General features: G+C 39.4%; 2 protein-coding genes across 4 annotated transcripts; one reads left to right on the plus strand and one right to left on the minus strand.

The window, feature by feature from the left end:
• Positions 1-830: 830 nt before the first annotated feature.
• On the plus strand, positions 831-43,868 carry LOC104219674 (DExH-box ATP-dependent RNA helicase DExH3). Of its 3 annotated transcripts, none has more exons than XM_009770376.2 (19): positions 832-1,326; positions 5,243-5,397; positions 5,487-5,574; positions 5,868-6,104; positions 7,999-8,094; positions 8,666-8,854; positions 9,010-9,169; positions 9,260-9,390; positions 9,826-9,996; positions 14,698-14,970; positions 16,268-16,462; positions 17,549-17,752; positions 26,690-26,759; positions 26,936-27,084; positions 34,102-34,410; positions 34,502-34,561; positions 38,429-38,581; positions 38,677-38,787; positions 42,599-43,868. In XM_009770376.2, exons 1-19 carry the CDS (start codon positions 1,036-1,038, stop codon positions 43,061-43,063), a joined length of 3,507 nt encoding a protein of 1,168 aa, XP_009768678.1. In that variant the 5' UTR covers positions 832-1,035; the 3' UTR covers positions 43,064-43,868. The 3 variants fall into 3 exon arrangements, with proteins under 3 accessions (XP_070012813.1, XP_009768678.1, XP_009768679.1); XM_009770377.2 differs by having other exon boundaries at positions 1,193-1,326; positions 5,243-5,401; XM_070156712.1 differs by lacking the exons at positions 38,429-38,581; positions 38,677-38,787; positions 42,599-43,868 and adding an exon at positions 34,798-38,382 and having other exon boundaries at positions 831-1,326.
• A 26,699-nt stretch (positions 43,869-70,567) lies between these two features.
• LOC138877483 (uncharacterized) lies at positions 70,568-71,070 on the minus strand. Its single transcript, XM_070157094.1, has 2 exons — positions 70,763-71,070; positions 70,568-70,583 (listed from the first exon to the last, which is right to left on the minus strand). The coding sequence occupies exons 1-2, from the start codon at positions 71,068-71,070 to the stop codon at positions 70,568-70,570; spliced, it is 324 nt and encodes a 107-aa protein (XP_070013195.1).
• Positions 71,071-72,089: the final 1,019 nt, after the last annotated feature.

A 72,089-nucleotide genomic window follows, 5' to 3' on the forward strand; every position in this document is an offset into this window, starting at 1 on the left:
TAAAAAAAATTATTTTTTTCTTAAACTCTATTTAAACTACTTCCTATAACCTTTTTAGTATTACCATATGGTTTATTATTCACGAACTCGACTAATTTAAAGTTGTCTCGTGTTAGAATTATTAAAAAGAAAAATACTCCATATAAAAATTTCTTCAATTGCAACCTGATACCTTTAGTTAAGGTGCAACAATAGTACACACATGATCTAACATGCGTGGCTCGTAGAAGATCCATCCACACGTATTTTTTTTGTAAACCAACACGACACCACTGCTTTAAATCCATCGCAGGTGCGAGCACAAATGATCACAACAATCAAGAATGTAGCTATATAGATACTGAAACCACTTTTTTTGTATTAATCCATCTACGGATGAAACTATAGATCTAGAATATCTTTTTCCTTATGCTACCAGTGGTGTACCTACACCTCGCTACTTGTATGCTCCTTTTTTGAAGTAATGAAAGTGCTTGATCTTATAAACAAAAAAATAAAATAAAAAAAATCCACCTCAATTATAGTATTCCATTCCATCCATATGGACTAAGTAATTATTTGTCGAGACAAATAGGTCAAACTTATTACACCCAAACTCAATTACAAAGGTTGCCTTCCAAATGGCCCTAAAATTGAGAAATTAGTTCTAGCTATTTTTCGGGAGAAATTCAAAAATAGCCAGATTTACGACTGGTCGTTTAAAAATAGCTCAATTTCAAAAGTAATAGAAATTTAGCTACTTTTTATGTAAAGATAAATATGAGCAAAAATATTTTTCAAAACCCAAAAAATATGCTAGTATATTATGGTATAGTTCTGGCATAAGTATACTATACTTAACTACAATTTTACTCACCCGGCGCCAGCGCCAGCGCCACTCTACTATCCTTCACCACCGCCTCTGTGCTATCGGAGCTACCATTTTCTTGGGCACACTATCATCTTCTTTTCCTTCCCGAGGCAAGAGAAGGTTAAAAAACTGAAGTACAGCAATGATCATAGCCCCTTTCAAGCTCCTTTTATCAAATACATAGAATGCATTCGAGAGTAGGGTTTCTCTTAGCATGCACAAAACGGAGGTCTTCTTATTTTTCTACTTGCTCTACACTTCTCTCTAATCTATTCTCTTCCAATTCAAACCGGAATATATTCGCGGCTTGCCACCGGCGAATTTTGATCGGCAGTGATGTAAGTAAGGTTTATTATTTACCGGATTCGAATTTTCGTTGGTTGGGACAGCCGCGTGGGTTTTGTAGGTACCCTGCTACCGCCGCGTTGGAGCAATTCTCCGACGATGAATATGAATGCGACTACGAAAATCATCCGGTAATTTCATTTTAGTTATTTTGAAATTTCCTTTTTTGGGATAATAAAAGTAGGCTTTATTGTTAAGTTCTATGCCTACGAGAATCATTGCATGTGTGTGCTTATCTTATTCTATGTGTTGAATTTCATTTTGGCTTATTTTGGGAAATTAAATGCTATATATGGATTTTAGATGTTTACTGTTGTTACTGTTGTAGTTATTTGTAATAATAACAAAATAATAACTAAATTGAAGTGCTAATTGTTGTTTGACAAGTTGATTTGGAATTAACAATGTTTTTAATACTAATACTTCCCAATTGTCCTTTTTTTCTTGGTTGGGCCAAGCAAGCAAGGGGTAGCTGTGTTGTGTGGACTCTTCAGAAAGCTGCTTCACCCATATCGGACCTTCCAAAAACTATTTTCAGAGAATATGATATGCACTCGGCTACATTTTTGAAGAGTCCGATCAACATAGAGGGGGTAGTGTACTGGAAAGGAGTTTTAAAAATTACTTGTAGCTTAGGTCATGTTTAAATCTGGGAGCTTTGAGTTCTTTTCAGTTGTGGAACCTTTAGTGTGAAAGGAAACACTTACAATGTCGTTCTCTTGAAAATTTTGACTTTTCATTTTCCGATTTGTTGGATTTTTTATTGGGGGGGGGGGGGGGCTCAACGTTTTTCCCATTTTTCTGTTTTTAAGTTGTTCTTTACTTTTGAAAATACCACTTGGCTGGTGTGCTTGGGACAAGGATTCTTTCAGTTGCTATTACTTGAGCCTAGCGACCCTAGCCAATACTAGGCTGCTGCCATGTGTTGGATCTCTGAAGAGGTAGCGCAAGAGGTTGCGAGTTGGTCTCTCAGAAGATTGCTCTGTTTTAAAGTTGGCAATAATAGTTATCGTTGCTGATTAGAGGACAGATAGATTTGTATGCTCCAAAAAGATGTGTGAAGAATAAACTGGAATGTGGATTCTAGGAATTTATAGGGGTGGGCAAAAGCTCCATTTTGAATGCTTCTGCTGCAGACCTAAAATAAACAAATCAAAGTGGCTCTTCTCTAATAGTTTTTGTTTTTAGTTTTTAGTTTTTAGACCAAGAGGTTGTGAGTTCGAGTCACCCCAAGAGCGAGGAGGGAAGTATGCCGAGGGTCTATTGGAAACAACCTCTCTACTCCATGGTAGGGGTAAGGTCTGCATAGACACTACCCTCCCCAGACCCCACTAAGTGGAATTATACTGGGTTGTTGTTGTTGTAGATGAGGTGATTCACATATTCCAATATTGTCTTATAGCCAATTCCGGTAAACCTGTTCCAAAACTTGTAAGTCCTCATTCAAGTCCATGCAAGTACCCCGAAACTGGGTTACACATACAGGAGAGTTATTGGATATATATAGTGTTGCACATTGGGAGGACAACCAGATTTGTGTGCTTTGAATGGGTGTGTGAAGAATAAGCTTGTGTACGAACTTTAAGGGACTTGTTTGGGTGGCAGTAGCTCAAATTATAAATGTTCAAGTTGCATGCTTGAAAAAAAATAAATGAAACTCATTCAAGATTATTCTTCATACAACCATTCAAAGCACACAAATCTAGTCACTCAACTCCAAAATTGAACAAAGAGGAGTTTGGAGCTCAATAATCTTGAATTCAACATTAATTATAAGACAGACACAAGCAGGGGAAAAGGCAGGAAGGTACCTTTTTAACATTTAGATGAAACTGAAAATCTTGTCGTGGAATGTTAGAGGTGTACAAAGTTTGGAAAAGTAGAGTGTGTTAAAGCTTTTATTAAAAAGACGAAGCTGATAAAATGCGTTCACAAAAAACCAAGCTGCAGATTTTTTCCCCTTCACTTTGCAAGTTAAGTGGGGATGGGTCGTACTGATTATGTGGCTTTAGAGGTAGAAGGCACTAGAGGAGATGAATTATTATTTGGGACTAATAAGCTTGGATTAATAATGAAATCCTACGGGTCAACATACCATTTCAGTGCTTCTCAGGAATATTGTGACTATTTCAAGCTGGTGTTTGGCTTGAACTTAGCCCAATTGAAGAATTATTCAACAAGCCTCGAGTTATACGTGATGGCTTCAATGTTACCGGATTCCTAGGGGAAAGGATGAAGAACAACAGAATGACAAGTGCTGCTATGGAGGACTTCTCAATCTTCATCGAAGAGCTTGAACTAAATGACCTGCCGCTTGTGGGTGGCAATTTCATCTGGTCAAGAGGTCAAACAGCACAACAAGCTCCATAATTAATAGATTCTAATTTTCTTCAAGCTGGGATGATTGTCTTAGAAACATAAAACAATCATTAATGCCTAGTGTTGCTTCGGATCAGTTCCCTTTCTACTGCAATGCTGATAGTGGTCAAACAACCCATTACTTCAAGTCCGAAACATGTGATAACATTAAGGATTCGATGACCTGGTAGAGGAATCGTGAGATTCTATATACGTCCAAGGCAATCCAGTTCATTTTTTCTAAAAACTCTACCAGATTAAGGTTATGTTGAAAAAGAATTTGTACACCTTTGGAATGCTAAAAATCAAGAAATCTGAAATATTAAGCAAGGTGCTAATTTTAGACCGGCAATGGGAGAGCAGGGACTTAAGAGGAAGAGTTGGTGCCCAAAACTGATCTTATGATGGAATTGGAAAAAATTGCTAAACTAGAGGAACTCTCTTGGATATAGAAGTTAAGGTGCCTATGGTTACGTCATGGGGCAAAAACACTAATTTTTTTCATAATATGACCAATGCACTCAAGCGATTGGCCATTATTAGCTTGAATCAAATGATATTATTTTACAAGAGGAAAAAAATCAACAATGAGATCCTGAGGTTTTCTTGAGCCGAGGGTCTACCGGAAACTTCTCGACTCCCTCGGGGTAAGGGTAAGGTCCGCGTACACTCTACCCTCCCCAGACCCTACTTGTGGGATTTTACTGGGTTGTTGTTGTTGTTGAGATCCTGAGGTTCTATGAAGCACTTTATTCCTATGTCCGGAACCCGTGTTGGATTCTCTGAAAATACACTGCTTTTGGAGAATCCGACACGCACCCGACGACGTTTTTGGAGAGTCCGAGCAACATAGCTTTATTCTGCAACTGAACAATAGAGATCATCTTTGTTAAGTCTACCTTCTATTTCAGAAGAGGAGGCAATGATGCAAAGACCTTTTGATGAGGAGTAAATTTTGGCAGTGATCAAATTCTATAACGGGGATAAAGTTCCAGGGTTCGTATGGCTTCATTATGGAATTCTAACAAAAGCGCTGGGGCATTACCTATCAAAAAGATGCGTTGGGGCAATGTCAAGTTTGATCTTACCAGAATTTTGTAGCTAAAAATATTTTGAAAGAAGCCTTAATGATTCATGTATTGCTCTTATTCCAAAGAGAAGTGGAGCGAATGAGTTGAAGGATTGCAGTCCAATAAGTCCCATTGATAGTTCCAGTATACCTCTTGTACACGGGCTTGTTTTTGCCCAAACATTAGTAAAGTTTTATTACTTTTATCAATTTTTATTTTTTTATTTTCATGTTCTGCTAAAAAGGTATGCATGATAGTTGGCAATTGGTGTGCTGTTTGCCTGTTTAATTTACAAAAGAGTCGTGGAAAAGAATAGTTGTGAGTTGGCTTAGAATGTAGATATGGACTTCATTTAGGGATTCTGTGGCTGTTGAAAGGCTTGATGGTGGGTCTTGTTGTCAGTGGTCAACAGCCATTAGTTTCTGCTTGGGTTTGCTCAAATGAAAAGGCCAAGAAATTTTAAGAAATGAATAATATAGATCTATTTCATCAATTTACATGTCTGCTTTTCGTTTAATCTTTTTAGTAAATCTTGTGCATATTTTCTGTGTAAAATATTTTTGGTATGAATGTTTTTTCAGTTAAAGCTTTACTTATGGACTTTGAGATTCAATGGCAGGCTTCATCATCAGTGGCCAATATAGATGAGTGGAAATGGAAACTTAGCCTGCTGCTGCGTAACGAAAAGGACCAAGAGGTTGTATCCAGAGATAAGAGGGATAGAAGAGACTATGAGCAGATATGCAACCTTGCCAAAAGGATGGGTCTCTATAGGTAGGTAAGAGTATTTTTGGTAATTTCTCCCACATAGTTTGTTATCATGTGTTTGTGCTTTATTAATAACTTCTTTTTGCATCTTGCAGTGAAATTTATGGAAAAGTTGTAGTGGTGAGCAAGGTTCCTCTTCCAAATTACAGACCCGATCTTGATGATAAGCGGCCTCAAAGAGAGGTATGAGTTGTCCCTACCCGTACAATTATTTCTCTCTGTTGCATTTTGGTAAGGGTTTGAATATATATGCAGTAACAATTTGAGCAATGAACTTTTAAGTTGGCATAAATGGATGTGGTTTTAATTTTGTGTTAAACAAAAGAATAAACTTGAGAGATAACAATTTAGAAATGGCATTGATGTGTAGTTATCTGAATGTGTCCTCGCCAGATTTCTTAAGGTTCAACAGATACTCTAGATTTGTTCTTTAATTTAGAAAGCAGAACTTAAATGTTTGATTGGCCTTGATGCAGGTAGTAATCCCACTAAGTTTGCAAAGGAGAGTAGAAGGCTTGCTTCAGGAGCATATTGATAGAACACAGCTCATTAGTGGAAAAGCTGAAAACATTTTAGATGGAACTAACTCCTCTGATATGGTTGAAGATGTGAACTTGGATGAAAATCCAGATTCATTCTTAGATGGCTCTGTCATGGAGAAGGTTCTTCAGAGGCGGAGCTTACGCATGCGTAATATGCAGAGGGCTTGGCAGGTATCATTCCGTGTTCTTTTTTCCTTTCTTTTAATTATGTTTCTTTATATTTGTGGAAAACATTCTCTGTTCCAAATGCATGTCTCACTCTCTGCTCCTGACCTTAATCTAAAAGACAAGGGATGTTGGCTTGCAATAGTGAACACTGGGAAAGATATAAAGAACAATTCTTAGAAAAGTGTGGGCCCTTATTAAAAAAAAAAGTGTGGGCATATCATCAGTTGTGCGCATATTAATTTCACTCTCTGACCTTTGAAGTCATCTTTCCAGATTCATCCTCAGTTTGTTGTGACATGTTGCAACTTTTGATAGATTTATCACTGTCCTCCCTCTTATAGATCATATTTCACCTTTATCCATGCTAACATGTTCTTGGTCAATCCATGTCAATGTGCCAATGCATGGGTTCCATAGATTTGTTGCTTTCACATTTCTTAATGATTTAGTTTATCCTTGTTGTTTCAAACGGCCTAATTTTATGCTTCTCAATTCTCATAGTTGTAAGAGATCTTCTATCATTGTTTTGTGAAAGTGTGTGACCATCTCATCTAAAAGTTTAAGCTGTTAGAGAGAACATTATTTTATTATTCAATTATACCTTCAACACGCATCCTCACCTATGAGTCTTAATCTTTTTTGTGCGCCAAGTACGTTGAAATTATTTTTTGATAATGGGTGGCGGTGAGACTCGAATCCAGGACAGTCAGACAACTCAATAACGATCTCTTTTTCCTCCCTGACATGGCTGGTGATTGCACAACCATAATTTAACACAAAGGTTATGATACCAAGTAGAAGTGTGTGACTATTTCATCTAAAAGCTTATGTTGTTACCAAATGTTGGGCCGCCATGTTATATTGTTCTCACTCCAGATGTCCGGAGTGTGATGGAATCGGTTGAGGGAATGGGTTGGTATCTCTTTATATGGTTTCGGACAATCATCATCTCATGAGCTAAGTTTTGGGGCTAGTTAGGCCCAAGGTCCATCTTCTTTATACATTTGATTTTTAAGATAGTTAGAGTGAATTTAGAAGGGATAAAGACTCGAGGTTCGTCTGCCTTAGAAAATAGATAATTTAAGCAGTATATGCTGAAATTGAACTTGGCTTTTCACAAGAATCTATTAATTTTTGTTGTTATATGTTTTTGTGCATATTTTAGTGTCTATAATTTCATATTGATCTGTTATTTCTTACTCTTTTAAGTAGCTGGAATTGTTTGGGAATTCGTATCATTCTGGACTAATTAGATTCCAGTATACTTTGGTTTATTATTTTATAAATAAATTGGTTGTCTAGTTTGACAACTCTTCATATCTATTACCTTTGCATCCCATTTTATGTGACAGTGCTAAGACAAGATTAGGTAGTTAATTTGCTGGTATATCATACTTGTACTTATTGAAACTATTAGTGATCATCTAAGCTAAGCGACATCAGGCACCTGACAGTTAACTTGAGATTACAAGGACACATGCAAGACAACTATTTCAAACCCCAGTGTGGCTGCACATTTCATCATCTTGTATCATTTTGACATTCTAATATGAAATAAGCAAGCAACTCTGCTTCTTTAGCTGATCTCTTAACCAAATTTGGGACTAGATAGCAAGTCTAAGGACTTCTGAACCAAGAAGAAATATTGATGCTTAGAGTGGTTTGAGAAGTCTCCATATGGCTTGCAACAGTTAGCATTCTATATTGCTGAGGTGAATGTAGAGAATTTAATTGCACTGGGAGCTTTTTATCTAATCACAACCTCTTTTTTAAGATGCTATCTTTGTATGTTCAACTCATTGTTTCGTCCTCTTTTTTTCCCTTCTCCCATATCAACGAACTTTGTTGGATACATATTCCATGTATAAGTTTTTGTTGGATTTTTATTTTTGCACAGGAATCTCCTGATGGCAACAAAATGCTCGAATTTCGGAAATCTCTTCCTGCATTTAAGGAAAAAGAAAGGTTGCTCCAAGCAATTGCACGTAATCAGGTCATACTCTGATGAACTTGTGATTCTTCTACGGTGATTGCATATGTCAGATATGTCGTCCGAGTCGGTGCCCTTCTTTATTCTTGATAATATGGCACTAGTCCTTTATCATGATAGATGCGATCGTGCTTGCGGTTTAAATGCTTTTGAAGGTTCTCTTGCATTTCATAATCATTTTTGATTTTTCGGACTAAAGAAGTTCAATCAAAATATGTATACGCCTTTGCTCTCCTATTTGCGCAGTCAAGAGTCAAGACCCTTAGTAACTATATGATTTGCTTAAGCACTGTAAACAGGTAACCCATCACATTTAACTGGCTTTGGTCCTCTAGTATATGGAGTATATGGAGGATGTCCAGGGAGCAGACTAGGACATATTGCTGTTCGTAGCGCGTAAACCTATTGTAGCATTGGGATAAAAAGAGAAGATAGCATAGTTTAATAACTATTATACGTGTAGGGATTCTAGAAGTTTGTGAATTGCAGAGTAGAAACTTAAGGAACTGAGAATTGATTGTGACATGTTAAATTGATTTATGTCAACTAAGTTTTTTTTTGATTATTACAATAGGTGGTTGTAATTTCTGGCGAGACAGGATGTGGTAAGACCACTCAACTGCCACAGTACATTCTAGAGTCAGAAATAGAATCTGGTCGTGGAGCATTTTGTAGCATAATTTGTACACAGCCTCGAAGAATATCTGCTTTGGCGGTTGCAGAAAGAGTGGCTACAGAGAGGGGAGAACCTCTTGGTGACTCAGTATGCTACTATTCCTCTTTGCACTGATTTTTTTTCCATCTTTGGGTTAAGCTTTCACCGGATGAGACAGTCCCAAAGTCAAAATGATGTTGTTACAATATATTTTGGAAACTTCTTTATTTTAGTTGCTGTTCTTCACAGACTATTTTTGGTAGGTGGGGTACAAAGTACGATTAGAAGGGGTGAAAGGAAAAAATACACATTTACTATTTTGCACAAGTGGTATTTTGCTTCGTCGTCTTCTCAGTGACCGCAATCTTGACGGTATAACCCATGTTTTCGTTGATGAGATTCATGAGCGAGGCATGAATGAAGGTACATGAATTAGCAATTTGGTCTTTGGTTTTGGTTTTCTTATGAAAGTATTTTCAATGCCTTCACTATTTACTTCTCATTCTTTATCAGACTTCCTGTTGATTGTGTTGAAGGATCTTCTTCCACGACGCCCAGATTTGAGATTGATTTTAATGAGTGCTACTCTTAATGCTGAATTATTTTCCAGTTACTTTGGAGGGGCACCGATGATTCATATCCCGGTAAGCTGCAACTTGGATCCCACTTTGTTGAACTTATTCACTTTATTGGTGTTTGTGCTCTAGATTACACTGCCCAATACTCTATGTTTCACCTGCATGTTCCATTTGCAGAATTTCTCAATCCAGATTTGTGAAGAATGAGCTTCCCAATTTTATGCCTTTAGAAGGGTGCATAAATGCAAGATGTTAGTCTATTGTTTGTTGATTCACAGTATTAACACAAAATATTTATATAATTTTAGCTTTACTTGAGATTTATGTTTCATTTCGTTGCTTTGTTATGTAATATTATACTATCAATTAAGGTCATAATATGTTGACTTTTTGTTCCAGAATAACTGTAAATCCTTCTATAATGGTTTTGTTAAACCAGGGTTTAGGCTTATTTGACACAGTATGTTAACATTTTGGCTGATTGGATTTTGTATGATCTAGGGCTTCACATATCCTGTAAGAGCACATTTTCTGGAAGATTTGCTGGAAATAACAGGGTATAAGTTGACTTCGTTCAACCAAATTGATGATTATGGTCAGGAGAAGATGTGGAAAACACAAAAACAGTTAGCACCCCGCAAAAAGAAAAATCAGATAACTGCTCTTGTTGAGGTTGTTATTCTATTTGCAGTTGTGTCTATACATGAGATGATGTACTTTCTTATTTGCTAGTTGTAAATTTTCCTTTTTAGTCAATTTTTGTTAGGTTTCAGCTTCTTTCTTCATAATATTTTCACAACTCTGTCCTATATTCTTCTTTCCAATGCTCGTTTCCTGATTGTCTTTTTATTTTCTTTTGATGTCCTTCTCTAGCTATGAACATCTAAGATGGAGAAAATTCATGATTTTTCCTTGATCTCGAAATTTGGAAATTATGAAGACAGAGTGACTCAACTGAAGTTTGATCTTGTTAGTTGTAAATCAGATGTTCCCTGTAGGCTGTAGATCATCAAACAATATCATAAATTAAGATGGAAATTATATGCTCTTCATATGGTAGAACGTGAAGGCCTTGAGGGAAGCTAATACCATTCCCTAGACCGTTAAAACAGAATTGTTAAAAGTAACTTCACAGAATTGCTCTGCCCCTTGTTCTCCATTACTTCTGTACCCATTCACTCAACTGCGCTCTCTGCTAAATGTCAATTTAGAGTGGATGAGCTCTCCCCTATTAATCTGGATAGAGAATTCACCTTTTGGATTCTGGTTAGAAGAAAGCCTTTTGGAGTTTACTTATCAAAATTAAAAAAAGGTCTCTTGAATTTTTCTGGTTCTTCCATATGTAGAGGCAAATATTTGATTCATCTAAAGGAAGCCCCTTTTTCACACCCATTTCACTCCCAAATGATCAATTTAAGTTTAAAGCTTCAAACATCTCAAGTCCAAGGTGCACTTTTTCCTTTCTTCCTAGAAGGGGGAGAGGAAACAGTTCATTTTGGCTAATTACTAGATGCATAATGTTTTTCATTTTCATTAGGAACCAGCATGATTTCTCAAGAAATTGCTCTTGTTTAATGCCAAGGTATTAGATGTCCCTGGCATAATGTGGGTGTTCAGATGTGTTTGCATGACATTTTTTCAGAAGGCAACATATTTTATCTATAAGATAAAGTAACCCTTATCACAAAGATTGTGCTAAGAGATTACAGAAAGCTACAAAACCCCAAAAAGAGCAAACACATAGTCTCGTGGTAGTTACAAGGCCCCAATGATGTCCACTATGGACTCTACATCTTCTACAAGGGCTTCTTTACACCAAAATTGAAACAAAAAATATACCGTTCATCTTGATCGTCTATGCAGAACTAAAAATCTATCTTCAAAGCATCTATAGTTCCTTTCCATCCATATTGTCCACTAAATACAAGCTGGACTATGCTGCACCATTTCTTCTTCCTCAGTTGGATACCTGGATCATTCTAGCATGCTATCATTTCTGCAGTTGTCCTGGGTACTGTCCAGTTTAATCCTTTCATACTCATGAATAAATACCACAACTTGCTGGTCACTTTACAATGTATAAAAAGGTGGCTATTTGTTTCAATCTCATTGTCACACAAAAAACATTTAGAGCATAGTTGCATTCCTTTCCTTATCAAACTATCATGAGTTAGAACATCCTCTTTAACCACTAGCCAACAGAAGCATGCCACTTTAAAAGGTATCTTGACCTTCAGATGTGCTTCCAGTTCCACGGCCCATTGCGTGGTTGTCCAGAGCAATTTAAAAAACTATAAGCTGACTTCACAGTATAAATTCCCCTGCTATCTCTTTCCCATGCTATTCTGTCCTCTTCCTCTACAACCCCTTTGAAGCTATCAAGCAATTTGAAGAATTCACTCACTCTATAACCTCCCAGTTATTGAGGAACCTTCTGAATGTCGCATTCCAACCCAGCAAGCTCATGTCACATTCCAACCCTGCAATCTCATGTCTTAGCCGCAGTAGCTTGAGGTTGTTGCACTAAGTTGAAAATGTCTGAAAAAGTTTCTTTCAGAGGTTCATTGCCAACCCAGTCATCAATCCAAAAAGAAGTTTTGGTGCCATTACCAACTGTAATTCTCACATTACTGAACAAATCTGACCATAAGCATCTTATAGACTTCCAAACACTTACCCATAAGCACCAGAAACACTACTTGTACACCACAACCCATCTGCCCCATATTTTTGACTGATTACCTTCTTCTACAAAGCTTGTTCCTCCGGGGAAAATCTCCACAGCCACTTCATAAGTAAACTCTTATTATGTTGTCTCAAATTTTTGATTCCCAGGCCTCCTTCATTCTTGCTGTTGATTAGGGTCCTCCATTTCACCACATGGTACATTTTTTCTCCTGCCTTGCCATATGAATTTCTCCTTTTTTACATCCATCTTTTTCTCAAACTTTTACTGGTATTGGAAACAACGACATCATATAAGTAGGAAGAGCATACAAAACACTATTGACTAAAGTAATCCTTCCCCCCAAAGAGAGATAGTTACTTTTCCATGTGGTTAGTTTCTTTTCACATCTCTCCAATACTCCATTTCAAATCTCGTGCGATTTATTTTTTGCTCCGGCATCCCCTAGTATGTAGTTGGAAGGTTTCCACTTGACAACCTAAAACCCCATCCTACCTCCAAGTCTTGGTGACCTTATTAACTGTATACATCTGCGACTTGCTCCAGTTAACATGTAATCCTGAAACTGCTTCAAAAATCGAAAGTATCAACCCTGCATGTCTGACTTGCTCTTCTTCAGCATCACAGAAAATCAAGGAGTCTTCAACATAAAGAAGATGAGTAATTTCCATGTTGCTTTTGTCATCATTCACCACCTTGAAACCTCTTATCCGCTCCTCATGATTTGCCTTCTTGGTCATACTATTCAACCCTTTCGTTGCAATTATAAAAGGGTAAGGAGATAGAGGGTCTCCTTGCCTTAACCCTCTCTGTGAAGAAAAGAACCCCTCTGGAGAGCCGTTAACCAAGATAGAGAAGTTAACATTGCTGATGCAGAAACCTATCCACATGATCCATTTATTTCCGAAACCCATATTCGTCAGAGTTTTCAGAGGATAATCCCGATTGATGTGATCATATGCCTTTTCAATGTCCAGTTTGCCTAGGAATTCTCCCTTTAATTCTAGAATCCACACTCTTATTTGCTATTGAAGCAGCATCCATGATCTGCCTGCCTTTGATCAAGGCCATTTGTTGAGTGTCAACCAACTTGTGAATCACTACTTCAGTCTTTCTGTCAGCACCTTTGATATGATCTTATATACACTACCTATAAGACCTACAGGTCTGTAATCCTTCAAGTCTACAGCCCCAACCTTCTTAGGAATTAAAGTTACATAAGTAGCAGTAGAACTTTCTCGAAAAATTCTTGTGAATGAAAATTTTGAAAAGTATGCAAACATCTTCTTTGATCACATCCCAACACTGGATAAAGAAACCCATGATGTACCCATCTGGATCCGGGGCTTTGTCTGCAGTATATGCCTTTAAACCCCCAATGATTTCTTGCTCTTCAAACTCCCTCTGCAGCCGTTGTTCCTCTGCCTCACTGATTCTGGGACAGTTAGGGCAGTTGAACTCTGCCCTCCAAGCTTCAGATTCAGCATACAAGGATTGATGGAAAGCTAAAATCTCACCCTTAATAGCATTCATGTCCTCAACCTGTGTCCCATTGACGTTAAGCTTATCGATGTTATTAAACCTTCTATGAGCATTAGCAATCCTCTGAAAATGCTTGGTATTTCTACCCCCCTGCTTTAACCATTGGACTCTCAGTTTTTGTCTCCAAGGTAGCTCCTCATTTTTAGCAATCTCCTCCAGCTCCATTTTTAAGACTAGCCTTTTGCAATAATTCATCTTACGAGAGATCCCTGGAATCTTGTGCTACATCAAGTTCAAGAATTTTATTCAAGCAAATATTTTTCAAAACCTCCAAATTTCCCCCTTGTTCTGACCTCCATTCTCTTGGTTTATCTTTCAGTAATTTGAGTTTTTGAGCAAGGATAAAATCTGGTCTTACTTGTACAACAAAAGAATGCCACCAAGTAGCTATTCTATCCCTGAAGCCCTCTGTCCCCTTCCACCAATTTTCGAATTTGAAATATGATTTTGTATTCTTCCATTCCCCGCTTTGTGATATGGGGACATGGTCTGAGGATACTCTTGGAAGCATGGATTGCCTGATATTCTAAAACTTTCATCCCACTCCATAGAGAATTTTCTTGACTTCTGTGATGCATATACTGGAATTTTTTACTTATGTCTTACGAATGCAGTCTTAAACTGCATAATAGGGCCTTAGCTGTTGCATATTCATAACCTGGTGGGAAAGAGAGGGTTCAAGTTTTGGGAGAACTGAAAACAAAATATGTTGGAGAGCTAAGCAACATAATTTCCTGTACAGAATCTTGAATTTTTAAGGAGTGACTGCTCCTTTTTGTAAATATTATATATGTGCCACTTGAACATTCTTTTCTTTTGCATCACTTCTAAAAAAGACTTTCCAGTTACCATTATGTGAGGAAATCCTAGAGATATGCTGTATAGTTAGCTTTGTTGAAAACCAATTTATATTATACGATTGAAGCATATTAAATCTTTTGTTGAACTTCTCTAGGACAAGTTAAGTATAATTTCTACTGCTATCTATTGCAATATATGTGTTTCCTCCCATTGTGTTCTTTCTCTCTCAGGTAATTTCATTCTTGTTGGTTAGATGCTGTAGAAAGAAATTGCATTGTCTGATTGCTGGTATTGAAAGAGAAGTTACAGTATTAATCTTGTTTGAATGATGTACTGTATAACAGGATGCTCTAAACAAATCAAACTTCGAGAGTTATAGTGCAAGGGCACGTGATTCACTAGCATGCTGGGCTCCTGATTGTATTGGATTCAATCTTATTGAGGCGGTTTTGTGCCATATATGTCGAAAAGAACGTCCAGGTGCTGTATTAGTATTTATGACTGGTTGGGAAGATATTAGTTGTTTAAGAGATCAACTTAAAGCCCATCCTCTCTTGGGAGACCCAAATAGAGTGTTGTTGCTCACTTGTCATGGTTCTATGGCAACCTCTGAGCAGGTAAGACTGCTTATCTCTCCCTACTTTGATGCATCTTTGTGTTTTGCAACTTGCAGTTGTTTCCCCTTTTCTTTGAATGTACAACCGCATATCTCCTTCATTTTCATAATGTTGACACGTGTATCTATTGTTACTAGGATCTGTTCTGTTGAGGTGTCACCTTTTCAGGCGACACAAGAGAAGTAGAAGCTGTACAAATTACAATAAAGTTACATATGACTCACTTTTTTTTTCACTTGGTTGTCAATTTTCCTCCATTGTTCCTTGAGCCGAGGGTCTATCGGAAACCGCCTCTCTACCTTTATAAGGTAGGGTAAGGTCTGCGTATACACTACCCTCCCTAAACCCCATTTATGGAATACACTAGGTTTGTTATTTTTGTTTGTTGGTCGTCAATTTTCCCTTTCCTCTTTCCCAGAAACTCAAAGAGAAACTCATTGCCTCCACATTTTCCCCATAATGTTAAATGACAACACATTTCGACAGTCTTGATAATTTTTTCGAGCAAAAGTACGGTTCATCTTCTTCATACCATAGCGCTAAGTGCTTTCTCTGCATGAAGATCTTCTTACATGGGCTTTCTTTGCTACACTTGTGATAATCCTGCCAAGTCAAAGGCCAATATATTATTAACTTTTGTCTTGGTCGGGAGTCTGGCCATGGATGCTCTGCTGGCAAACTGGATTACTGGGTGATCTATTGAAGAAGTAGTGCACTACAGCATACTGATTCATCGTTCACGACGGGAGGCATATATTTGACATGCCGATTAGCCCACTTAATATTTTTTGATAAGTCTGGCCCACTCAATTTAGTAGATTTGTTAAATGAAAAGTAAAAGTTTCTTTATGTATTGCAGGTATCTTAATTGATCCTCTTGTAGGTCTCTATAATTAGAATTTCTTTTTCGATAAAAAGCCAAAAAGGTTTTCAATAACCTCTGAATCCCCCACCCAAAAGAAAAAAGAACCACCTTCATTTATGCACTTTAGTACACACAGAGAGGATTTCTGTTTGAAGAAATATAACGGCGTTATTCTGGAATAGGCCTGCTGCCTAGCACCTCAAGGAGGCTGAGGAAATTTGTCTGTCCCAATCAGCGAGTATACATAGATGATGGTTATAAATGGAAGTTGCATTTTCATCTTCCTTGTTTTAGAAGGAAATTCTTCTACTAATTGCAATGGGATATCTATGCTTTACTCTTTTACTATCAGTTCAGATGTATTCTTACTAGAAGTGTACTTTCCTTGTCCTTGGCTGTAATGTTTTGACAAACTTAAATTGTAATCTGCAGAAACTCATATTTGAGAAGGCACCTCAGAATGTACGTAAAATAGTACTTGCAACAAACATGGCCGAGGCAAGTATTACTATAAATGATGTTGTCTTTGTAGTGGACTGTGGAAAAGCGAAGGAGACGACCTATGACGCGTTAAATAATACTCCATGTTTATTACCTTCATGGATTTCACAAGCCTCTGCCCGACAAGTAAGTTCCTTGAGTAAAAAGCTTCATTCTTACTCAGCCTAAGCCTAAACTTTCCATATGATAGTTCTTTTTTCCTTTTACCTTCTTTTCAAACAAAATTCTAGATCTGTCTTTAACTCAAGTACTATAGGAATAGTTCTTTTCCTTATAAGTAACATGAGTCAGTTCTGTTCTTAGATGGTACGTAAAAAAACATGATAATATTTTGTTTTTGAATTGCTTTTTATGACTTTCTTGGTAGCTTAATATGCTGTTAAAATTTATTTTCTAGTTTGGTCCCTTGCAGTAAAAAGTGTAGGAACCAAGTTGATCACACGGAATTGTTGCTTATTCCGCTACAGTTGGAATAAACTGGATTATGGTGCCTTGCATTTCAGCTTATAAAGAAAAAAAAAGGTCCTTGCGCTTCTATTTGGTTAGAGTTAATCCAATGGAAAGCAAACTTAATGAGTTCTTTAACTCCTCTTTCACGTCTCCAGTTATGAATGAAGAGGAGGAGAAATGACATAACTATCCCTGCATTTGAAATGTAATATAAGTTCTTGGAGGATGAGATTGGTGAACAAACTGGTTTCCTTCGCTCCTCCCTTTGACTCACCAGGTGAAAATCCAGCACAACATATTTCTCCATCCATGAAGACTAGCTCCTTCCCCTCTTAAACCAAAGGCGAGCATTAGCAAATACCTAAAATGTTAGCAAATACCGAAAGTGTCATAACATGTTAACTGAGTCCGATGATGAGCTGAACCGTGTACACTTTTTTTTTCCTGCTTGTTTTGTAAACCTTTGCACACATGAGGGAGACTGTTTCTAAAATTTAAAAAATCACATACTATCTGAGATCAGTTTTCCTGTGTTTACATCAAATGTTGTTGTTGAAAAGGTGAAATATGCTACACTGGAATTTTATTATTTGACAAAATACTAGGTGGTACATTGCCTGGAAGTAACATCTCTTCAATTCATTTTGGATATCTGATGATAAAAATGTAAATTCTTCTCAGTGTTATATCGAGTCGAATTTTGATGATATGTTGGATGTTCTTGTGTTTGTTTATGGAACTGTTATGTCTCGTGCTTTGCAGAGAAGGGGCAGGGCTGGCCGTGTGCAACCAGGCGAGTGTTACCACTTATATCCACGATGTGTTTATGAAGCTTTTGCTGAATATCAACTACCTGAACTCCTGAGAACTCCTTTGAATTCTCTTTGCTTGCAAATAAAGAGTTTGCAGGTTGGAAGTATTGCTGAATTTCTATCAGCTGCTCTTCAGCCGCCAGAACCATTGGCTGTAAGTGGTTTTTCTTTATGCTAATTTCTATGTTTCTTATGCTCTTTTTTGGGTCAGTAATAACTTTCACCTTTGTAACAACAACAACAATAATACCTAAGCCTCTTGAGGTGTGCATATTTTGTATATACCGAGTTATCAAACCAACACCGAAAATTTTAGTATTGATATTCAGTATTTCAGTATTTCATGTGGTATTTGGTTTAAGTTTTTAAAAAATTCAGTTTTTGGTATTTACCGGAAAAAAGAAAAGAAAAATAAAAAAATCGAGACCATACCAAAACACATACTTACACAATGCACATATATTAGATTATATCATAAATAGAAAAGGCCTAAGATTTTACTAACTTTATCCTTGTTTTTATTTTAACCTTTCCCACCTTTATCTTTACCTACTTAACTAGTTAACTTTCAAGCTTTCCCACCTTTAGGCTTTAAAATTAAGAATCAACAGTTTCAGTTTTCAAAGTTCAAGCCTTTCTACTTCAGAGTTGATGGACCTCTCTTGCTGCACCTTGAAGAAATCGTTCCATCCACTTTCAATCATACATGATCATGCAAACCTTTCCTCTAACTCACTCTCTAGAAGGGTGGTTGAAGAGGAAAAAAATTCTTGTGTGCCTTATCCTAGATGGTTGTGACGAGGGTGTTTTTCTCTCTCTTGGACTCGTGCGACTTTCCAAGCTTCGACTTCTGTTAGTCATCTCCGGCAATATCTGAGCTTTCGAAACTAATTTCTTGATCCTTCTATATACTCTTATATCTTAATTCCTTCCTTTCCTTTCCAGTATCTGCTAATCTTGCATCTAAGTTTCTTTTCTAGCAGAGTTTTTAGTTTCTGTTTTTGTCTTTTTAGTTTCCTCATAATCCTTACTTGGTTTTACTAAACTACATTCACTGTGTAACTTAAGCCTAGTTTACACCGATGAGAAAAGAGAATGTGAAGAAGTTTTAACAAAGTAATATGGGTAGAAATCTTATTCTCGTTGCTGGGCTAAAGTCTTTCGCGATTCTGGAAAACGGTGATGAATGGTATGAAGTGGTGGAAAGACGTAAGAGCTTTATCAGCATATTGCCTCTTGATAGATACAGTATTCTGGAGTTATGTCGATGCATACAGGTGGCTTCGATGGAGAAAGGGAGAATATGTAGAAGATGGGAGAACCAAAGACAACTATACTCCTATCACTTTTTCTTAAACTTCAACAACATGGGCAGATTCATCAAGGTGGTGGCAGTAAATCCCAGAAGTTGGAGAGAATGTTGGATGAGCTGATTATGCCGAAAAGATTATAAGGTTTGTGGAAAAAGGAAAGTCTATAAGGGTGGACGTAGAAAATAGTATCAGAGATGAGAGCTATGTTCAGATGGCTCGAATAGACGATTGGCATAAAGATAGAATCATTGTGGTTGATGATAGCAGTCTAAAAGCCAATCAGTTCTGTATTGATAAATCGTCGGGCAAAAGCAGAGTGGGATATTTGCGAAGATGTTTATTGGGCATTTTCATAAACAACAGTTTTAAAGCACCATGCTGCAACAATGGGCAACCAAGAATTGGAAAATTTCGGCTGGGATTTTAGTTAAGGAAATTAGTGTGAATGTTTCTTGATCGAATTCCCATCAAGAACAGAAGTTGAGAGAATTAAGATGGGGACATGGAGGTTCAATGATGAGGAGATTTATCTAGAATGGTGGTCTCCTGTTTTTGTTTGTTACTGATAGAATTTTAAGTCAAACCATATATGGATTAAGCTTATGGGATTTCCTAGCCATGTTTGGTAGGAAAGCATTTTTAAAACTATCGAAGATTGCTTTGGAGGGTTTGTGGATGTTGATGAGGACACTAAGCATAAACGTTATTGGAGATGGGCAAGAATTTATGTTAATTTTGCTGGTATTAGTTTGCTGGCGATGATGGAGCTTATAGTAGATGACTTGGTGTTTAAGGTACCGTTGTGGGTGGAAACGCCTTCCTGGGTGGAAGAGGCTGATCAGAATCAGGTTGGGGCTCGTCGGAATGTGAAACCTCGCCAGACAGTTACACAGACGATGAAGAATCTTTATGGTGGGACCGAAGAGTCACAGTCCCTTACCGATGCAACATTTAATGATACACGTGTTAAGAATAAGTTAATGAAGGGTTCAAATTCTAATCCTAATCCTGATTCTTTACACTTGTTAAAAGGTAAGGGAAAGGTAGATTATGTTTTAGGAATTGGGCCAAGAGCTCAACCGGAGAAAGGAGAAAAAAAAGGGGCCCAAAATTAATCATAAACAGATGGGCAATGCAAAAGGCCTATTTAATAATAAATTTGGTGCCGGAGAAAAAAGAATAAGGGGGGGGGGGACAGAATGGTAATTAGGTTTAAGGGAGCCAGAGACATATAACCTCTTCAATCCTTTGTCTGTAGAGGTCGAAACAATTAAGAGTAAAGTTCTAACAGGGGAAAGAATGGAAGATGATCGTGAAATCAATATTCCAAGCATAATTACTGAAAGATCGATTGAGGGTTCTGAAGGCACCTGGCAATTGAAGGAGGAGAGGATCTTGTAGACAATTCTAGCAAGGAAGATACAGTAAACGAGTGGGACATGGACATATTGGTAGGGGGTACTCAGCTAATGATCTCGATGAACTGCCACAAGATTATCGACTCCAAGCTACCAGTAAAGGATCGAACCGTGGGAACGAATCTACAGGGCTATCACCTTCTTTGGCCAGATCTTCCAATCTTTTCACAACTACAGTTCACTACGCCCCCTCCTTTAAAGGGCGGCGGCTTGAAAGCTTACCTTATTATTAGAGAAAGGTTTGGAACCCTAACCAATGTTTTGGATTTGAAGGCATGAGGGTTTTCTAAAAGTCTCCTCTCATTACTTATGGATAAAGCTCTTAAGCTTAAGCTTTTACGAACGGAAAGATCTTCCCATTCTAAATAAAAATGAGAGTCTTTCAACTAGATGTGCTCTTTTGGCTAAGTTTGAGAGAAAGAGAGAGCGCGCGCATGAGATAGTTGGTCTAATAACTACTCCAACTTCCTTGTATGAAGATGAGTTATAAACAGCCCAAGAGATTCTAATATTGCCTTGGTATAGTGAGGCAAATTTAAACATGCAGGATTGATTAAACCAGATTGAAGCTTCCAACTCGGTTAAACGACATATGGTAAAAATCAGTAAACAACTGGGAGTGAACTCAATCAAGATAGAAGAAAGATTGCTTGAGTTATGATTGAAGATGGCAGACCAAAGAAATCTATTTGTTCTTCTACGAATAAGGTCGTCTCCTCGAGTAAGAAGTTTGAGAGAGGTAAAGAAATTGTTGGAGTTTGGGATTAAATTTAAAGGGGAGTCCAGCTCTGGTGAGGATATTAGTGGTAGAGGTAAGGGTAGAAGGGCTTTATCTATTTCCCAATGAAGCCGAGAATTATTTGCAGGAATGTGAGGGGTATGAACGACAGTGGTAAAAGAAGACTGGTAGATTTGCTTCTAAGGAGATGGAATGCAGACATTGTATGTTTGTGTGAAACAAAAATAAGTGGCCAGAGATAGAAAGATATAATGCAAGTTGGGGGTCTAGGTGGAGTGAATGAGTGGAGTTGGAGGCTCAGGCTATGGAGGGCACAAATATGTGGGCCATCACTCTGTAACTATATCTTTGGGAGAGGAAAAGTTTTGTTTTCAGTGCACATTCACAGGGGTTTATGCGCCTTGTGTCAGAAAGCTGGGGAGAGGTTTGTTGAAGGAGTTGGCTGCAATTTATGGTTTAACCTCACAACCTTGAGAGGACGACCCTAGGGGGATGGATCCTTATCCACATGCTGCACAGATAACTCACGTGCTATAATAGCTCACCCCGCACGGACCGCTCACGTGCTGTCAAACCAGTCCATTTAACAGAAAGCATATATGAGAATACGAACAACGGATATCAAATCACATACTCATGGATTGAGGAAAATAGCATGCTAAGGTGTGTGCATGTGCGAAGTAATAAAACTTCAACTCAGATTAGGCGGGTACGCCATACAATAACGAGTATAATGCTCAAACAGGAAATCAAAGCCTACACATGGTCTCTAGCATGATTCAAGAAGTTCACGTAGTCATACATATAATTAAACATGAATCATATAAAACACACAGTCCAAACAAGGCATACTAGAAGCCTAAAGTCTAATTCAGTCAAAATCACACATAGCACCCGCATATACGTTCATCACCTCGCATATACGTCGCTTTTCACACATTCCCAAGTAGACAAATAAGGTCACATCCTAAGGGTTAGTCCTTCGCAACAAGATTAGGCAAGATACTTACCTCAAAGAAGCAAAAATCAATTCTCCAAGAACGCCTTCCCTCGCAAATCGGTCTCCGAACGGCCCGAATCTAGTAAAATACAACTCAATAACTTCAAACAAAGCCAAAGGAATCAAACAATAAAGCTTCAATCTTTACTTTATTTCCAAAAAGTCAGCAAAACCGGAGTCAAGGAGTAAATCCCGACTACGCATAACCCCACGTGTCCAAATATGTGATTAAATTCAAAAACCAAGTCTAAATCGACCCTCAAATCCCCAAAATTCATTCTCTTAAGTTGTTGATAAACCCCCTAATTTTTCTCTTCAAAATTCCGTGATTAAAGCGTATAAATCCATGTGGATTCAAGATATTTAGTCAAATCCATGTGAAAATTACTTACCCACAAAGTAGTAATAAAATCTCCTCAAAAATTGCCCATTACTGAGCTTCAAAACTCAAAATAATGAAAAATGAGCTAACCCTCGAAAATATAACATTCTACAAGTGATGTTGCATCTGTGACAACAAGTCTCACATCTGCGAACCCGCTTCTGCGGTCCATAATCTCGCTTCTGCGAGCTGCTTCCCCTCGGCCTTCCCTCGCACCTGTGCCACACTTGCCGCATCTGCGGTAATGTAGGTGCGACCACACTTGCGTAGATGCGCATACCACTGGCCAAATTCCCCCTCACAGGCGAGGCGCGCCATGCATCTGCCCAACAAGGTTCGCACATGCAGACTCCCAACTCTAGCCCTGCTCCTCGCATATACAAACACGTACCTGCAATCCCTCTTCCGCAAACGCGGCCAACCTCCCGACCACATCAACTTCACAAATGCGGTTCAGCCACCGCAAAAGCGACTTCTCGCCTGCGCTCGGCCTTCCGCAGGTGCGATACACCAAAACCAGAACTGCCAAATGACACCAAAATGCTCTGGAATCATTCCGAAATACACCCGAGTCCCGTCCAATCATACCGACAAATCATAATACTTTATCCAAACTTGTCCAAAGGCTCAAAACACCACAACTAACATCAAAACCAAGAATCGAAGATCAAAATGTTCTTAACTTCCAAACTCTTCGGCTTCGCCAAACATGTCCGAATCATGCCTAAACATTCCGAATTCCAACCAAATTTTTGGACACAAGTCCCAATCAACTAAACAAATCTAGCCAAAGTTCCAGATCCCGATAACATCAAGTCAACTATCGGTCAAACCTACCAACTCTCCAGCCCTTTTTTTTGTTGGTAAATGTAAGATCTATTGTTGTAAGACAGCAAAAGCTGGAGAGAGTTCACCCAAAAAGGCTATGTGCATCACAGAGAATGTAATGAACAATAAAATCCAGCAAAGCATCTGGCTCTAACAAATTTGCTGCTGCCATGTTGCACCAAAAACTAAGCAAGAATATACAATTGTGTTTAAGCTTGAGAATCGATTCATTCTTGTCTTAAAAAATTCTAGCTTTTCTCTCGTTCCTAATAATTCAGCAAATGGTGGGAGGAATGATGTTCCAAATAGCAACGAGAGGTTTTGGGATTCCTTTCCCGTACCAAGCAAACAGGAATTCCAAAAAGGTTCTAGGCATGCACCATTCGATACCTAGGATGTTGAAAACCAGATTCCAGAGATGACGGGAAACTTTGCAATGAAGGAAGAGGTGACGAACATCTTTCTCATTTTCTTTGCAGAGGACGCATCGGTTACACAACTTGAAGCCTCTCTTCTGCAAGTTGTCTTAGGTGAGGCGCTTGCCGTTTGTCACTATCCAAGCGAAACATTTCACTTTTTATGGGATCTTGTTCCTCCAAATTGTTTTCCAAGGCCAGACAATGGGAGAAGCTGAAGAGCTAGAGAAAGAATAGTAGCAGCTTTTCACAGAGAAGACACCTTTGGAAAGCAACTTCCATTTTAAGTGATCCGGTTTAGAGCCAAAGGGTGGGAGATTATAGGGAAGTTGAAGCATCATAGTATAACTATCAATTTCCCGATCATTAAAGTTCCTTCTGAAATGGATGCACCAGGCTAATAGATTATGCCTGAGCTCGGGAATAGTAGCATCAGGAAGAATGGTGCAAGTGTAGAGGGTCGGGATATTGAATTTCAAACGGGTATGGCGCAACCAAGAGTCTTGCCAAAACCTAATCTTTCTTCCATTCCCTACCTGTAATGTAGCATGTTTCCTAGATGAGTCCCCCAAAGATGATATATTCTTCCATAAACTTAGGCCAACAGGAGGTAAGGGTGTTTTAGTTGACCAAGGACTAGCCAGACCATACTTGACGCTGACCAGGTTCCTCCAAAGATCATCTTCTTCCGTATTAAACCTCCATAACCATTTACACAATGGACTTTTGGTATGTGCCCTCAAAGTTTTAACTCCAAGGCCTCCAGTTTGCTTGCGAAGTGTAACAGTTTCCCGCTTAAGAAGGTTGAAGGATTTTTTCTCCTTGTTTCCTTGCCAAAGAAAATCCCTTCGAAGTTGATCAACCTTTTTAGAAATAGAAGATGGCAAGGGAAAGAGGGCCATGGTGCAAGTAGGCAAAGCATCCAACACACTGTTAATGAGAGCTAATTTACCTCCCAACGAAAGATATTGTCTTTTCCAATTGGAAAGTTTATTTTTCTAGTATTCCATCCCAAATAGAGATAGAAGAAGACAACACCAAGAGGGAGGCCAAGATAAGTAGTAGGCAAGGTTCCAATATTGCATCCGAAAAAGTCGGCGAGCATAAGGATATTTGGAACATCATTCACGGGAAACAGATTACTCTTAGAAAAATTGATACGTAGCCCTGAGGTTGCCTCAAATGCATTAAGAATGACTCTTAAAAAAAGAATCTGAGAGACGGAGGCCTCGCAATAAATAAGAGTATCGTCTCCAAACATAATATGACAGAGGCCCAATTGCATAGAATCTCTAATAGCAGGTGAGAATCCTATTAGCCATCTTTGTTTTACCGCTATGCTGAGCATGATACTAAGTCCTTCTTTAACCCGGATGAAAAGGAACGGAGAAAGAGGAACCCCCCTTGCCTTAAACCTCTGTGAGAAGGAAAGAAACCTTGCAATGGAGAAACGTACAGATGATATACAGAAAGAAATCCAATTTATCCACTTTTGGCCGAAGCCCATATCCTTCAATAAAGAGAGGAGAAACTTCCAGTTGACATAATCAAAAGTTTTCTCATTGTGCAACTTGCAAAGTAGACCTGGCTTGTCTTGTTTTAATCTGGAATCAAGACATTCATTAGCAATAAGGATATCCTTCAATCATTGTTTTATCAATGATTTGTCTGCCTTTAATGAAAGCCATCTAGGAGAGCAATGTCCCAATAATCTTCTTTAGTCTTCCTGCTAGAACTTTTGATAAAATCTTGTAGAAACTACCCACAAGGCTAATGGGTCTAAAATAACGCGCTTCTTTTGCTCGTATTTTTTTTGGAATAACAGCAATGAAAGTGGCATTCGAGCTTCTAACAAAATATTCATGTCTATGAAAGTGATTCAAAGCATTTAGGAGATCAGTTTTGACGACTTCCCAACATTTCTAAAGAAGCCCATAGTGAAGCCATCCATTCCCAGGGCTTTATCCCATACGCAATCTTTAATCACGCAAAACACTTCTTCCTTTGAGAAAGAAATTTGAGAGCAGTGTTCTCTTCAGCGAAATAAACACTTCATCGAAATAAACGGGATGTTTGCATTGGACCAAGTTGGTCTCGGCCCCTCTTGTTCAGTATAGAGGGAGCAGTGATAAGAAAGTATCTTGTTTATGATAGTTCCTCACAACCTTTTAGGAACCTCCAAATCCAAATCCGAACATATGCTTTAGTCCAAAAGCACCATACGAATCTATTGGAACTATCAAATCACCAAGACCGTCTACTCAAAAGTCAAACCTTGGTCAACTCTAGCAACTTAAACTTCCATAATGAGACTAAGTGTCCCAAATCCATCTCAAACCTTCCCGAAGCCAAACTAACCCTCCCCGCAAGTCAAATAGGGGAACAAGGCTCAAATACACAAACGACTGGTCGGGTCGTTACAACTTTTTAGCACGTGATGCTTAAAACTACTTTTATTCCACTAAGCCTAGCCCAACTTCTTTGGGATTGAGGTGTGGTTGTTGCTTGGTTTCATTCAGCTAAGCCAAACCATATATGAGGTTGATAAAGGCGTTAAGTTGACAACAGACTGGAGAAAAGGGAAGGAGCTTTGGATAAGTTTCTTGGAACACACAACAACATGCTTCATCAAATATAATTGAAGACTTTGTTAGACTTTTAACAGTTCTCTATTATCCAATATTCAACAAGTTATATAACTGCGGCTTGCTGAATTTGCTTTTGTCGGTTTACTGATAATTTTTTTTCTAACGTATCTCGTGTAAGCAAAATGAGCAGGCGTGAAGGTTGATTAGTTTTAACATGCGAATCCTGTATCGTTTCTGAACATTAAATGTGGACTTGAACTTGATTTTCACCGAATTTGGTCTTGTGAAGATTGGACCTTAATAGGCTTATAAGTTCATATGATGCTATACACATGCCGTCTGACTTTAGAGGGTTGCTCTCTTAGTTTTCCACCTAACATAGAAGTTGCTATTTCCATGTATTGCAGGTGCAAAATGCTATTCAGTTTTTGAAGATGATTGGTGCATTAGATGAAAATGAGTATCTTACACATCTAGGTATGTGGATTTTTAGGAGTGGAGAGTGATCTGCTTCATGAAAATGTTAATTTTTTCTATTAATACACACACACACAAAAAAAAAAACACACAGACACACACAGTGTGTGTGTGTGTGTGTATGACTTCTATTCTGAGGTTTATAAGTTATATCTTCACCCTTTCTTCCCAACCAGGAAAGTTTTTAGCAATTCTCCCTGTGGATCCCAAGCTTGGGAAAATGCTCATTATGGGTGCTATTTTCCGTTGCTTTGATCCTGTTTTGACTATAGTGGCTGGTCTTAGCGTGCGGGATCCATTTCTATTGCCGCAAGACAAAAAGGATGTAAGTAGAAAGCAATTGCACCATAAGCCTCCCCCCACCACCCTTTTAAATTCATTTACTACTAGTTGGTATCATTCTGCTCTCAATTTGTTATTCATTCTTTCTTTTCATTAGTTTCATGTCTTTATCTTTTCCACCACTTCCAAGATTGTGCATCCCTGCTTCTTTCTCATGTTTGCTCAATGATTAGTTATTCCACTTTGCTATTTACATCTTGACGTAAATAACCCAAAGTAGTAAGAGGGAGCTATATTGAAAAAAGAATATTATAAATGATTTAACTTTTGTCGCTTGAAATGTATTTTGGGAGAATTTTAGAGTTTTAGTTTGAAGGAGTTCTACTTTGTAATATTCCAAGATGTATTTCTTATTAGGTAAAATGGCCTCCTAGCCACTTAAATTTGTATCGGATTGCCAACCCGGTAAACGAACTTAGGAATTTTCCAGTTTAGCACATTTACTTTATAGAATAAGGACTAATCCGTCTGAGCGTGTTCCTCAATCGCTATGACAGAAATGACATGTCATATGCTTAACTTTTTATAATTTGATATGTGTAAATTTGTAGGTCCCATTTTTTTTAATTCCAATTTATCAAAATTTTAACTTAATTTTTTTCTTTCTCTTCTCTTCCACTACAACTAAGACCAACAAGAAACTCATAAACTAGCAAAAAACTCAAGTTGGCCGGAGAATTCACTATTAATGTCTCTGGCCGGCGATGAATAGTTCGCTCTCCATGTTTGCCTACTCATTTTGTTAACTTCTAGTCACCATCTCCGCATAAACACCTTATTCCATTTGATTGCAACCACCTCAAACACCATCTCCGTCGAAACATTCTTCCCGCCAAGCCCATTGGCATAGAGCAAACAAATCAGAAATGGCATTTCACCCCTGCCGCTAATATTTTCTTTAAAAAAAGAGAATAGAGGAGCAATGACCAGATCAGAAAGCTTTTAACAGTGACCTCAACCGCCTAATGTGAAGAACAACAACAATAACAACAACCTAGTAAAATTCCACAAGTGGGATTTGGGGAGGGTAGAGTGTACGTGGACTTTACCCTACCCTGAAGGGGTAGAGAGACTGTTTCCGAAAGACCCTCGGCTCAAGAAAAAGAAAATAAACAATAGACAATAGATCAATGACAACAGAAGCTAGAAAAATAATATCAGCATAGTAAGAAACAAAAAATAGATGGAAAAGCAATAACAATACCTAGTAATAATGCCATCGAAAATAGTGTGGAAACTACATAAACCACTAACAACCCAAGGCGAAACATTATCAGCCTAGCTCCGTCCGCGGTACAACGTAGAAAAATGCTCGACTCCCTCCTAACCTACAACCCTGATGTGAAGAACATACTCCAAAAAGAAATACCCAAACACTTAATATGAAGAAGAGAGCCTTCTTTTTCACCCGAACTTCATAACAAAATCAACCATCACTATCAGAGTAATGGCTAGAACGGAGAAATTGATGCGATTTCCTTCTACCAAAATTCGACTTGTAGGTTACCTTCTCTCTAGATTCTTAAATTCATTTTTTTTTTAAAAAAAAAAAAGCTCTAATTCCTTTTCAATTAAATGTTGATACCGAAAAGAATGGAGGGGGTGGGGAGGAAAGGCTGGGGTGAGGGATGGGTTACAAAATGAAAGAATGGGGAAAAGGGATGGCGTTTTATTCTTTTTTATCTTTTGTTATTATTTATGCATTTTTGTTTATTTTAGTATTTTTTTCTATCAAAACTACTACGTTCACGGGCCATTAAAGTGTGATTTGCACGTTGTTTCGCCATGTCAGCAATGTCTCCTCCACGTATGCATGGTCAACAGCCAGAGGTATTTATTAGTCCTTATTATGTAAAGTAGAGGTGCTAAAGTGGGAAACTCATAAGTTTATTTACCGGGTTGGCAATCCTGTGCAAGTTTAAGTGCCAGGAGGTCGTTTTGCCTTGTTTTTAAGCAGTTTGACATTAATGTGGCTTTCCTAGAAGAACACAAAATATTTAAAGTCGGAAGGAACAGAAGGAACAATAAGACAGATGGCAAATGCATGTCTTTATGCCTGAGAATGGAGGGTTTATTGGTAGAGTTAGTGTCACATAGGTGAGGTGGGCACCAAAGTGGGAGTAAAATATTTAAAGTAATAAGGAATAGGAACACACATGGAAAATGCATTTGCTTATGCCTGAGAATGGAAGGTTTATTGGTAATAGATAATTCACATAGGTGAAGTGGGCACCAAGGTTAATTTTAGAAAGTTCATCTCCCTTGTTCATTGAGGAAAACAATGGAAACTATATTGTTTTTATTATGTTATAAAGTAATAGAATTTTATTAAAGAAGGGAAAAGCACACCTATATTCAAGTGGTATACAAAAAAGTAAAAAGCCTTACAAAAAGCTATGATTTTCTATGAACGGCTCCCAATCTTCTATACATATTAGGAACCTTTAATGCATAAAAGGCTAACCTAAACATTTCCTTTGAAAGAAAGGGATAAGAGGCTATGGAGGGGTGGATTAGGGGCTTCAGGGTTCCCAACAATGCAAGTAGTGTCATGGAAATCACTCATTTCTTTATGCCGATGACTCACTTATTTTTTGTGATGCCAAGGAGGAGCAGGTTACTCACCTGAGATTAATTTTGACTGTTTACGAGGCCATCTCAGGTTTACATGTGAACTGGAGTAAATCCTTGATTTTCACTGTTAATGAGGTCACTGATCTTCAAAGACTAGCTGGCTCCCTAGGATGTGAAGTAGGATCTCTTCCTACCACCTATTTGGGGCTACCACTAGGTGCAAAGAGCAAGTCTAAGCAGATATGGAATGGGGTTCTAGAAAGGTGTGAAAAGAAGTTATCCACGTGGGGAACAGTTACCTATCCTTGGGAGGGAGGGTCACACTAGTCAACAGTGTACTAGACTCCCTCCCCACCTACATGATGTCAATTTTTCCACTACCTGTTAGTGTTGAGAAAAAGATTGATGCTTTGACGAGGGACTTTATTTGGCATGGGAATAAAGAAAAAAGAGGCTACCATTTAGTTAAATGGAAAACTCTCACGACTAGCAAAAAGGAAGGTGGATTGGGAATCAGAAATTTGAGGCAGCATAACAAGAGCCTACTTATGAAATGGTTATGGAGATTCCCCTTGGAGGAACACGCCCTATGGAGGAAATTGATGTGGAAAATATGGGACTGAAGGCCAGTGGAGCACAAGTACAGTGACTAGCCCTTACGGTGTGAGTGTATGGAGATCTATCAGATCTCTCTGGCAAAACCTAATGAGCAATTCTAGCATAAAGGTGGGTAATGGTGCAAAAACTATCTTCTGGAAGGATGAGTGGATAGGGAATACTCCACTAAAAGACAGTTTCCCTGATCTATACTCTTTAGCGCAGCAAACAGATGCTTCTATTGCTGATACCTGGAGTCAGCAAGGCTGTAATTTAAGCTTCAGAGGACTAGTGAATGATTGGGAGGTGACCAGAGTAATTGAGCTTCTGAAACTTCTGGAAAACTTCAAAGGACCAACTGAGCAAGTGGACAAACTGTTATGGAAAAACAATAGCAAAGGAGTTTTCACTGTGAAATCTGCATATGAGGTTTTAAACAGAAGTTCGCAGCACAAGATGCTTGGATATGGAAGCACATCTGGAGGTTGAAGGTCCCTTTTAAAGTTAATGTGTTTTGCTGGCTAGTGGTCAAACAGGCTGTTCTGACACATGAGAGCTTAATGAAGAGAGGAATGCCTCCGTGCTCCAAATGTTTTCTGTGTGGAAGGGCCAAACAAACAAACATCTATTTCTCCATTGTCAGGTGACCAATAGTTTGTGGCAACTTTTCATAAGTATGAAAAGCTTAAGCTGGGTGATGCCTAGAGAGACTATGGACATACTGTCTAGCTGGGACTATTTAGCTGCAGGAACCAGCCAGAAGAAGTGGTGGAGTCTTATTCCAGCATGCATTTGGTGGGCTATCTGGCTGGAAAGGAACTCTAGATGTTTTGAAGACTCGGCAAATCCTGAACAGAAGATTAAAATGAACTGTATATCATTGTTTCACTTTTGGTGTAAAGAAGCTTTAGTACAAGGTGTAGATTCCCTAGTTGATCTCATCGGATCCTTGTAAATGACACAAGACTTGTATTTCTCTGCTTGTTTTTGTTCATCTTTCTCTTTTTTGGAAGTCTTGTAACTAGGGACCTTTTCTCTCAGCACTATCTTGGCGCTGAGAATTATATATCAATGAAATCTGTTACCATTTCAAAAAAAAAGAGGCTATTCCTCAAGTGTACAAACTTATTCTCTACTTCTCCAAGATCTCATGCCCTGCGGCTTCTCTTCCATCTTCTAAAGGACGAGCTGATATTGCTTCATCGCGAACTGAAGTTCAAACTATCTCAAATTTCCCACCACAAGCGAGATGCTAACTCTCGATGTAAAAGGAGGTGATCCACACCTTCATCCTGGTTTCTGCATAGTAGAGACCAACTGACAATGCTTTGGTGTCGTAATTGCTCCTGAAACTTTGTTTCCCCGTTTGTTGAATCACATAGAAAAATTCCTTTGAAGTTTTTCCAACTTCCTCATTAGACTAACTGGAGCTTGTAACAACATAAAATATGTGAGGATGCTCGATAACACACTCTTAATCAACACATCCTTTTTCCCTTTTGACAAATATCACTTTCGCCAACCCGCTGACCTCTTTTCAAGCTCTCTATATCACAAGATTTCAAGTAGCTGGGTCCTTATAAGATGCACCACCTAATGGTAAACGAAGATAGATAGTAGGAAGTTTCCCAACCTTGCAATTAAACACATATACCAACATCTCAATATTCTCCGCCTCATCTACGCGGATAAGCTCGCATTTTCTTAGATTAATCTTTAGGTCTAATACCATGTGGAACCATGTTAGCACTTGTCCAAGTATAGCGAGTTCTTATAACAACACAAAACACGAAAGTGTCATATGCAAACAATGACACCCTCGCAGTACTTTTCCCTCCAACTGATTCAGAGAAGCCGCTACCATATGTTGAGCATTTATCCATCATCTTGCTCAACGCTTCCCTCACGAGTATGAACAACATGGGAGAAAGCAAGTCTTCTTGCCGTACTCTCTTGAACTACTGGAAAAGCTACATGAATTGCCATCCACGAGGACCGAATACATGGCCATTGATATGCAAAATTTGATCCACTTCCTCCATCTTGCTCCAAAACCCATCATTATCGTGAGGAAGTCAAGAAAACCCCAATTAACATGATCGTAGGCCTTCTCAAGATCTAGTTTGCACAAAATACTTGGTTCTTATTTTCTCTAGAATCCATCACTTCAGTTGTCACCAATGTTGCATCAAGTATTTGTCTACCTTTCACAAAAGCATTCTGCGTATTAGATATAGTCTCATCCAAGATCTTTTTTAGTCTATAGAAAAGCTTTTTATATATAATCTTATAGATGCTACCCGCTAGACTAATAGGTTTATAATCCTTGATGCTCGTAGCAACCTCCCTTTTCTGAACATTGGTAATGAAAGGTGTTGAGAGTTTTTTCAAATTCTCCCATCTCCTGAAAAGCTGCAATGGCCTCCATCACCTCGTTTTTGAATATATATCTATTGGAAGAATGCCAAGTAAATATGTCTGGTTCCTGAGCTTTATCCCCTGAACAATACTCAACAACCACCTTTTGAACGTCATCTGCCCCAATTTCTCTCTCCAACCACACTTTATTTTCTTCCCCTATTTGATTAAACTCTAGACGCCCTAAATTTGGTCCCCGTACCGCCTCCTCTCTAACTAATTGCTCATAGAACCCTACTCGCCCCATCTACCTCCTTTCCCTCATGCACTACCCCATTAACCTCAACTAATCCAAATAAATCTCCCCTCCTTCAAAATGGAAACCCTATGGAAAATTTTTGTTTCGGATCCCTTCTGTCCAGCCACAAAACCCTCTATTTTTGTCTCCAACTAACCTCTTGAGCTATCACCATAGAAGCTAGCTCACTCTTCAACTCCTCCTTCCTCTCTTTCCCTTTCCTTCAGCTCCCTCTCCCCTCCTGCCAGATTTAATTAAAATCCATTTTTCCTTTTCTTTTGATAAATAAGTATGAATCTTATTAAGTCCAAATCCTGCATTAACATAATGCTGGGTTATGCGTCTTGATTAAAAAAATGCTGGGTTATGTACAGAAATGTTCTATACAATGAAGTACAATATATGTTCTATCCGTGTTCTGCACTAAGAAAATTCTTCATTTCCTGCTGATCTTTTTCCTGCCAGAGTACCGAAAAAGTTGCTTTACAGTCTGACAAAATTCATACCAAAAGCTTTAAAAGCAAATTACTTATAGGACAGTGTAGAAAGTAAAGACAAGTGTTCTATGTCTTCTTTTCTTGTTCACACTTGTAATATCTACAAGTAATGAGCAAGCTACCCCAAGATTCTTATATCTGCTGCTCCATCTGGCAAAAGCTTCTCCATTCTTTTAGCTCGTAACTTTTTTCGCAGAAGTTCAAATCTATGTACATACATGTCAAAAACTTCTTAAATGCTTACCTTGATCTTGAGGGGAAAAAAATCAATTTTTGGTGTGCTTACATAATTTTTCCTACAACATTAGTCCTTAAATTGATTAAATTGTCCCTTAAAAATGAGACGTGATATAAACTTCTATTTTAAAATTTAATGATATATCTTTATAGTCTTTAATATTTTCAAATGTTTTAAATCTATTATCCAAAATTTGAATATAATAGTTTATTTAATTCTTTCTCTAAATTTCCTGAAATGTTAATTACTTTATAATATTTGGTCTTGAGGACATTTGAACAACACACTAACTTGTCATTCTTCCCATCTGAGTCATTTTCTTATTATCAACTCTAGCTATAGCCTCGACAGCTAGAGCAGTATGACACTGCGCTAGATAATGCTTTGTTGGTTTTACTAAATCGTGTCCACCAATATTGATACACTCCTATCTTGCAGTTAGCGGGGACTGCAAAGTCTAGATTCTCAGCCAAAGACTACAGTGACCATATGGCGCTTGTCCGTGCATATGAAGGATGGAAAGATGCTGAAAGGGAAGGTTCTGCCTACGAGTACTGCTGGAGGAATTTCCTTTCTGCCCAGACTCTTCAAGCAATCCATTCTCTTAGAAAGCAATTTATCTTCATCTTGAAAGATGCTGGATTGCTTGATGCTGATACTGCAACTAACAATAAACTAAGTTACAATCAGTCTTTGGTTCGTGCAGTCATATGTTCTGGCTTGTATCCTGGAATCGCATCGGTAGTGGTATGCAATGGTTCCACAGTTCTGATCTATTTTCACGTTCATCTTAGTCCAACTGTATATATGTACTTATAGAAACCATGTGCATGTGCAGCACAGAGAGACATCAATGTCCTTCAAGACTATGGATGATGGACAAGTCTTGCTTTATGCTGTAAGTTCAATGGGCAATACTTTTGTAGTTATTTGTTTGGATTATGAAGTTGACACGATTGTTTTTGTTCCTGCTCTTTCTCTTTTTGCTGGTGCTATTTAATCTATGTGGTTTTTGGAGAGTATCATATTAAGTCCTGATGCAATTATGTGGTTCCCTTCCCAATACAGAACTATTTTTATTGGGTTCATTTGCTTTGATTTTAGTAACCTGAAAATTCTTGCTGGAAACATTAGTTCCCAGCTCCTTTCTTTTTCAGCATTTTCCAGGATTCAGTTGTTTTCATCAGCCAAGCAAGTCCATAAATTGTTGCTCTATGTTTGTACAGGCTTCGTTACTGGTTCAAAGTTCCGGCTTGTTTGGATCTGTATAGATGTTCATGTTTAGTTTTTCGTAGGTTATTAAAAATAAGGTGTAAACTGCCATCAGGTACCTGTTTTTCTGTGTATATAGTCATCAACTCAAACTTTTACCATAGGCATTCACCAAACTTAGAAATGTGTGTCTTACATGTATTTTCTGCTACAAAAGTATTTGATTTTTTTTTTGGAACGGGAGGAGGTTTTTCAGACAAAAAAAATCTTTTCCTCATTGTATTTGATAGGATGTGTGTCCAACAAAGTTTCTGCCTTCGAGGTATCACCTTTAACACAGAATAATAAACCATAAAAGGAGAAAGAAAATAGAAGAATGAGATAATATTCTGGGGGAAAATGTTAAAAATTCTGAACAGGGAAAGCATGCATAGCTTGAAATGATGCAGCTGGACCTATTAGGAGATTGGAAGGTTTGGTTTCCTTTTTTTCTTTTCTTTTGGCTAGCCTATTTGTTTTCAAGTCCACTGTTTCATTTGATGACTTTTTCCCAGAATTAGAAAGATCTTGATCTCCCCAATCCACATTCTTTACTCTAACAAAAGCTCTTATGTTTCTCCCTTTTTCTATTACCCAAGCATTTGATTTGCTACTGTTCTACAATGGTACCCGTGGTTGCTGGAAATGCCACTGATATCGAACTATTTATTTTGATAAGGGTAAATAATTTTATAAATGTAGGAAAAACTCCCGCATACAAGCCGTATACCAAAATTAGAGAACCTACACCAATAATATGATTCTCTACAAATGTCACCTAATCTTCTATACAAACAGGAACTTCATGGGTGCGCACAATATAACACTCAAAAAATTAGAGGTTATCCTCAAGAGTATAAAATTACTTTTGACCCCTTTATTTCTCTTTCCACAAGACTCAGATGATGGCTATGAGGCAACGACCCATGCACTACATCTTCTTTTCCTTCTTCTAGCAGCCTAGCTATTCAGCGCATCCTTGCTAAACCCGCATCCCCTTCCTAGAGCTAGAAACAAATGCAACAATTTTTGATAGTAGAGTAGCTTAGTATAGCTATTTTGTAATCCAGTAGATTAGTTGATGATGAGATAGTCAGCAGAGTTTTATGCTAGACTATGGATTTGTAAAGACTGATCTTTGGTGATTAATACAAAAGAAGTTAATTATCAAAAAAAAAAAAAAAGCCCACGCCTTCCGCTGTGTGCCCGGACCCGGATCACCTAAACAATTTTCGGCACAACAAATACGACCTAAGGAACCATTGGCACCTCGAACCAGTTCAGAACAAACCACTACAGGAATGAAGCTACTTGGCAGTGTAACAAGAGGTGATCCACGTCTTCTCTCGAACATCTTCACATAAAACACAACATAACATACGTAATCCTCCTCCTCCTTATGTTCTTTGCCGTCAATATCACCGCTCTTGCTGCCAAGAAGCGAAGAAGCATGGCTTCCTAGGTGCTCTAAGAGTCCAAACTGACACATAGGGAAGTCTTGACTACCCTCTCACCAAAAGCTTATGGTATGAGTTTACTGAAAGCACGTGATTACTTCTCGATCCCCACCTCCATGAATCCTGAACAGTGAGGGTAGTATTTTGTTTCTAGAGGATTTCGATCAACCTTGGAATTCATCCACCTCTCAATCTTGTAAGTTCCTTCTGACCCCCGACCACCCCCCCCCTCCCCAGGAAGCTGTTGCACCATCGCCTCTTTTGACACGAAACTCTAAATAAGTTGGGGAAGGTCGTCCTCAACATGCTCTTTCTGCGTCACCGCTGATCCCAAAAGATAACTTTACTTCCATTCTCCACCCTACATGTAACTAAGTTATTAAATTCCCATCTCTTCATGATATCTCTCCATAGCCTGCATCAGTGTTATCAAAGTCGAAAAGTGCAAAAAAGCTCTAAGATCTGTTGGGGCTTTTAGCACAAAGCGCAAATAAAGCATGCGCTTTAATGAAAAAAGGCGCAACTGGAGAAAAAGTAAAAATATATATATGTAATCTAAGACTAATAATTATAAGCATGAATAACAAATATATGGACAAAGAAATTGGAAAAAATTTACGAATAAGTGAAATATCAATTGTTTAATGTTGCATTTTTAGGATTACACTCATTGGCAAGTAAAAAGTATGCCTGAGAGCCTTGATGCAATACTAAAGCGCCCACAAAGCGAGGCGAAGCACTCAACATGTTTTGAGCCTCGCTTCAGGGCTTAAGCGCGCCTTTGACAACCGTGGCCTCCATCCATAAGGTAATCAAATGTTCCTAAACTTCCATCCCCCTTCTACGACCCCATATTTTCCCTAGTTTTCCTAGTGCAGGACAAAAGATTTCCTGGTGCCTCCAAAGAGGCTAAAGTCCTCACAATCTCCTGAAGAGCTAGCGCAACACTGATAGAACACTACAGCTTCCCACAATGCGACGAACATGAGAAGGAAGTGATCGTGCTGGCAACCGCAAAGAGTGGACAAAAAGGCTTTCTCCCCAGCTGCGGTGATGGACACCAACTTAATTGTGATTACCTCGAGGAAGAAGCTCACAGCTGTGGTAAGACAAGGGGGGACAAGTGTTCTTAAGAATGGTTGGGCTTGAAGACACACAAATCAGTAGAATCACTGTAGCGGGGCAACAAAAGCTGGAATTCTTCCTGCCGAAAACAAGGGACCTCCTTGTCATCCTAGGAGTTAGCAGAGGTATGAAAGAGAAAGAGTCCTCTTTCTGTATCTATGGCCTTAGAGTAGTGTATCGAATTGACGGACAAGAGCGGCCATTATCATTGACGAAGAGGAAGGCTTGGAAACGGATCAAACGTATTGAGCATGCTACAATTTGTTTTTTCTATCTTCCCCTTTTTGGCAGAAGTAACCCAAATTAAGTATCTTTCTCCCTCCTTTAAATTCTCAATTGTGAGAATTGCACTTCTTGCAGCATCCTTGCAAACACCGCTTGCTTTGCGGAACATTGCTCCAGAACTGGAATTCAGAGCAAGTTCCACAGGCCTATGAAAGCCTATAGAGTTATCTTCGTACCAGTTAGTCTCAGCCATTCTGTTGAATTTTCAACATTCTTTGGACATTGTAGATGTTACAGTTATAATGATTACCTGTGTAAGCCCATTCTATGTCTTATAAAGTTTGTAGAACAATTGCCGTTTAGGAATTGAGGATTTGAAAAAAATGGTTCTTACTGCTTTACTTGTGTCCAAGAAGGAAAGAGTGTTACCAAGAAAGTCTTGTTCAACTTATCCTTAGTTCATAAATCTTCTTTTCAATCCTTCCTATTTGTGTAAGCGAATATCTAACTATGTCATTTAATTACACAAGTTCATTGCCTAAACGTGATATTTTCACAACAGTTTCTTTGGACATCCCTTTTCAGTTAGGAAGGTGGACCTGCACTTCAGCAGTTGAATAGTTGTTTAGTTACAAATGTTCACTTCATTAGCTATGTTTATGTCATATTGCTGAAGTTGTTTGAACATCTAAATGATGTGTCTTCAGAATTCAGTCAATGCTCGTTATCAAACGATTCCATACCCTTGGTTGGTGTTTGGTGAAAAAGTGAAGGTCAATACAGTCTTCATACGAGATTCTACTGGAGTATCTGATTCGATTGTGATCCTATTTGGTAGTACTCTAGGCTGCGGAGATACGGTAACTTTTCCTCTGCCTAGATGCTTACAGATTCATATAGGAAAGTTGTTAACTGGCTGAGAATTTCTATATCTTGTGATTACATTTTCTTTCAGGCTGGGCATTTAAAGATGTTGAGTGGATACATAGAGTTCTTCATGGATCCTACTCTTGCGGATTGCTACATAAAGCTCAAAGAGGAGCTTGAAATGCTTTTGCAAAAGAAGGTAAATTTTCAAGTATCTCATTGCCTTTTCGATGCTTCTATTCCTAGTTATGAACCATTTTATTTCTGGCTAGATAGCAGGCGCACTAAACTACTTTAAGCATGGTATTTAGGTAAAGTCCTTCTTTACGTTTAGGATAGTCTAGAACTCAAAAGGTACTCTCAATTCGAATTCTTACAGTCATTACTGTATTAAGGAGTTTGGCCAAATAACTTGCTTGATGGTTATAACCTTAGTAATACTAATTTGTGTAAAGCAATTTAAAGTTTGAGGTTTATTTAGTGGTTATCTAATTAAATTTGACGGTTCTTTTTTGCGGCTGGGGTAGGGTGAAGAGCAGGAAAGAAAGTGGTCCACCCTGAAAACTTGTGAAGAAAGTGCACAAAAAAAGATGTAAGAATGAGAAAAAGTATTGAGTGCTAATCCTTTTGAATTCTGTATTAGAGCAATGGGAGGAATCTCATGTAAAAGTATGACATAGAAAATGTTGAAAGGCCTCTTTTAATAGACGTGGTTGAACTGTATAGTCCTAGGTAGTCAAATAACTATAAAGGTGACTTTAAATTTGAATTAAGATAGATTTCTGTAAGACATGCTTGTTCCTGCTCTAACCTGATTGTTCCAATTCGGTGATTAATTTATGTTGTGAAATTAACCACTTCATGTAATGCTTTATATTGGTTGCCAAAAGTTAGCTCCTAACAATTTTAACTACCTAATCTATAGAAGTTTCCATGAGTAAATTATTTTGAAGTATCCTTTAATATGTGTCATCACAAGCTTATTTTAGGAACATATTTGGTGAATGAGAATTAATCTCAGAACATATCTGGTAGCATCTCGAATTGGCTAAATCGTATGGTAAAGTATATGGGATAGTAGTCTCTCTCCTCTTTATTGTGAAAATTTCACCTTGCAATCCCTCCCCAATGAGTCGTTGAACCCATGATTATATGCTAGAGATCTCCATCAATAAAAGGAGATAACCAATTAGATCCACAAATTTTGGGTATCTCATTCTCAGAATATGCAGCAAAAATGAGGAATGATTCTTACCATCTTAGATGCCTTTTGACAATGCGGATGAGATAGGGCTGCATAGAAAAATAAAAAACGACAGTCTACATGCTTGTTTAAGAAGGGACTGCAATTTGGTAAGACACGGATTTAGCAACTTAAGGTTACAAACATACTTTCACAAAAAGAACACCATGTATCCAGTATTAGGTAATATTTGCATACTACTGGACGCCCTGTACTAATAAAAGATTTCCGGGAATATGTAATGATAAATGGACCTTGGGCCTAACTCAATCCCAAAAGCTAGCTTATGAGGTGAGGATTGCCCAAGACCATATAAGGAGACCAAGGACCTCAAATCCCTCCGTGGGACAACTCACACCCCCCTCTCACGCCCCGACATGCAAACTGAGCGTGGATAACATAAATGGGGGTCCAACATCAGTAACAATAATTGGGATGAGCCTGACTCTGATACCATGATAAATAGACCTTGGGCCTAACTCAACCCCAAAAGCTAGCTTATGAGGTGAGGATTGCCCAATACCATATAAGGAGACCAAGGACCTCCAATCCCTCCGATGTGGGACAACTCACCAAATAAAATATAGGTGAAGGATCCATGACATTACCAAAATAAAGTATTTGTTGCTTTTTAAAAATAAGATCTAGATAAATATGACCTAATAGAGTTCATACGGTGGAATTACATGAACAGTTTGGCATTTATGAAAACGTGGATTGATCTCTATGGCTGTGCTAAATTCTTCCAATAAGTTGGTTGATTGAGATTTCCTGAAGTTCAACGTTGCATTTCTATTTATGTTGGTGCTTTTATCTCTGATATATCTTAGTTAAGTGCTCGACGATATATTTTGTGTTCTACAAGATCCAAATATCAGAATACCTAATCAGAAAGTAACATCTCATGTCCTACACGCTGTTATATAGCACTTTATTGATTTACTTATACAAAATGAAATGTCTTTTCTCCCCACTTTCAAATTTAATACTCCCTTTGTTCCAATTTATGTGAATTTATTTCCTTTTTGGTCCGTTCCAAAAAGAATGACCCCTTTCTAAATTTGGAAACAATTTAGCTTAAACTTCCAACTCTGCCCTTAATGAGAAGCATTTATAACCACACCAATACTCTGGACCCCTTTTTAACTTGTTTAGGGCCACAAATTCTAAAAGTCTTCATTTTTTCTTAAACTTCGTGCCCAGTCAAACAGGTTCACATAAATTGGAACGGAGAGTAGTATCTAATTATTGATGCGGGCTGTGCATTCTGCAAGTTCAGCGATCTGCTTGCTGCATAAATTTAGGTGTATTTATTACAACTCTCTGTTCTATATCCAGGTATCTGGGAATGTGCAGGAGAGGACACATTAGTTCTCTATGAGTCTGAATTCTAGGACCAGAAAGTTGCCCCCATGGTTTTGACCTAGGGGTAAGAGCGCAATGCCTAATGTGTGGGTAAGACACACGTCACATGTTCGAACCCTGCCGCAGACAAAAGTCGGGTATTTTAGTGAAGAAGGGTAAAGGGGCGAGCACATTACCAAGTTTCGAATCGTGCACCATCAGCCCTCGGGGTTTTTTTAGTTACCATAAAATAAAAAATAAAAATCTAGGACCTGAAAGTTAGAGACGTTTTCCTTTTGTATCTTTAAAGTCTAGAAAAGTGATTTGGAATTACATCCACAATGAAAGGAATCAAAAGATTCACTGGCTGTGATACTTTCTTCCAATTGATCCTTACTGCATTTGCTCAATGTCAAAAACAAATGCCGAAGCTAATGCAAACACTGCTCTTATGCTTCCTGAAGGAGAGGTAATTCCTCATGAGGGGTGAATCGAGACGACGGCAACAACAATAACAACAACCCAGTGGAGTCCCACAAGTGGGGTCTTGGGAGGGTAATGTGTACGCAGACCCTACCCCCTACCCTAGGGAGGTAGAAGGGGGGGGGGGTGAATCGAGAGAAATTTGAAATTAGAGCTTTGGATCATCAAAACATTCCTTTTCTTTCCCTTCCTTCTGCACTTCTAATTCACCAATACAAGACTGTACAAAGTGTTTAAAGGACAAGAAAGGTCATTGTCGTTAATACTTTACAAGCAAGAGAATAATTTTGGTCATTTCAGGGGATAAAGAATTAATACTTCTTCTAGCAGGTATGGCGTGGAGCTTCAGGAGCATGTTTCCAATAGGATGTACTTCCCATTTCCTTAAATTTTCTAATAAAATATGCTTATCCATGGTGCACTGATATAAAGATCTGGGAAGTCAGAGAGAAGCTCATCCGCAAAGCAGTTTCTGCCTTTCTGGAGCAAATATCTTTGATGTTTGATTATTAACACGTCAGAATTCCTCCTAGAAATATTGATGTCTCACCATAAGCCACTGCTGCTGTTTAAACTAACATCTGTCTAGCCGTACTTCAACTCTTCAGTCTTTCTCCGTTGAAAAGCCACTTGGCATTAAGGCTTTAGTACACTTCAAACTTCTCAGCCTTGTACGTCATCTTCAGCAGTATGGTAGTAGCAAAATTCCATTCCTCTAAGGTTCAGTATGACAATCCCATGTTTTTCTTTGATAATTTTCCTGGAGTTTTTGGAGCCTCAGGAAATTTTCACCTTGAAAAACAAATATCTAATCACGTCAAGTTATGTTTTGTCCTTGGTTGTTAGTTTATTTTAAAGGATTTCCTGGTTTATCTGCTATTCAGTTTTTGGATTGCTTATTAAAAGGAAAAAGAGTTTCACTGATTCTTGGATGCTGCAGCTTCAAGATCCTGAGGTCGACATCCACAAGGAAGGCAAATACCTTATGCTTGCAGTTCAGGAACTGGTTTCAGGAGATCAGTGTGAGGGAAGGTTTGTGTTTGGTCGTGAAAACAAGAGGCCTAAAGATTCTAAAGACACTGATAGATTTACAAGGGATGGGACAAACCCAAAGAGTTTGCTGCAAACCCTAATGATGAGGGCAGGTCACTCCCCTCCGAAGTACAAAACAAAGCATCTAAAAACAAATGAATTCAGGGCACTTGTAGAGTTCAAGGGAATGCAATTTGTAGGTAAACCAAAGAGAAACAAAGCTCTTGCAGAAAAGGATGCTGCAATAGAGGCACTAGCTTGGTTAACTCAAACTTCTGAGAAGAATCATGATGAAGATGATAAGTCTCCTCCTGATGTCACCGACAACATGCTGAAACTTCTTGGTAAACGCAGGAGATCAAAGCGTCGCTGAGGATGGACAGCAGACATTTTCTTTTGAAGTTGGTAGTGCGGGACCATTAAAAGGCAAGCTTGAAGCTTCCTGTTGATCAACCTCCATATGCTGCATCACTTGTGGAAGATCAAATACTCAGTGTGGCTGCTGCTTGCCACAACCTGATAATGGTGGTGACAGTGTTTACCCTGGTTTACAGGTATCAGGTTCAAATTCGGCTCATAAAGAAGAAAACATCCATGAGTGCAAAGTAGGGCCATGGATTGTCACCTGATGACTGCATCACTAAACTAGAATGGTTGACCGCATTGTAAAGTAAGGGGGCTGTAAGTGAGGTTCAGATGTGTTGCAACTAGCAGGAATCCTGCAACCATTTTTGTTTGATCACCATGGCTTGATTCTTTTGTGTATAAAATAAAGTGTCATGCTCTACAAGAAAGTGACCTTAGCCGAACCTCCAGGTAATTTCTGCAGTTTTATAAGGAGAGGTTTCAACAGCTTATTTTGAATATGAATTGAGCAGTCTCTCAAAGATTCAAGAGGCTATCAGAGATAAAGCATTATGTCTTGAGCTGGTTGCTTCTCTGCGTCAACAAAGTTTGTTACTGTAACGAAGATAATGAAGGCACTCAGAGGTGGCTATATCTACAAATGGGCTAGAAATTTTTTCGCTCTTATCAACTTGTTCAAGTACCTGAAAAATCCTACAACATTAAGTGGTTTCTAATAACATTTTATAGGTTTTATATATTATTGATTGTTGTAACTTTACACATTAGCTTATTTAATTGTTGTAACTTAATAATAGCTTTTCAGCTGTATATGAATTAGTCTCTACTCTTTGATCAGCGTCAATCTGTTGTGGTCTCTTGTAGAAGAATAATGTTGTAAATCTTGTCCGATGCCAGATTGCAAGGGTATAAGTGTATTATGAGAACATTTCGGCTTTCAGTAACCACCCAAAGAGCCCTGATCCCACTGCCAACATGGTTAACCGGTTGTACTCCAAACCTATTCAACAAGGCGGGCTTAATTTGTTTTCAATTATTTTATTTTATTTTGTTTTTTATTATGGTAAATTTTGAGTCAGAAAAAAGTTCTTTTGCTTATAAATGTTTTTTGGGGGTTTGTTGAGGTTCGCAGCAGGAGAAAGGGAAAGGAAGGGCTTGATGACAATCAAATTTGTATCTGTAGGCGTATGGTGGTGTCTAGTTTCACCTGTAAGATATCAGTCAACCCTTGATGAAGAATTCTGTCTTGTTTTTGTTTTTGCTTCTAGTTGAAGTCTATAAACTCTTTTACTTAAACAAAAGTTCAAATTAGTTAAAAGGACTTAGTTGATCCGGTATCTCCGACGACAGGAGTTCCATTAGTCAAATCTGTATTTCTTTCCTTCCATGTTCTAATGTGTGTCGTAAAAGCAAAATCTTCCATAGGAGAGGCTTCCAAAAGTATTGTAGTTGGGAAGCATTGGCACGAACAAACGACTTGATACCATTGATTGCTAGAGTTTCAATTTAGACAAATGTGAAGAATGATATTCCAAAATATGTGTTGCTCTCGTTGGTGAATAGTACGACATGTGAATCTAAGGCCAAACTTTGAGCTGTTACCCTCGGCACAATATCAATTTAATTAACATAATATTAACAAATTAGGATAGCTATCCCTTAACTGTACGGTTTCGTATTTTTAACCAAAAAAACACTAAAACCAAGCATATAAAATTAAAAATTTCTTAACTATCATGATCCAAATTGGCATTTATGTCGTGCTAGGGCACCCACCGATGCACTAGCCATCAGGCGAACCCTCTAAGCTAGAACATGCGGAAACATCGAAAAGATAAGAGAGAAATACTATTCAAATGTCTAATATAGATAAAGCGCGGAAGTATAATTAAAAATTTAAACAACATCCCATCAATTCACTGAAAAGACCAAGTCATGGAGATACTAAATCTGAATACAACTAATACGAGTCGCTGCTCAAAATAAAGAATGTTCTCAAGTCTACTAGTAGATAGAGTTGCCTCCACGAACTAGTGGTGGCTCACCTTAACCGAAAAGACTAGAGAAAAGTTAGAGTCGCTGCTCGGTAGTTGGATCTCCCTCTATGGTACCCGCACACATGCAATAACTGTAAGTCTAAAAGACCAGCAAGATTATCGACTCGTTTTCTCAGCTTACACCTGGAATAAGTCTGTAGAAATCGCTGGTAGTGCAGTAATACTTAATAATATAAAGTAGTACAAGTATAAAAATAATATACAAGGAAACTGGATCTAAGATTATGGATACAAATAATGAAAGTAATATGATGATACTACATGTTGGTGCACTGGTAGAACTGCTATGGGGACATAACTCAACCCATCATCGGAGCGTGGATTGTATATCTAATAGCCTCTTTGGCCAAGCTTCCAAAATCTGCTTATTTTGAGAAGTATTTTTTTTGTTAATTTTTTTTTTTCAAAAAAGATCTTTTAATGAGAAGCAGTTTATGTTTGGCTAATCAATTTGAAAAATACTTTTGTGCAGTAATTAGTGTTTGACCAAGTTTTTAAACTTGTTTCTAATAGCCTGTTTGACTAAGCTTTTTTTTGGGCCAAAAGTGCTTTTTTTTGGCCAAAAGCACTTTTGGCCAAAAATAAGTGTATTTTTCTCAAAAGTGTTTTTTCAAAAAAGTGCTTCTAGGGAGAAACTACTTTTTTTGCTTCTCAAAAACTCTTTCTGCTTCTACTGAAAAGTAATTTTTTCTTTGAAAAAAGCACTTTTGGCAAAAAAAAACACGCTGCGTGGTGCACCAATCCCCTGTCTCACCCTGTAACTAAAACCTCCAGCGGAACATAATTCTACCCATATTTGGAGAGTGAATTGTATGTCTAACCTGCCTGGTGTGGTGCACCAGTCTCCGATCTTTACTCAGTAAGTAGAACTGCTAGGTCAAGAGCAACATCATACCCGGGCTATATGAAATGCTACTAGCTCAAAGAAATTATTATTCCCGAGCTAAATATGATGCTAGCTGTGTGATAATGCATGCTAAGAAGTTAATCAAATATCACAAAGAAGTAAACACATATACTAAAAGCTGACTGATAAATAAAGTATTGTATACGGTGAAACGGGGGAACCAATTTCTCGTTAATAAGGCATCTCGGAAGATCACCTTGAAGGCTCGAGACCACGGACCGAGTACCCCCCTCGAGGTCTATCGACACCCAACTTGGGGATAATGTTGGCCGTGACCCCAACGGGCATGGGGAGTTTCTGAAGAGTGCAGCCGGGGCCGGCAAAATCTGTCAGGCTAGTCTGAAGCTAGTCTGAACCTACATCGTGAAGTTAGTCAGCTGTCCCATCCCGTTTTCTTTATCATTGATGTATTTTGTACTATGTTGGAATTTTCCCTTGCTATATAAGGGGGATCCTTGACATTTTGTAAACCCTGTTGCTCCAATTACTCCACACGAAATATACAAGAACCCTCTATTTTACTCTCTAACATATTCTCTCGATATTATAGCTTTATTTATTATCTCCATATTTGTTCATCATTTATTGCTTATTATTGGCCATAAAGAGCCCTCTTTAATTGCCTCATAACTGCTAGCCCTACCCCGATTACCCTCAACAGCTCGTGGCGGAGCCCGGGGATCGACCTCGAGGTTCATAATCGACAAGCCCGAGATCCCAAGTAGCAAACCTGTCGGTTTGATTGTAGCTCCCTCCTTAACTTTATTTCATCTCTAAATCTCATATACTTAGCATCAATTGCCTAACAAACTAGCATAAAAATAGATCACGTATTTTTAGAGTCCCATCAACAAATTTAATTGTTATTACCATTTTCGCGGTAAACAGTTTGGCGCTACCGTGAGGCTAAATATAATAGTGATTATTTTCTTGCTGGTTTTACTACATAACGCAAGTTATATTTCACGCTTTTTCTTGTCCAAGATCTTCGATTTCAGGTTGAAAGGTCTAACTCGGTAAACGGAGATGAAAACAACAACCCTGAGGACCATGGGAAAAACGGTATGGCTGTTCCAGGTGTTAGTGTGCCACCACAAAACCTTGGGAATGCACCGGAGCCAGTCCCCATGGACACGGTCTCACGTGACGCCTAGCGCATCGACATAAGCTCCGACACTAACAGGAGCGTGCACCAATAGGATCAACAAGAAGCTCAGAAAACCCTGACCAAGGAAGAACGTGAGGTTAGCCTTCACGTTATTTTTGAAATGTTGTAGGTACAACAACTAGCTATTGCTCAGCTGCAAAGTCACCAGAAAACTCCTAGCACGGTAGCACCGGGGACAGCTCCCCCAAGTGAACAGGTACCGGAGAGATCAAGCAATAACGGGTCGATGACCAATCCTGCCATCGTAAAAATGCTCGAGGACCTCACCAGGAAGATTGAGTCGGGCGAAAAGATGATAGAAGCCAATGACAAAAAGGTCGAAACTTACAACTCCAGGGTCGACCAGATTTCGGGTGCACCCCCGGTCTTGAAAGGCGTGGATTTGAAGAGGTTCATACAAAGGCCGTTCCCTGAGAAAGCGGCCCCAAAACCCATTCTAAAGAAGTTCAGAATATCAGAACTCCAAAAATACAACGGGACCTCAGATCCTAATGAGCACGTTACTGCCTACACCTGTGCGGTAAAAGGCAACGACATAAAGGACGACAAAATCGAGTTCGTCTTGTTAAAAAAGTTTGGGGAAACACTCTCGAAGGGGGCCATGATGTGGTATCGGAACTTAGCTCCTATCTCTATAGACTCATTCTCCATGCTAGCAGACTCCTTCATAAAGGCACATACCGGTGCCATCAAAGTAGCAACGAGAAAATCCGACGTTTTCACAATTAAGCAAAGGGAGAACGAGATGCTGCAAGAATTCGTATCTCACTTTCAAATGGAATGGATGGAGCTACCACCAGTATCTGACGACTGGGCAGTGCAGGCTTTCACTCAAGGTCTGAATGAACGAAGCTCGGTGGCTTCAAAACAATTGAAACAGAATTTGATCGAGTATCCAGCTGTGACCTGATCGGACATCCACAATCAGTACCAGTCGAAAATCAGGGTCGAGTATGACTAGTTGGGAGCCCCCTCGGGCTTAGTATACCCAAACAAGATCCTGGCAAAGGAGCCAAAACCAAACAAAGAAAGATATCAGCCATATACCGAAGATAGGAGAAACGCCCCAAGGCGCAATCCGCCTTACAATGATCGAAGGATAGACCGAGGACAAGATCCTCGGGGACCCATCGGCAGATCCAGATTCGATAGGAACACAGGGCCAACGGGGGCACCTCACTTATCGGAATACAACTTCAATGTTGATGTATCAAACATCATGTACGCCATCAATAAAATCAGAGACGCTAGATGGCCCAGGCCTATACAATCGGATCCTTCACAAAGGAATCACAACTTAGTGTGCGAGTTTCACAACACGCACAACCACATGACCGAGGATTGCCAACAACTCCGAGAAGAGGTAGCTTGACTACTTAACAAGGGTCATCTCCGGGAATTCCTTAGCGATCGAGCCAAAAATCAGTTCCGGGAAAGAGAGGCGGCCAAGAAAAACGAAGCAAATGAGCCACGTCATGTCATCCACATGATCTTGGGAGGCGTCGATGCCCCGCAGGAACCCGTAATGAGAAGGACAAAAATATCCATTACCAGAGAAAGGCAAACCCGAAGATATATTCCCGAGGAAACCCTCATATTCAGCGAAGAGGACACTGAGACCTTGTCTCAACCTCACAATGACGCACTAGTAATCTCCTTCCTTGTGAATTCTTTTTGAATAAAATGTGTATTCGTGGATCCAAGTAGTTCGGCCAACATTATTAGGTCGAGGGTGATAGAGCAGCTCAGACTACTTCACCAAATCATGCCCGCCACTCGAGTCCTCAACGGATTCAACATGGCAAGTGAAACAACAAAATGAGAAATCACCTTCCCGGTCACCGTGGCCGGCACGACCCAAAACGCCAAATTCCATGTCATCGAAGGAGACATTAGGTATAACGCTTTATTCGGACGACCATGGATACACTGCATGAGGGAAGTACCGTCCACTCTGCACCAAATGATGAAATTCCCGACAAAGGATAGGATTAAAATCGTCTATGGGGAACAACATACGACAATGGAAATGTTCGCGGTGCACGATGTGGCACCGGTACCCATACCTCTGCTCATAAAAGAGCCAAAGGGTAATCAAGCCACACCCCTGATTAAGCCCAAGTAAAAGAAATAAAGGACCGTACCGCATCCTCATCTCGAGTGATTGGAACATATCGATCCTAAAAACATCACCAGCACATCTCACAGTAAGGTACAACCATCTCCCTTTTCATTTCGTATTTCAGACTAACCCTTATGCAGGTGCCTGATCGAAGCAGTCAGAACGTTAACCCAGCTCGAAGACCTTGAGGTTATAAAGCATCCGTTGCACTCTTTTCCTTCGACCGAGTTTTTGTCCCAAAAAGGGTTTTACCGGTAAGGTTTTTAACGAGGCAACATCTGCATGCTGCCTAAGGGAGATTTAACAAGTGTCCGAGGATTCTTTTGCAATCAACCTCGAACACTAAGGGGTATCCCGCCCGAAGGTCATTCGCTCAAAAAAGGCAAGAGATGCCGAATCAGGCCCCTATAGGAAAATGATGTACCGAGCCAAATGGTCGAACGAACCGTGTCCGTATAGCCGGGACCTCGACGCCGAAAATGTGTACACTTGTACCAAATAATTAAAGAATATTTGTTATCAAAGCATCTCACGCTCCAAAAGTGTCTCAACACCTTCGCAAAAACAACTCCTCCTCCGAAAACGTCCCGAACACTCGGGGACTAGCGTCAACAATTCAACACCTAAACAACCTCCGGGTCGGGACTCCAAAATCGTAAGCCCTAAGATAAGGCAACGTGGAAATCGCTAAACATCTCCAATGCCAAAAGTACCTCAAACACTCGGGGACTGGCGTCAAAATCTCAAAAGAAAAATGCACGGCCTCAGGGTCGGGATCTCCGAAATTGTAAGCCCTCGATGAGGCAATGAAAAATTTTCAAAAAATGGCTCCCGAGTCAAGAAACTCTCGACAACTCGGGGATTGACGTCAAGTGCCACCTCCATCAACTTATCAAAACCCGAGACCCTAAGCGGGCAGACTCGGTCTCGTAAGACCTACATAAGGAAACAACTATATCTATAAAACCTCAATGACATGACAAAACTGTAAGACCTCAATGACATGATAAAACTGTAAGACCTTAACGACATGAAAAACTTGTAAGACCTCAATGACATGGAAAACTTGTAAGACCTTGCTAAAGGCATAGACACGATCCCAAGTTTTCAGCTATATATCGAACTTGTAAGACCCCTAAAAAGGCATACCCTCGATATAGATGCCGAAACTACTTTACTCGGGACTCAAAGGCTCCAGCCAAACACAAGTGACTTTGGTCACACAGTTGTACCACAAGGTGTAAGAGCCACTATCGCCAGCCCACACAGGCCTTCAATTACTCCGAATCTATTTCGAAAAGAACCGGTTAAACATGATACCCTCGGCATAGGCAAAAGAGCTTTGACCATGTCAGCTCTGAATCACAGGCTTCGAGCTACTCAGTCTCCGATCCAAATCTCCCGAGGTGCTCGAACATCACCGCAAGTTACTCAAAGTCGAGGTTCTAACCGAACCGACGACGAGTCAGGAAAAAATTACTTCAAAAGTCCTTAACGAGAGGAAAATAAAGCCTACATAAATGGTCACATCGACCAATAGCGTAAGAGCCATTGTCGCCAGCCTAATGAGCCTCAGGGCCATACACACAAAAGGTCGCATCGACCTAAAGCGTAAGAGCCACTGTCGCCAGCTTGAAATCTGAAAACTTGAGGGTCAAAATGAGCTCGAGTTGTAACCCGATTCAGAGACCGGACCCAAAACAGTTAACTAAAAATGCCTGAGAGCAAGACATAAGAGCCATTGTCGCCAACCCTCATTAAAAGGTTGCCTCAACCAAAAGCGTAAGAGCCATTATTGCTAGCCCTCATTAAAAGGTCGCATCGGCCCATGACGTAAGAGGCATTGTCGCCAACCCTCATTAAAAGGTCACATCGACAAAAAGCGTAAAAGCCACTGTCACCAGCCTAAAGTTCGGCCATTCAAAGGCCAAATAAGCTCCAGTTGATGCCCGACTCGGGGACTGAGCCCAAAACAGATGACCTAAGTATGACTAAGAGAGAAAGTACATAAGAGCCTACAGGCCAGTCCAATGAGCCCCGGGGCTACATCACTACTCTTAGGATTCCTACCAACGCAAAAACCAGCTCGCCTGGTCAGAATTGAGACAAAAAAGATACGAAAAGAGTAAAGCCGCAAGATTTTCTTTTTATACACATGTGCAAAAAAGCGCAATCTCCTACTACAAATATGCTTCGAAAATGCTATATACAGATGGCAAAATCTATGCCCCCCGGGGGCTACGACCTGCCGGCCTCATCTTCGCTTTCTTCGGCACCGGGTAAAAGCAACCGAGCGTCACGGTCATCCGCCCTTGCTAGCGCCAATTCCTCCAAGAGGGCGAAGCCCCTAGCATAGATCTCTTCAAGGGTCATCTATTTGTTCATCATCTTTAAACTCGATTGGTTTCGAAAACCCTAATTTCTTTGGGGTCTATTCGAGTTTCTGAAACTGCTTGTGCAGTTCATTTGTGTGAAATTGCTCAACTTGATTTGAAATTCCTTTATTTCAGCATCTCTTTTATTTACGTGATTCCTTTGGTTCTGGGTTCTTACTATATTTGAAACTCGACTATGCTTTTCAGAAGGGGTTTTCACTTGACTCTTTGCATGCTTCTAATATTCTATCTTTTTCTCTACTACTATGTCAATGAAACTTGACCTACGTAACTATCATATTTCGAATGTTTGCTATCTACTAACTTTGTGCTATTATTGCATGCTGTTTCTTTTTGCCAATAGTTTGGCCTCGCATGTCCAGTGTTTGTGCACTCTATTTATATGCTGAGTTTCCTTCTTTGATTGACCTTCAATTGTGTGACTGATTTCAAACTTTTCTTTTGTGAAAATCTGATTTCACTCGCCTGTTAAGGTTAATTGATTTCTTTCCTTGTTTTGCCTTACTAAATCCTTTCCAAAACAAGAATATTCCTATACTTAGACTTAATCACTTACTCAATTGTTTTACTACTTCTTTTATGGCAAAATCAGTCCGCCTATAAATTGATTTCTTTCCTTATTTTGAACCTGTCACTGCCCATTAAGCAAGTGATCCCTTAATTAAAGGCAATCACTTGTGTAATTGATTCTCAATAGTGATTGTTTCCATGTTTGTGGCTTATTACTTCTCTTTCACTCGTTTTCAAAAAGCTATAAATACCCTGTACTTCTCTTCTTTCAAAGACACGAACACAAGGCATAAAATACTTGAGTTCAGACACACACTCCACTAAAATCTCCCTCTTTCCTCTGTTGCTACTTGTATTGCTGCCTTACCTAGCCGGCTGAAAGCCAGGGCTAGGCTGTAGGAAACCTGCTTATTTTTCTCTGCATTTGCATTTTACTGGTATGTTCTAATTAAGCTTCTGCACCAACAACAACATGTTTCTTTACTGTCTCTTTCATCCTTGTTTGTCCCCTGTTTGTATTTAACCTAGTACCATTATTAAACATGCTTTAATCTGCCATTTCCTGTTCTGAATTAATGTTTGTCCACTACTTACTGTAACTTGTGAATCCTAAATCCCCACCCTAATGTGTTTAATACTTGTGTTTGGTTTGGGGCATGACAACATTGGACATTGTTATGCATGACCCAAACCTGATTCCCCTGGGATCATAACCTCCATGTTTCCTCCAGATGTTGTGTGGTCCGATTGGTTTATAAGCATGTCAGCACCTTCTATTTTTGTGCATGCCCAAAACTGATCCATGCCTAAGTGCATGGGCTCCTTGCAATGGATTCCCAACCCTTGACCCCCTTTGTATGAAGTTAGTAACTCTATGTGTTATTGATTACTGTCTCCCTATCACCCTTTACCCCTCTCCTTTATCCCCTCAGTTTTTAAACTCTGTTCCTACACTTTCACTATCCTCTTAGAACTTAAGTTCTGCACTCCTTGTGTGAGCCTTGCCTCGGGACCCATGAGCTCCCTCTAAACTTGGACACATAAGGGCTGGCCCTTCCACACTGCACTCATCTCTATTTGGTTATGTAACTTGTGTGTGAGCACTGCCCGGGGTCCTATTGAGACCCTTAGGGAACTTTGACAAACTCAAGTCCGAGAAAGGCTTTGAATCAATGGCATTTGAGGTGGTTTATTCCCTAACTCGGAGAGGAAGTCAAGAATCAGTCTTCCTCTGGTTGTAACTTTTCTTTGAACTTTTCTGGTGTAATTCATTATTACTGGTCTGTAATAATTTGTAATAAACACTTGGGGCTGGCTAGTGAAAAGGGTTGGGTAATCATGTATGCTCAAGGGTAGAAAGCATGCCTATAGGACTTTTTCTTTTTATTCTGCGTGTTCAATTCTACATTTTAGACACCATGTCTATAGGGTTTATCTTAATTTCTTCACGATCTATTTCACATCTAGATAACCTGCCTATACGACTTATTTATAATTCTGCCTGTTTGTTGTCACTTAGATATCATATTTTAGGTTCTAAACGGCTATAAGTAAGTATCATGTTCATAAGGTTGAAATCAATATAATATATAAAAATCATGCCTATAGGGATTCCCAAGAAAATCCTATTCATTTCCGTTAACATTCAATGTTAGATATCATGCCCATAGGGATTCCCAAGAAAATCCTATTCATTTCTGTTAACATTCAATGTTAGATATCATACCTATAGGGATTAAAATCAGCAAATATTAGATACCATCACCTACAAAATCTGAAACTAGTTCAATTTCAAATCAGTTCGATTTCGAACCAGTTTTAGACAACTTTCCTTCTTTATTTAACGAGGTTTAGCAAGCATGCCTATAGGATCGCAGACCATTCATTTTAAGTTGTTACTGCTTTGCTACACTTTGAAGCAGTAAATAGATACCATGTTCCTAAGAGCTCATCCAAACACTTAGGCAAGCCTTAGGTAATAATAACAATAGAATTTGAATTCGCTTTTGTTAGTTGCTACAACCAGCAGGCAGGCCTGATTCAGACTTCTTATCTGAGTTATGTAATAAACTGATCTGCCTTAATAATTAATCTCCCCTCGTCTTTAGTATTTTAATCAGACCTAAAAAGTATGTGCAAGTCATGCTATTTATGTGTTTTTTGTTTGAGGAGGAATACATTGGCCTTTATCTGTTTATATGCTTCCCCAACATGCAATATTATGTGTTTTGTATGTCGCCTTATATTTTTTCCTTTTGAAACCAAAATCAGCCTAATATCCCTCCCTTTTAGGAATAGTAGTCCTAAGCTCCTCCGGGACTGATAGAAATGGGACGGGTAATAGCATGCAATACTGATTGAGACCAATCCGCGCTTTAAATACCTTAACGGGGTGGGAAGGGTAGATATGGATATGATGACCGGTGCGCTAACACCACATGTATCCCCTCTTTTGAGGAGTGTAATACTGGGTATTGCATTGATATGATCAATATTAAATACAAACCTATGACCCCTTTTACATTCATCAACATGCTTAGTTATAACTCTTTCAAAACTTTGCTTTATTTTATCATTTCTAAACACCTGTGTATTTAAAATCCCCTCTTATATGAGCCTTGTTTGTTTACTTGTTAATTGCACAAATTCACAATCAATTGTCTGGCCGGGAACCACACTAGTGGATCCTGAGGGGTGCCTAACACCTTCTCCTTAGGATAATTTCAAGCCCTTACCCTATCTATGGTTATTCAAAAACATAGATTTAAACCCTATTGGTGTCCTAATGCACCTTAAATCATTAGGTGGCGACTCTTGAAATTTCAAAACCCAGTTCCCAAAAGGAACGAGTTGTCCCATACCAAATGTCATAAACCCGATTTCGCGAGAAAAAGGGGGTGCGACAGCATGGCGACTCTGCTGGGGATACTTAGGCCTTTATCATTTCAGAGTATTATTGTGGATTTATACCTCTTTATGTGCAATTACTTGTTTAATTCTTTTAAGAATTCAATTCCCTTTTTAACTGCAAAACTGACTTGTCTTCTTTTTCTCTTTCCTTACTACTGCTTTAAATTATGAAACTACTGTATTTACTGCTTTCATAACGTGAAAATACGTGCCAACATGCTTTTAATTATTGCATAATCATTCTCAACATCATACTCCACTCATGTCAAATGAATACCATAGCAACACTTATAATGAGTGGTTGTGCTCTTCCTATATTATTACCCCTAAATCCGGAAAAGGCATATTTACGGTAAAACCAGTCGATCAACGGTGCAGTCGACGGTTCCGTGCCTTTCCCCCTTGAGTTGTCCCCTCAAGGGTACCAGTCTAAAACCCCATAGAAACCTTACTCTATTTATATTACACATGCATCATGGTCAAACCTAGCTGGGTCAGTTATGTTGTCCACATAATGATCCTTTAAGATAAGCCTTGTCCAAAGTCCAATAGTTTCCCTAAACCCAAACGGACATCACCACGTTCTGTACATTTATTTGGAGAAATAAATGCTTTATGCCAATTATTGATATTAAATAGTCGAGTCTGGTAGGGGTAAGGGTCTAACCTTATTTGTCTTGCAGAAATATGAGGCACGAAGTTCCTAGATTCAGCATAGTCACCAACATCCACCCAAGACTGTTAAGTTGGTGGAAGGATCTTCCCTCTAGTGATCAAGCTCTTGTTCGGAAATATCTGGGCAATCTACCTTCTCTTCTGGAGATCCAACCCAACAACAAGATCATAGAAGCTGTTACTTTGTCCTGGGATTGTGAGAGAGACGTATTCCGCTTCAGGGACATTGAAATGACACCCTCGCTAGAAGAAATATGAGGATTGGCCAGTATAGTGTGGGAAACTCCGGGTCTGCTGATGCTTGAGAACCGCAAAGGCAGGGGTTTCCTCAAAATGATGGGTTTAAAGAAGAATCCAGAATTGACATGTCTGAAGGGATCCTACATTCCTTTTGACTATTTGTATGAAAGGTACGGTCACAGCAAATCCTATCGTACCTACCCTAACGAGTTTGCCATCACATCTTTGGGCACATCCATCGAAGTGTCTTCGTCTTCATGTTTTATTTCCTGGGGCTGATCGTGTTTCCGATGAAGAAAGCAAGAATCCATACCAGGCTGGATATGGTAGCTAAGACCCTAATGGAAGGGATTGGTGGGCAGCCATTCGACATCGTGCCCATGATCCTTGCAGACATATATCGAGCCTTGGAGAAGTGTCAACGAGGAGCAAAACACTTCGAAGGTTGCAATTTATTACTTCAACTCTGGCTCATGGAGCACCTCCAAAGGGGCAAATACCGACAAGAGATTCAACGAAGGGATTGGGATAATAACATTGCTTTACCTCATCCAAAGCGAATGAATTACATCCCCAATATGTTCGCTCAGCCGGAGGATGCCAAAGGATGGGTTGAGCTATTTGATAATCTCACTGAGGAACGGGTCCAATGGATGTTCGAGTGGTTTCTGACCAAGGATTTCATCGCCCGATCTAGAGATGCACCTTTCCTGATACTAATCGGTCTGAGAGGAACATACCCTTATGTCCCTCTCCGAGTTATGAGGCAAGCTGGTAGGAAGCAGGTTATACCCAGGGTCGACAAGATGAGTCATTTTCGGACTGACTTCCAGAATGATGATAGCCCTTACAAGTGCCAAGCTCAGGATATGTGGAACTGCAAGATCATAATGGGGAGAGATACCATCGAGCCAGACAGATACCACGCTGGTTGCACTCCCTACTATTCAGGCTGGTTGAAATATAATCACGATGGTCTGAGATAGCCAGGGTTTGCTAGGGGCCACAGGATCATAGATGAAAGGGCCGAGGCACAGGTCAAATACAACCAACTGCACAAGAGGATTCGGGAGTGCGAAAGCGAGCACCGTGAGCAGCGATGTTGCAACATTTTACATTCCGCACTACGTGTTTAAATATTGCAACATTTTTATGATCCTTACTAACTTGATTACCTTTTGTTTTTATTTTTGCTTTTGTTTTATTATTCCCATCCCCAAAGGTTAGTTCGTGCACTATGGCAACATCATCCTATTCCACAAGATCCAGGGGACCTCCACCCACTCCTCCTTTTAGTCCTGTCAAAAACAAGAACAAAGGGAGGATGTAAGATTTGAATAACGTCAGAAAAAAGAACTCAACTGAACGGGTAGAGGTCACTCATGGTCATGGTACTCAGGTTCCTAAGGAAAATGCATCCCAACTCGAACAAAATCTGTTGAAATTCCAAGAAGAACTTGATCAGGTTCGGAATCTGGCAAATCTGTCATTTTCCCTCACCACCCCGGATATCAATTTCCCAAATGCTCAGAATCCTACACCTCCACAGAATATCCCAAAGCAACAGAACCATCCCGCTTCTCACCACCATTACAACACCTGCCATACCTCAAACAACACCCCATTACTCATTCCAAAACCCCAAAACTCCATAAATGACCACTTACGCACCCACCATAACACCCCCATTTATGTGGAGACCATGCCACACTCTGCCCAACCCATATCAAGCACACCCGAGTCTGATGATAAAGACCTGCTCATCAGGAACCTGGCTGAAGAACTTAAGAAATTGATTAGCCGGATTCGAGGCGTCGAGGGAAGCAAGGGAATTGAAGGGCTGAACTATGAGGATCTTTGCATACAACCCGATGTCGAGCTACCCGAGGGATACAAACCTCCGAAGTTCGAAATGTTTGATGGTACAGGGGATCCAAGGGTCCATTTGAGAATGTACTGTGACAAGCTAGTTGGAGTAGGGAAAGATGAGAGAATCCGTATGAAGCTTTTCATGAGGAGCTTGAAAGGAGATGCCTTGTCCTAGTACATTAGCCAAGATCCAAAGAAATGGTCAAATTGGGTAGGCATGGCGTCTGACTTTATGGACAGGTTCAGGTTCAACACAAAGAATACGCCAGATGTGTTCTATATTCAGAATCTAAAGAAGAAACCTACGGAAACATTCCGCGAGTATGATACTTGCCGGAGATCCAAAGTTGCTAAGGTCAGACCTGCCTTAGAGGTGGAACAAATGAATAAGTTTTTTGTCCGGGCTCAGGACCCGCAGTATTATGAAAGGCTAATGATGATTCAGAACCACAAATTTTCCGATATTATCAAGATGGGTGAAAGGATCGAAGAAGGCATCAAAATCAGTATGGTTACAAACTTCGAGGCCTTGCAAGCTACAAATAAGGCCTTACAGTCAGGTGGTGTGTCCAAGAAAAGGGGCGTAGGAGCCGTAATGGTTGCACAGAGGACCAAATCTCCTGTCAAATACCAAATTTACCCAACACCTCCACTCACATATCAACCAAATCTGAACTACCAAGCACCATTACCCTCCTATCAAGCTCCACCACCCACTTATCAATCACCTTCACCTCCCACATATCAGCCTACTTCGCCCAGATATTCCCAACCGCACATGTCTACCAAACCTACAATGGTCAACCATCCCACTATCAATCACCTCCTGCACGCCAAAACTTCCCTAGACCTCGACCGAATTTTGATCGCAGACCTTTGAAACAATATACAGCCATTGCTGAACCTATTGACTAGTTGTACGAGAGACTCAAAGCTGCTGGTTATGTCACTCCCATCTCTGCTGCAACTCCTGAGAACCCTTATCAGTTGGTTAACCCAAACAAATCCTGTGCATACCACTCTGGCATGAAATGACACACCATCGACGAATGTCGTTCTCTGAAAGACAAGATCCAGACTTTAATTGATAACAAGATTATTGTGTCAAAGGAACCTGCTCTAAATGTACGCAGTAACCCTCTGCCAGACCATAAGGGTGGAGGTATCCACATGATTGAAATAGAGGATAATTGGGATCCCGAGGGATCAATCGGGTTGATTGCAGAGGGTAATGACCCAAAGAAGCCAATAGTTACTCTAAATCCCATCATAGTCCAAATTCAGCCATCTAGGGATGCTGAGGTAAATATGTCTGTGCCACTTGAGTTCAAAGCGACATCATCTGCAAAGACACCAGCGCAGATTGAAGTTGAATTCTTGTCTCTAGCAAACATACCCACACCGTTTGAAGTTGCAGTTTTACCACCCAAGGCACATGCTCCGTACGGAGTAAGGAAAGCCATGCCGACCCCAGTAGCGATGTCGACCATAATGCCATTCCATACAAAGGCTATAACCATGGGACTATATAGCCGAGCCGAGGAGGAAAGACAAGGTCAGGCTCGAAGAGACTATTGCAACACAGGGTATGATGAGAACTGATAGAGTTTATACCCCTGAACTTTAGCTGAGTCAAGCAAGCAGACCTCCAATCGGTCACCCATCATTGAGACAGGGCAGGACGATCTTTGGAGAAAGATACAGGCCAAGGAATACTCGGTCATCGACCAATTTAACAAAACACCGGCACAAATCTCCATTCTTTCCGAGTCCCTTGCCAGGTTCGACGGCTCCCAGAGGTCCATTATTGGGGAAATTAGTCTATGCTTGCAAATGGAGCCAACCTGGTTCGATGTTGATTTCCAGGTAATAGATGTGCCAACATCTTACAATCTGCTATTGGGACGTCCATGGATCCATGCCGCTGGGGCCGTAGCATCAACACCGCATCACATAGTAAAGTTCTAATGGAATCATCAAGAGGTGATCATTCATGGCGATGGGAGAAATCCTATATACAGTTGCCAGACCATTTCGACAATCGAAGGGAGAAGAAAACTATGTGGAGAAACTTACCATCACATTGAACGGGTAAATGCTGTTGACAAAGATAAATGGTGGGATAACAAGATCGAGAGTATATTGAATTAGAGTGGGTACGAACCTGGCAAGGGACTCAGAAAGAACCTTCAAGGAATCGCTAAACCCATAAAGCTCAAGAAACATGGCACTACTTTCGGTCTGGGATACGAGTACACCTGGGAGGAATTCAACAACTGGTCGCCACCATGGTGCGATCCTTACTATCTACTGAAACAACCAATACAACATCTGGAGCAGACCTTCCAACCGGCCGATATTATTTATGGGTCAGATGGAGAAGAAGCACTGACAGCGGTGAAAAACTTGTTCTCAGAAGATAATGACATGGACTGTTGTGTTGTTCTCGAGGAGGAGGGGGAGGAAGGCCCTTCCATACAGGCTGTAAGTAGAGGGGCACACCTCAATAACCGGACCATCAGGACAACCAGAGCCCAATGAGCCTCGGGGTAGAAAGGCTAAAACAAGCATTATTTCCTTTACTAAAAGATTTTATTTTTCGCATATTTTCAATTCCCGCAATAAGATCTCCAATGTTCAAAACGATTATGCCATTTATCAAAGCATTTTTTTTTCTTATGAATCGATGCTCATTATTATTTTTCTCTCATTACTTTACCTATACAACATTACTATTACTTATCTTGGTGAACTAATGACTGTGACATGCAACGAGACAACAAAACAAACGAACATAGATTCAGAGGAAGATGACATACCGGAAGAGATTGTTAAGGAAGTTGAGAATTTTGAGAACAAACCTAAGTCCAACCTAGACGAGACAGAAGTTGTCAACCTAGGAGATGCAGAAAACGTCAAGGAAACGTGAATCAACGTTCATTTATCGCCATTAGAAAAGAGGGAATACACAGATTTTCTAAGGGAATATGATGGCACATTCGCCTGGTCATATGATGACATGACTGGTCTGAGTACATCTATTGTGGCTCACAAACTGCCAACCGATCCAGCATGTCCACCGGTAAAACAAAAGATCAGAATGTTCAAACCCGATATGAGTTTGAAAATCAAGGAAGAAGTCACCAAACAGGTCAAAGCTAAGGTTCTCAGGGTAGTAGAATACCCGACATGGTTAGCCAACATCGTTCCTGTACCAAAGAAGGATGGGAAGGTCAGGGTCTGTGTCGACTACCAGGATCTCAACCGGGCCAGTTTGAAAGATGACTTCCCTTTGCCAAACATATGCATCGTGATTGACAATTACGCCAAGCACGAGTTGCAATCATTTGTAGATTGTTTCGCTGGTTATCATCAAATCTGGATGGATGAAGTTGAGGGCCATGCCTACTATTTTCTATGATATGATACACAAGGAGATCGATGTGTATGTAGATGATGTTATCATCAAGTTTAAGAAGGCCACTGATCACATGGAAGATTTGAGGAAGTTCTTCAATAGACTGCGAAGGTACAACCTAAAACTGAATCCCGTGAAGTGTGCATTTGGGTTTTCTGCTGGAAAATTACTTGGGTTTATTGTGAGTCGCCGAGGAATAGAACTGGATCCATCAAAAGTCAAAGCCATTCAAGAACTACCACCGGCAAAGAACAAGAAAGACGTGATGAGTTTCTTGGGAAGGCTTAACTACATCGGCCAGTTCATAGCACAATCTACAATTATCTGTGAGCCAATCTTTAAGATGTTGAAGAAGGACACCGCTACCAAATGGACTGATGACTGCCAAAAAGCTTTCGACAGGATCAATGAATACATGTCAACACCACCAGTCTTAGTCCCGCCTGAGCCAGGTAGACCCTTATTACTCTACCTTGCAGTATTGGATGGAGCTTTCGGTTGCATTCTAGGGCAGCATGACGAAACAGGGAGGAAGGAGCAGGCCATCTATTACCTCAGTAAGAAGTTCACCCTGTACGAGGCCTGGTATTCTCTGTTAGAGTACACCTGCTGTGCTTTGACTTGGGTAGCTTAGAAGCTGAGGCACTACTTCTGTGCCTATACTATATATCTCATATCAATGATGGATCCTTTGAAGTACATCTTCCAGAATCCCATGCCCACTGGCAAGCTAGCCAAGTGGCAAATCCTGTTGAGTAAGTTTGACATTATCGACGTGACTCAGAAAGCAATCAAGAGACAGGAACTAGCAGATCTCCTTGCTGAAAATACCATGGATGGGGAATACGAACACCTGAAAACATATTTTTCTGATGAAGAGGTATCATTCATAGGAGAGGACATTGCAGAATCCTATGATGGTTGGAGAATGTTTTTCGACGGAGCGGCGAACTTCAAAGGAGTTGGCATAAGAGTATTCCTAGTATCAGAAATCGGGCAGCATTATCCGTTGTCTGCCAAACTTAGGTTCCCGTGTACCAACAACATGGCTAAATATAAAGCTTGCATCTTAGGGCTTAAAATACCATCGACATGAACATTCAAAAGTTGCTAGTGATCGGAGATTCAGACTTGCTTATACATCAGGTACGAGAAGAATGGGCGACAAAGAACTCCAAGATATTCCTATATCTACATCATGTACATGAATTGAGAAGGAAGTTCACGAAGACGGAGTTCCAACATGTTCCCAGAGTCCAGAATGAATTTGCCGATGCATTGGCTACCCTGTCATCTATGATACAACACCCAAATAAGAATTTCATTGATCCCATTCCAGTGAAAATCCATGATCATCCAGCTTATTGTGCCCATGTTGAAGAAGAAGCAGACAGAAAGCCTTGGTTTCATGACATCAAGGAATATTTGGCAAAAGGAGAATACCCAGAGCTTGCAAATCCTACTAAAAAATGCACACTTCTGAGGTTGTACAACAACTTCTTTCATAGCGGAGGAATCTTGTATAGGAGGACTCCTGATTTGGGGTTACTAAGGTGTGTCGACGCAACGGAAGCATCCAAGCTACTAGAAGAAATTCATGCTGGGACCTGCGGTCCACATATGAACGATTTTGTCTTAGCAAAGAAGATACTCTGAGCTGGTTACTTTTGGATGACTATGGAAATGGACTGCATCTAGTATGTCTGGAAATGCCACCGCTGTCAGATACATGCAAACATGATAAAGGTACCTCCAAATGAGCGTAATACAACAAGCTCACCATCGCCGTTTGCCGCTTGGGGGATGGATGTTATTAGACCAATCGAGCCCTCCACTTCCAATGGACTCAGGTTTATCCTAGTAGCAATTGACTATTTCACCAAATGGGTCGAAGCAACATCTTTCAGAGCAGTAACCAAGAAATTTGTGGCGGACTTTTTCTACGACCGCACCTTTTGTCGATTCGCGATTCTAGAGTCAATCATTACTGATAATGGCTCCAACATCAACAGTGATTTGATGAAAGCTATGTGTGAAACTTTCAAGATCAGACACAAGAATTCTACAACCTACAGACCTCAGATGAACAGAGCCGTAGAAGCCGCCAACAAGAATATCAAAAAGATATTGAGGAAAATGATAGAGAAGAATAAACAGTGGCATGAGAAGTTATCATTTGCTTTATTGGAGTATCTCACCATAGTCCGCACATCAACCGGGGCAACCCCCTATACGCTGGTTTACGGTAAAGAGGCAGTCATTCCCCTTGAGGTAGAAATCCCCTCCCTAAGGATCATACTAGAAGCCGAGCTCGACGACGTAGAGTGGGTGAAAAGTCATTATGAGCAACTAGCCCTTATAGACAGAAAAAGAATGAATGCAGTTTGCCATGGTCAACTTTATCAGAACAAAATGTCCAGAGCCTTCAACAAAGGAGTCAAGCCGAGACAGTTCACACCGGGGCAGCTGGTGTTAAAGAATATTTTCCCGCATCAAGATGAAGCCAAATGGAAGTTCTTTCTTAACTGGCAGGGTCCATACATGGTTCACCGGGTCCTGACAGGAGGAGCCCTCATACTTGCAGAAATGGACGGAGAAGTCTGGCAAAAAATTATCAATTCAGATGCAGTCAAGTGTTACTATGTGTAATCTTTATGCTTTCCTATATGATGTAAATTGAACTACGCCTGACATGATTCCCGTTTAAGAGGGGATACGTAGGTAGCCCTATGGGTTCGGTCACAACTCAATAAAATTTCCATTCACCCCCGCAATTGGAAACTGGGGCAGAATATTGAGGAGGACCCTCAAAATTCCGAAGTGATTTCAGCCAATCGTCGCAAGCAACGGTCAGAGGCATCAACCCATTAAACTGGGGCAGAATTTTGAGGAGGACCCTCAAAATTCCATAGCAAGAGAGGTTGCAATGTCTTGAACCACGTCACAGTCGTCGGTTCATCTCAAAGGTTTTTTTTAATTATATATACTTATGACATATTTTTTACGAAATCATGCATTTTTATTACTGAAATTGCTTTGTTTAGCAACGCTACCCCAATGATGCAAATAGTATCACCAGATCAAAGTCGAGCAGATCAAACAGAGCCAGCAGGGATACGAACTAGCCTTTACCCCTTTACAAAACTCACGATTTTTCTTTGAATGCAGGTACTTGGATTACGAAAGCATCAGACATACTATACACCCACAAGACAAACGTTGTTCAAGAATACAACTCTCAGAACTATCGCACTTACTGACATTTGCCATCCATACACACCGGTGACGTTTCATGTGACACAATGTTCCCAGCAGTCACAATATCGCAATCTACTATCAGCTAAGAAAGCTCTATTACCGCTTGCCACTTTATTTCTTGCATAAGGCTACCATTCTACCTTCCAAGACTAAACGCTGTCTCCATCTGCATTTCTGCATTGCATAAGGCTACCATTCTACCTTCTGAGACTAAACACTATCTCCATCTGCATTTTCTGCATTGCATGGCTGAAAGATCGCCACCTTATCTACATTTGCATGGCTGAAAGATCGCCACATACTGCATTGCATGGCTGAAAGATCGCCACTTTATCTACATTTGTATGGCTGAAAGATCGCCACCTACTGCATTGCATGGCTGAAAGATCGCCACTTTATGTACATTTGCATGGCTGAAAGATCGCCACCTTATCTACATCGCATGGCTGAAAGATCGCCACTTCATCTACATTTGCATGGCTGAAAGATCGCCACTTCATATATATTTGCATGGCTGAAAGATCGCCCCTTACTGCATTTGCATGGGCTGAAAGATCGCCAAATATTGCACCTCATAGTCTGAAAGATCGCCAAATTATCCAAAGGCGTCATCGTTCGGAGGCACCATTTTCATAGCCCGAGAACACCATGTAATGGCCTAAGGACCCATTTTAATCTTTTGCATATCTTTATTCAAAGGCATCATGGTTCGGAGGCATCATCCTCATAGCCCGAGAGCATCATTTCATGGCCTACGAAACCTTTATTATATGCTTCATGGCCCAGGACATCATGGTCTAAGGACGTCATCCTAACCGTCCAAAGACAACATTCATGGTCCGACAAGAATTTGCATCATGTCTAAATTTACGCACAATATATGCTTGTATTGCTTATTTGTAGGTAAACCGACGAGCAACGACCATCTCGGCAGGAGCGATCCCACTCCAGTTCCCGCAACCCTATCAGACCTTCACCATTCACCCCGCCTTGGATATTGCGTCCACTCTCGAAAGTCTCCGCGGCCTAAACCTCTTTGAACCGTTCCGCTCGGTCAAAATTGGCCATCATATCTTTACCCGACAACTCTTTCATCTTTACCTGGTAAAGAGAGGCAGCAGTTGATACCCAATTTTTTCCTATATATTTTTATATGAAAAATACTTTTAAAATAGAATATATATGTAATTATAAGTATGTTCAAATGTTTTATCATTTTTCCTTAATTTTTAAAGATTTTTAAACCAATTTATTCCCCTATTTTATTCATAAAAACCCAATAATAATTCCCAAAGTTATCATTTTGGTGATCCGTTTATTGGATTCTCATATTTATACTAAAATATAGCTAATATATATTTTGCATATTTTTATAAATTGATCTAGTATTTTTAAAGCTAAATTGCATATAATGGCAATATTAGCCTCTTTTAGATTTAATTGCGTTTATATCTATAAAAATGTCCAGTATTTTTAGTTTGATAATTATGTAGTATAAATCATTTTAGAACCTTTAATTTATTTATAGAAATTATTTTATTATTTTTTATAAATCAAATAGGAAAAATTGGCTATTTAAATGTTAGCCCCATTTTATTCAATTATAGCCTGATTTGAACCCAATTTGAAGCCCAATTACCCCGACCCAATTGCAATCTGAATCGACCCAAACCCTATCCCATTAAACCGCCCCACTTACCCATTTTAATCCATGCCGTTGATCCTTCAAGATCAACGGCCAATAATCACCCTTTCCTTTTTTAACCCAAACGACCCCTTCACCCTAACTCATTCCTCACAACACGCCGCCTCTGAAACCCCTCCTTTTACAAATCCTCTCTATAATACCCTCAAACCTTAGCCACTGCCACCTTAATCCGCCTTAATCCATGGCCTTCCAAGGTCATCAAAGACCTGTATCAGCCTCCCATGGCTTCTACGTGTTCGTTTCTGTGGTCTCATGACCAGATCATAAAGGATCTTGGTCCATACTTTGGTTGATGACTGTTCTCCGGTCGTCTCTGATCTTTCTCCGTCCAGCCATAGCCATTCGAGTCAGACCTTTGACTCTCCTGCTTAGATCAATGGCTTTCAAGGCCTTTCTCGTCACTTGGGGTTCATCTGAAATCCTAATCTCTAAGGTTCTTTCGATTTCTTTCAGATCTGCTTCAGATCTATGTTTGCTTTGAACTTCTAAGCATTTTTCTTGAAGTTTCTTTTAAAACTTTGCTTTCAAAACTCTTTACCTTTTCCGATTAAGGTTTTCTTGTTAAGTTATTTCAAAACTTTTCTCTGATTTTTGACATGTTTTGCTATGTTTGCTCGCATTGTCCTTCTATCTAAGTTTGCATGATAAAAGTCCTGATTTTTTGGGGTTTCTGAGTCTATTTGCTAGTATTTGTTTGATTTACTTGTTTATCATCTCTAAACTCGATTGCTGTTGAAAACCCTAATATTTTGGGTTCATTCGAGTTTCTGAGACTATTTGTTGTTTGATTTACTTGTTTATCATCTCTACACTCGATTGGTGTTGAAACCCTAATTTCTTTTGGGTTAATTCGAGTCTCTAAAGCAGTCTACTAATTATTTGTGTAATCTATTTGTTCATCATCTTTAAACTCGATTGGTTTCGAAAACCCTAATTTCTTTGGGTACTATTCGCGTTTCTGAAACTGCTTGTTCAATTCATTTGTGTGAAATTGCTCGACTTGGTTTGAAATTCCTTTATTTCAGCATCTCTTTTCCTTATGTTATTCCTTTGGTTCTGGGTTCTTACTATCTTTGAAACTCGACTATGCTTTTCAGAAGGGTTTTTCACTTGACCCTTTGCATGCTTCTGATACTCTATCTTTTTCTCTACTACTAAGTCAATGAAACTTGACCTACGTGACTATCATATTTCGAATGTTTGCTATCTACTAACTTTGTGCTATTATTGCATGCTGTTTCTTTTGCCAATAGTTTGGTCTCGAATGTCAGTGTTTGTGCACTCTATTTATATGCTGAGTTTCCTTCTTTGATTGACCTTCAATTGTGTGAATGATTTCAAACTTTTCTTTTGTGAAAATCTGATTTCACTCGCCTGTTAAGGTTAATTGATTTCTTTCCTTGTTTTGCCTTACTAAATCCTTTCCAAAACAAGTATATTTCTGTACTTAGACTTAATCACTTACTCAATTGTTTTACAACTTCTTTTATGGCAATAATCAGTCTGCCTATAAATTGATTTCTTTCCTTATTTTGAACCTATCACTGCCCGTTAAGCAAGTGATCCCTTAATTAAAGGCAATCACTTGTGTAATTGATTCTCAATAGTGATTATTTCAATGTTTGCGGCTTATTACTTCTCTTTCACTCGTTTTCAAAAAGCTATAAATACCTTGTACTTCTCTTCTTTCAAAGACACGGACACAAGGCATAAAATACTTGAGTTCAGACACACACTCCACTAAAATCTCTCTCTTTCCTCTGTTGCTACTTGTATTGCTGCCTTACCTAGCCGACTGAAAGCCAGGGCTAGGCTGTGGGAAACCTGCTTATTTTTCTCTGCATTTGCATTTTACTGGTATGTTCTAATTAAGCTTCTGCACCAACAACAACATGTTTCTTTACTGTCTCTTTCATCCTTATTTGTCCCATGTTTGTATTTAACCTAGTACCATTATTAAACATGCTTTAATCTACCATTTCCTATTCTGAATTAATGTTTTGTCCACTACTTACTATAACTTGTGAATCCTAAATCCCCACCCCAATGTGTTTAATACTCGTGTTTGGTTTGGGGCATGACAACATTGGACATTGCTGTGCATGACCCAAACCTGATTCCCCTGGGACCATAACCTCCATGTTTCCTCCAGATGTTGTGTGTTCTGATTGGTTTATAAGCATGTCAACACCTTCAATTGCTGTGCATGCCCAAAACTGATCCATGCCTAAGTGCATGGGCTCCTTGCAATGGATTCCCAACCCTTGACCCCCCTTTGTATGAAGTTAGTAACTCTATGTGTTATTGATTACTGTCTCCCTACCACCCTTTACCCCTCTCCTTTATCCCCTCAGTTTTTAAATTCTGTTTTTACACTTTCACTATACTCTTAGAACTTAAGTTCTGCACTCCTTGTGTGAACCTTGCCTCGGGACCCATGAGTTCCCTCTGAACTTGGACACATAAGGGCTGGCCCTTCCACACTACACTCATCTCTATTTGGTTATGTAACTTGTGTGTGAGCACTGCCCAGGGTCCTATTGAGACCCTTAGGGAACTTTGACACACTCAAATCCGAGAAAGGCTTTGAATCAATGGCATTTGAGGCGGTTTATTCCATAACTCGGAGAGGAAGTCAAGAATCAGGTTTCCTCTGGTTGTAACTTTTCTTTGAACTTTTCTGGTGTAATCATTATTTCTGGTCTATAATAATTTGTAACAAACACTTGGGGCTAGCTAGCTTAAGGGTTGGGTAATCATGTATGCTCAAGGGTAGAAAGCATGCCTATATGACTTTTTCTTTTTATTCTGCGTGTTCAATTCTACATTTTAGACACCATGTCTATATGACTTATCTTAATTTCTTCACGATCAATTTCACATCTAGATAATCTGCCTATAGGACTTATTTATAATTCTCCCTGTTTGTTGTCACTTAGATATCATATTTTAGGTTCTAAACGGCTATAAGTAAGTGTCAAGTTCATAAGGTTGAAATCAGTATAATATATAGAAATCATGCCTATAGGGATTCACAAGAAAATCCTGTTCATTTCTGTTAATATTCAATGTTAGATATCATGCCTATAGGGATTCCCAAGAAAATTCTGTTCATTTCCGTTAACATTCAATGTTAGATATCATACCTATAGGGATTAAAATTAGCAAATATTAGATACCATCGCCTACAGAATCTGAAACTAGTTCAATTTCAAATCAGTTCGATTCCGAACCAGTTTTAAACAACTTTCCTTCTTTATTTAACGAAGTTTAGCAAGCATGCCTATAGGATCCCAGACCATTCGTTTTAAGTTGTTACTGCTTTTCCACACTTTGAATCAGTAAATAGATACCATGTTCCTAAGAGCTCACCCAAACACTTAGGTATGCCTTAGGTAATAACAACAATAGAATTTGAATCCGCTTTTGTTAGTTGCTACAACCAGCAGGCAGACCTGATTCAAACTTCTTATCTGAGTTATGTAATAAACTAATCTGCCTCAATAATTAAACTCCCCTCGTCTTTAGTATTTTAATCAGACCTAAAAAGTATGTGCAAGTCATGCTATTTATGTATTTTTTTGTTTGAGGAGGAATACATGGGCCTTTATCTGTTTATATGCTCCCCAAACATGCAGCATTATGTGTTTTGTATGTCGCCTTAGATTTTTTCCTTTTGAAACCAAAATCAGCCTAATATCCCTCTCTTTTAGGAATAGTAGTTCTAAGCTCCTTCGGGACTGATAGAAATGGGACGGGTAATAGCATGCAATAGTGATCGAGACCAATCCGCGCTTTAAATACCTTAACGAGGTGGGAAGGGTAGATATGGATATGATGATCGGTGCGCTAATGCAGTTGTGTAAAAGGCAATGGTTTCACGATTTAGCTCATTTTATTCCATCTTTGAGACCTAGACTCCACATAGAGGTGATTTTAGAGAATATTTTCTTCCCAACTTCATAGATTAGTAACTTTAACTTGTCTTTGTTCAATTTTCATTGCTTTTTCATAATTTTCATTACTAAATCTAAGATTTCATAGAGTAGAAATAGGGTTTGGGTAGAAATTTAGCATTTTGTATTTTACAGATTCAAACCTCGATTTGAGATGGGATAACAACAACAACATACCCAGTATTATCCCACACTGTGGGGTCAGGGGAGGGTAGTGTGTATGCAAACCTTACCCCTACCTTGTGAGGATAGAGAGGCTATTTTCCATTAGACCCTCAGCTCAGGATAGCATAAGCACCACATTAATGAAAATATAGTCAAGAAAGGACAATACTAAAAAACATATGAAAGCAGAATAAAAACAACAATATAGTAAGGTGATCAACAATGAAAGAAAACAACGATTAGTCATAAAAACCTACTACCAATAGAAAGCGAGACTGCATGCCAATACTACTGTTATGAATACTCTAGACTACCTATTCTACTACCCTAATCCTCAACCTTAATACCTTCTATCAAGGGTCATGTCCTCGATCAGCTGAAGCTGCACCATGTCTTGCCTAATCACCTCTCCCGACCACTTCTTTGTCCTACCTCTACCTCTCTGCAGGCCCTCCAATGTCAACCTCCCACACCTCCTCACTGGGGCGTCTATGCTCCTCCTCCTCACATGACCAAACCACCTAAGCCGCGCTTTTCTCATCTTGTCCTCAATAGCGTCCGCACGCACCTTATCACGAATAACTTCATTTCTGATCCTATCTAACTTGGTATGCTCGCACATCCTTTTCAACATCCTCATCTCTGCTACCTCCATCTTCTAGACATGAGCAATCTTGACTGGCCAACACTCAACCCCATACAACATCGTTGGTCTAACCACCACTTTGTATAACTTACCTTTAAGTTTAGGTGGCACCTTCTTATCACACAAAACTCCAAAAGCGAGTCTCCATTTCGTACATCCCGCCCCAATACGATGTGCAACATCTTTATCAATCTCTCTATCCCCTTGAATAATAGACCCAAGGTACTTAAAACTCCCCCTACTAGGGATGACATGCGAGTCCAGCCTCACCTCCCCTTCCCCTCCTTGAGTCTCGCCACTGAATTTACACTCCAAGTATTCTGTCTTGGTCCTGCTCAACTTGAAACCTTTAGATTCCAACGTCTGCCTCCATACCTCGATTTGAGATGGGATCTCGAAACAAATAACATATTTAGACTTTAGGGAGAATGGGTAAACACGATTTGGTCTTACTTTCGGATTTCGACCACGTGGAACCAGATTGACTTTTTTTGTTGACTTTCTGAAATATGTTAAAGATCGAACCTTTTTTATAATAGGGTAGTTTCTAAAGCTTTGTTTGACTTATTTTAACATTTATTAGTTAGATTTGAGTGGTTTGGAGGCTTGTTCTAAAGGGAAAGTTGTGTTGGATTGTTGATTTTGTTTTGAAAAGAGGTAAGTGTCTTGGTTAACCTTAATTTGAGGGAATCATGATGCAATTGTGTCTAATTGCTATGTGTTATTTGTGTTAGAGATGACATATATGCAAGGTAATGAGTGTATATGTGTTTGCTATGGGTTGAGCATACATGTAGAACTAGTTATTTACATTATGCTGCTTCATGTATTATGCTTTTCATACTTTATCTAGATTGCTACAACAATTATACCATTAGCATCGACTATAAAGTTCGCTGTAGAAGGTAAATATTTAGCAACGATTTTTTTGAGGTCGCCTCTGATATTGCCGAAATATTTGGTCCCGTTCAGAATAAAATTTTGGCTCCATATTATTTGTGGCAACTTTTAACTTGTCGCCGAACTAA

Source organism: Nicotiana sylvestris, chromosome 9 (assembly GCF_000393655.2).
Source record: "Nicotiana sylvestris chromosome 9, ASM39365v2, whole genome shotgun sequence".
Lineage (NCBI taxonomy): Eukaryota > Viridiplantae > Streptophyta > Magnoliopsida > Solanales > Solanaceae > Nicotiana > Nicotiana sylvestris.

What these genes read in the sequence shown, in the direction of transcription:
- LOC104219674 (XM_009770376.2), top strand. Translation starts at nt 1,036, where the DNA reads ATGCATTCGAGAGTAGGGTTTCTCTTAGCATGCACAAAACGGAGGTCT. An exon ending in ATAAGCGGCCTCAAAGAGAG is followed by an intron (nt 5,575 to 5,867) that starts GTATGAGTTGTC and finishes GCCTTGATGCAG; the next exon opens with GTAGTAATCCCACTAAGTTT. An exon ending in GAGAACCTCTTGGTGACTCA is followed by an intron (nt 8,855 to 9,009) that starts GTATGCTACTAT and finishes TATTTTTGGTAG; the next exon opens with GTGGGGTACAAAGTACGATT.
- LOC138877483 (XM_070157094.1), bottom strand. Translation starts at nt 71,070, where the DNA reads ATGGAGGTAGCAGAGATGAGGATGTTGAAAAGGATGTGCGAGCATACC.